This window comes from Trachemys scripta, chromosome 14 (genome assembly GCF_013100865.1).
Source record: "Trachemys scripta elegans isolate TJP31775 chromosome 14, CAS_Tse_1.0, whole genome shotgun sequence".
NCBI classification, from domain to species: Eukaryota; Metazoa; Chordata; order Testudines; family Emydidae; genus Trachemys; species Trachemys scripta.
This window is the reverse complement of record NC_048311.1, coordinates 15024816-15096226: the sequence shown is the minus strand read 5'-3', so window position 1 is coordinate 15096226 and position 71411 is coordinate 15024816. Positions and strand designations below refer to the sequence as shown.

Here is a 71411-nt window from a genome sequence, read left to right as displayed (position 1 = left end):
CAGGTAAAGCATGGCTTAATTTTGTCATGTAGACAGGACCTTAACCATGTCCCTGAACCACAATAGAGCCTTTGACCTCCAAGGCTTTAGGATGGGTCAGGGACATAGTCAAGATCCCATGTACGCTACAAAGATGGTGCCACATTTGGCCCGTGTCTGGGGACAGCCATGTTGTAGACGGGTCACAAACATGCTTTTATTTGTAGTTTAAGCAGGGCTCGAGTGTATTAATTCTTGGCTCCTTGTGACAACTACATACCGGTTGTCTCCTACCCAGCTGCATTTCTACCCAAACCATGTATTCCTGCTAGAGCATTGTCAGCTGATACCAGTTACTGGCCAACTCACGCCATGACGACTCAGTTGTACAGAAAGAGACAACTGAAGAACCCTGAGGCTCTGTTCCTGCCCACTTGCTGTTTCTGTAGAAGATTTGATGCCCCTAATGAAGCACCAAAGCCAAGCTGGGTCCACACTTGTACTGGTGCCATTTCAGGATATCATCCAGGGGGAGCCATCACAGCCCAAGTCTGACAATAACTGTGCAGCTCATGCCTCCAGTGTTTGAGCCATTCAGAAAGGGTGAGTGGACAAGATAGCCATTGAGAGAAATCTGGAATTGCTTGGGGGGGAATAATAACCTGCTGCTTGCTCCTTCAGGATCCAAGGTAGTGAGTGGGGAGAGTAGGTGGCTTTCTTCCTCCTAGGCCATTGTTTATGAAAAATGAATTACCAGCTCCGATTCCTGCCACTGACTCCACTCCTTCGGGGTTTCTGTGCTTTGCGGTTGCATTTTGCAGACATCTGGATTCAATAACCCAGTTGATACAGCCCATAAAATTAGAAGAAACTGAACACTCCAGAAGGCAGAGGTCAGTGAGTGATTCATCCCCATGTAATGTGTTGGGGGCCGAAGTGCTCTGTGATTAGCTAACAGACTGCGTGGGGTTCCGGAGGGTGTAATGGTGCTGAGGAGGCGCTAGCCCTGCCCATGTCTCTGAGCTCAGTGAGGAGAAATGGGAAAGGAGGGGGAGGCCATCATCTCTTTAAGAGTTTCCCTGACCTCAGAGAGTACCAATGGGGACCAGCATAGTTATAATTGTAACTCTCAGCACTTCTATAGTATTCTTTATCCAAAGATCTCTATATAAGCTTGAGGAATGAAGATCCAGTGGTTAAGATGCTAGCCTGCGACTCAGGAAACCTGAGTTTGCTTCCTCTGCCACAGTCTACTTGTGTGACCTTTGGGCAAGTCATTTAGGGTGGGATCCACAAAGGGACGTAGCTGTTGCAACATTGAATGTCCTGGTGCCTAGAAAATCACAGGGGACAACAGCACAATCCATAGAGCTGAGTTAAGGCCCTAGGTGCCCTATACAATGGCTGGGGGGTGGGGAGGGAGAGAGGTGCTTAAGAATGTGATCCACCCAAGCCAGCGTGCTAGGCGGGGAGCCACCTGAGCTAGCCCATGGGAGATGCCAATGGCAGGTGTGCGCGCTAACCCCGACCCCTATCTCAGACAGGCACCTAAGTCCAGGCTGCAGAGAGGTGGCCCTCTCTCCTTAGCGATCCATGAATGGGAACCTGGAGCAAGGCAGCTTAGGCACCTAAGCCACTTCTGGAGGGAATGAGTTTGGCACCAGCTTCATTCCACAAGAAGAGCCTGGGGAGCAGGAGGAGGTGGTGGTGCTGCCACCACCCACCTTGTAACTTTGAGCCTAGTGGTTTGAGCCTTCACCTGGGATGTGGGAGACTCAGGTTCAATTTCCTCCCTGCCCCCGCCAGAGAGGGAGAAAGGATTTGAACAGGGGTCTCTCACTTCTCAGGAGAGTGCTCTCACCACAGACTATGGGATAGTCTGATGTGGGGGTCCCTCAACCTCTCCTATTGAAGCTGTCCCACTGCGGATAAATAATGGAAAAGTGATTGAAGCAGGGAGACTGAACCCTGGGTCTCCCATGTTGGTGCCCTAACCGCTGGACTGCAGAGTCCTCTCTGCCATGGCAAGTGAGTTTAGGTGTCTGTAGGGTTTGTTGGCAGTTTTGTGGATCATAGTGCCTAAGACCCTTTGTGGATCTGGGCCTTAGTTTCTCTGTGCCTCAGTTATCCATCTGCAAAATGGGGATAATAGCACTGCTCAGATAATCTCTGTGGATTGACTGAACTCAGTGCCCCTGGACTGGAGCAGATGAACCCAATCAAGAGGGCTGGCCCAACCTCCTGAACCCCTCATCCCCAACCCCATCCTGGGGCCCACACCCCCAGCCCTGAGACCGTACCCCCTCCTGCAACCCAGAGCCTCCTCCCACACCCTGAACCCCTCATCCCCAGCCCTCTTGAGCTGGACCCAATCCTGCAACCCAACCCCATGCCCCAGCCCAGAGCCCCCTGAGTGCAGGAGGGGGGTACGGGCTCTGGGCTGGGGGTTAGGGTGCAGGAGGGGATGAGGGCTCCAGCTGGGGGTGCAGGCTCTGGGGTGGGGCCGGGAATGAGGGGTTTGGGCACGGGCTTATCTCGGGCCACTCCTAGTCAGCGGTGCAGCGGGGCTAAGGCAGGCTCGCTACCTGTCCTGACTCTGAGCTGCACGTCGGAAGCAGCCAGCAGGTGGCCCTGAAGACTGGGGCCAAGAACTGAATTAGGACTGTGTTTTGTTTTGTTGGCTGACCTCTGTTATGAAAACAAACCTACTTGGCTGAGACTGGGCATGGCGGTGCATGCTCTGGAGCTGGGGAGAAGCTACAGCCCTGGTGACAGGGCCACGTAAATACTATTGTTAGTTTGCAAGTTAACTAATCCTCAGCCCATGCTGGTGTGGAGCTGGAGCTAGATGAGGTATCATCTGCTCTTAGATCCAGCTCCATCCCTTCCATTTGCCAGGGCCGCCCAGAGGATTCAGGGGGCCTGGGGCAAAGCGGGGGAGCTCGTACTCACCGGGTGGTGCTCCGAGGCTGCGGCGGCGGCAGTGGCATTTTGGCGGCGGGGGGCCCTTTAGTCGCTCTGCGTCTTTGGCAGCACTGAAGGACCCACCGCCGAAATGCCGCTGAAGACCTGGAGCGACTGAAGGGCCCCCCCGCCGCCGAAATGCCGCTGAAGACCCGGACCGCCGCCGGGTGAGGAAAGGGATTCTCGGCCAGGGCTCGCAGGGCCCCTGTGGGGCCCGGGGCAGATTGCCCCACTTGCTGCCCTTCTGGGCGGCCCTACCATTTGCCACTTCTGTCCTGGCTTGATGCCTCCTGCAATGCCATCACCGTCACTCTGGGGAGCTACCTTTTCCATCCTCCATTTAGCCAGGTAACTTCCTGAGTGGGGGGACAGGAGAGGGCAGTAATGGAATTCAAGTACAGTGCAAGCTCCCTAGCCGCTTGTGTGCTTGATCCCTACCCTGAATGGATGATCCCTGGCTGGCTAGAGGGTGGTTCAACTTTCATGCTCATTTAAGCTGAGGTTGCCAGCTGTGATGGTGGGTTCGGTGGCATGGAGGCTTGATTGTTAAGAATGGTTCTGTAGCTCCCAAACTCTTTTTGTATAGGTGACTTTGGATCACTGAGGACTGGGGCCAGATTGGAGTAGGTGACTCAGAGGTGAGAGCTTCCATCTACAGCATGCTGTTGTCAATCCTCCCACTTGACCTACTGAGTAGACTCCATTTCATGTTTCCATGTGATGTTCAGTTGCTTTTTGGGCTTCTAAGGACATCATCTTCATGCCCATGGTGCTCAAAAACACAGTGAAACTCAGGAGGAGGGTGTAAACCTGCACAAGCAGAAATTAAACAAAATTCACCCAAGCCTTTGTTCATGAAAGCTACCAAGCTTTGCATGGCTTTAACCACACTGATGAAGTCAAACCCAGCAGCAATATTGCCAATACCAAGTGTTCAAAGAGCATCAGTCACCTTTTTCTTCCCATCCAATCCTGATATTTAGCTTAAAAAATCATGAGACTTAAAACGTGGTTCTTTTTAATTACCTTCTGTTTATTAAGTGTTTAGGGTACTCTCTCAGGTCCCATTTTCAAGCTTTTTCTCTGCAAGCAAGAGGGCTGGTGGGAGTTGTAGTCCTCCACATTGCAGATCTGTCACGATTTTGTAACCGTCTGCAGTATCTTTGGGGGAACGTATTGTATAAAGTTTACATATCACTGTGGGCTTGTATGTATTATTGTGTTCTACCCATGTGGGAGGGTAACCACAGCTCTGTCAGGAGTTAAAACAGTGGGGAGTGATTAAGTCAATCCCTCACATTGTAAACACCTCCGGAGAAGTACCATCCTCTGGGGAAGTTTGCATATTCTGGTTCAAACTGGATTGCCAGTGACTACAAAGACCAAGAAAGGGCTGTTGGCATTAGAAGGCTGCATTTAAACTGACTCGGCACCTTTTTTCGGATCCAGCAAATGGACAGTAGCTGCTGTCCAAGGGCCCCAACCCTTGCGGAAGTGCTGGAAAGTCTTTCACCTAGTGGGGCCCCATCAGACTGACTGGTCACCTCTAATAAGTTTTAGCATGCGCATAGGAATGGCTATTGATTTTTTTACATGTTTTCTCTGTAAAGCTTTCACCTTAGGAATAAATGTGCTTGCTTAGAAAAAGCTGGCTGGTAGCTTGTAGCTGCTGGCCTATGCTGTTGGTAGCCTTCAGAGAGAAAGCAAAGAGCAGGCACTGGGAATATCACAGTGTAAGGCAGTATACAGCCTTAAAGCCCCCAGTCAAGAGTGAGAGAGATGTGCATCTCTACCCAATGGAGGTGACAGTTGAGGATTTGGAAGCCTTAAGTAGGTGTCCTCGAGGGCCTATGGAGGGGGAGTACTGTGCAGTTACTCTGAAACTGTGACAACAAAAGGAGTGCAAACTAAATTGATGCACATGGTCCACTGTGAAGGACTAGGGTAGCACCCCCGGTCCAACGTAGCCAAAGTTGAAATCAAACACAGCACTATCATCATGGCAAATCCCAAAGGGACACAGCCTCCTTGCAGATCGAGTGCCACCCAGATAAATCTCTAAGTCCTGAAGGTGTTATAAGTGCAAACAAATATAAAAGGAGAGCCAGCTGAGAGTTGTGATCAATGGGAATATGATTGTATGTGTATAACTCTCCGACGCCCCAGTTGAGAGCAGGCTTCACCCTGCAACGTGCTATCCATTCGCATTGGAGGAGACTGCACTTCTCCCAAAGAGTGTATAGCCTAAATGGACGGGGAGAGGGGGAAGGAAGTATTATTTCCATTTTGTAGATGGGAACTGATGCCCACAGAGAGACAGGGTATGTCTACACAGCACTCAGGAGATGTGATGGCAGCGTGGGTAGCCGTACTAACTAAGTCATTCACAATAGCTGCCTGTAGCAACCCAGGCTAGCCACTCGGTGACAGTCCTGCTCAGGGCCTCCAGTGGCTTGTCTTGGCTACACTGCTATTTTTAAGTGAGTGAACTCGAGCAGGCCTACCTGTGCTGTACTGAGTGCAGTGCAGTCAGACCCTCAGTGGCTCGCCCCAGTCACATTGAAAGTTGGTGTCTGAGCCAGGAGTTGAACCCAGCCCTCCTGAGTCCCAGTGCAGTCAATGTCTTAACCCCAGAGCGAAGGCTACTCCACCCACGTGTATGTTGGGCATGCCTGGAGGGCAGGACCAGTTACGATGCCCTGGAATGGCTTAGTTTTCTGCACCGAATGCCTGCCCTGGTCACTGATGCTAATTAAATCGGCTATGTACAGGACAGTCCAGCCCACCTACCCAGATGTACAGGCTTTACCGCAACATGGTCACCTGATCAGAAATCCATTATGAAGCCTCTGGGAGCTGAGCTGATGCAGGAGCATAGGCATCTAATGCAACAGACTAGAAATAATGACCCTTTGAACTGGGTCTTTCTGCCTGAATGAATTTGGCCTCTCAGTGGACGAGTCCTTGCCCCATCCTTTCATCTTTCATCTCATTATCAAATGGAAATAATTGACCTGGGCCAGAGATCGCTGGGGTGAGCGAAAGGGGACTGACCAAGGTGCTTTAAGTCAGCGTCTCTCAACCTTTCCAGACTACCGTACCCCTTTCAGGAGTCTGATTTGTCTTGCGTACCCCCAAGTTTCACCTCACTTAAAAACGACTTGCTTACAAAATCAGACATAAAAATACAAAAGTGTCCCAGCACAGTATTATTGACAAATTGCTTATGTTCTCATTTTTACCATATCATTCCAAAATAAATCAATAGGAATATAAATATTGTACTTGCATTTCAGTGTATAGTATGCAGTATAAACAAGTCATGGTCTGTATGAAATTTTAGTTTGTACTGACTTCGATAGTGCTTTTTATGTAGCCTGTTGTAAAACTAGGCAACTATCTAGATGAGTTGATGTACCCCCTGGAAGACCGCTGTGTACTCCCCCAGGGATACGTGTACCCCTGGTTGAGAACCACTTCTCCGAGTTACTTCCTGCTCATTGTGTTCAACATGGCTCTCCACTTTGGCCTGATCTACACTGGGGGGGGGTGTTGATGTAAGATACGCAACTTCAGCTATGGGAATACAGTAGCTGAAGTCGACATATCTTATTCCGACTTACCTCCCGTCCTCACGGCGTGGGATCGATGGCCGCAGCTCCCCCGTCGACTCCGCTACTGCCGCTCACTCCGGTGGAGTTCCGGAGTCGACGGGGAGCGCGTTCGGGGATCGATATATCGCGTCTTAACAAGATGCAATATATCAATCCCTGATAAATCGATCGCTACCCGCCGATACGGTGGGTAGTCTGGACGGACCCTTTGTGTCTGGCAAACCCCTCCCTCTTCCCAGTGCCTCCAGCACAGTGAATCTACAGCCACTGATGCTGCCAGCTGACTAGTGCAGTGAAAAGGGGTGTTTAGCTTCTGTGTGGCTGGCCTGCAATGAAGGCACTTATGTTGCAAAGACGCAGCTGCCTTGTCTTAGCTTTCAAAAAGTGCCCTGCCTGACTTCCTGTTATATTTAGAATAGCAGGTATTGGGTAGGAAAGGGAGGCAGTCAAAGCTGGGTCTGATGATGTGTACTGCTGTTGGTAAAGCCATTAGCAAGGGAATGCAGGCTTAAAAGTATGATGCTGCAGCTTAGGGCTGGTTTCTCCTTGCAGTTTGTCTCTGGGTTATTGTCATGGGAAGGCTACTGGAAAGGAGTGAGGTTTGGAAGGTATTCTGGTCCACTTTATTCCTGGAAGGAGTTCTGGATCCTTCTGCCAAGAATGTCAGTGCCCCACCCCCATGCCTGCAAGTTTCACCATGGTCACTGGCAGAACCATACAGCCCCTGATGAATGCAGCTTTCGGGGTAGGTGATGGAGAGAGAGAGCCTGGACTCTGAGCTAGCAAGGCTCCAGCCCTTTGAGGTGTCTGAAGGCAAACACCAGACAACTGGGGTGCATACGTTTAAAAGCAAAGGGTTGGCTGGGCAGCCTCGAAGCTCTGTGCCCTGACCAAATAGGAGAGCCGTGTTTGGAATCCCAGACCTTGCTTTGAGTTCTCTGAGCTGCTACGTCGGGGTTGGGAATTCTGCAGCGGTGGCAATTTCTGTTCATGCTCAGTGATGATGCCTCTTAGCTGCTGGGAAAGGGGAATCAATACAACCCTTCCAGCAGGGGGACAGTCCTGGTGACAATGATTGTTAGAACTGGGCAAAAAATATCCAGTGAATAGTAAGCTTGCCAGCAATGCATTTCTCATGACACCGAAACTGTTTGTGAATTCGGGTTGAAGACAGTAAATCATAAAGCCTCTTCCATATTTATTTCCCCACCAAACACACTACATGCAATATCAAACAACCGAATTCTTTGCTGATGCAGTAATGTTTTTCTATTGCCCCGTGTCTGAGATAAGGATCCCTACAGCCAGGCCAGGACTTCCTGGGTGAGTTGTTTTATGGATAATAGTATGTGGTTCCCTAGTGAACGCCAGCTATTTATAGCTCTTACAACAAGGATTGACTGAACGCTGCTGTTAGAAACAGGCATCTAGTCGTGCTCACCAAGCCCTAATAAATCAGAGACCTTTCCTCCCCTCAAATCTCTAGCCTAGGTGAAGTTGTTAATCTCACGGCCTGCGACACACTCTTTCACACCCACCTGGCCAAATCCCTTGCTTTGCTGCTAGGCAGTTTGCTGACAGCTTGCAGTGTTTACACTGGAACACCTGAGAACTGTAAACAGCACTGGCTCCAGTTCTCTCACAGGAGGAATCTAGCTTCTTTGGCTGGGTCTACACTGAGCTTGTGGTGAAAATCTTCCACCTGGACCATTGCACCAGTGCAGCTATGCTGGGGCTGCCTGTGTCATCTAGACAGCAGGCTGGTGGGTGTACTATGCTAGCACTCCCTGTGTTGCTAGGATTAGTGAGATGGCCCTTGTGCTACAACAATGGTGGGAGACTTTCACGAAACCCTACGTGTAGATAGGGCCCTAGAGAGTTGGAACCAATGGAAAGAGAGTCTTTTGCAGTGAGTGTTGCAAAGGGGACCCTCCCAATCGTAATGTGATGGAGGGTGTTGGGGAGAGGGTTCTATAATCTGATCGTGATTTTTAGCACTGGTGCATGCTGTTGGGCTGAGCACTCTTGAACCAGTAATCTTCTACACGCAGAACGCTGCTAGAGCAGACAGGCACTGCCTTGGCAAGGACCCCCTCAGCCCGGGCCTGGAGGTGCCCCATTGTGCTGGGGGCTGCACAAACAAGAGTGAGAAGCAGGCCTTGCCCCACAGTTGTTATGATCTAAATACACAAGATGGATAAAGAGTGAGAGGGGAAACAGAAGATCACATAGTAGGTGAGTGGGGATGGAGTGGACCCCAGCTCTGAGCCCCAGTTCAGTGCTAAATCCACTGGCCTGTGCTATAGGGTGACCAGATGTCCCAATTTTATAGGGACAGTCCCGATTTTGGGGTCTTTTTCTTATATAGGCTCCTATTATCCCCCACCCTCTGTCCCGATTTTTTCACATTTGCTGTCCAGTCACCCTACTGTGCTGCCTCTGAGCAGCGTGGTTCCCTAATTCAGCCCTTTGCCTGCTAAGAAGGGTTGCCTACTCCTGGTGATGGTTTTTGTGATGTGGGATCCTCTTCCTCCCCTGGGAACAGTGCTCAGGCCAGGTTATCCAGCCACCAGCAGATGGGAACAGCTTCAGGTTATTATTGACCAGGGCTGGATTCAAACCGGTGCCTACCATGTGTTTGTGAGGATGAAATGTTGGCTTTCCATAAAGCTGATTAAAAACAACGTGCCTGGAATGTTTCTCATACTGCATCACCACCCTCTAACACCATTCAAATCCTCAGGACATACCAGTGGGTCCTGTTCAGTGCATATATAGTCTCTCTGTAGCTTGCTTCCCTTCGTAAAATGGATTTTGATCCTCGCCAATGTTGCCAAAAGCAAACTGACAAGTGTGATCAAAGCCAAGGCTGGATATTTTCTGGAAGGTTTGGTGTGAACTGGACCGGGCATTTAGGAGGCTTGTGAGGCCGGTCACTGAGCTGGGTTTCATTTCTGGGATACCTTTTGTTTGGCTCATCAGGTCTCCAAGGTGACTTTGCTTTGCAACTCCAAACTCTTAGTAGGTTAGATTTGGTGAGTTCTTGTGCTTGCAACTAGTTTGGAGAGTCTTGTTTTGTTATTAATAGCGTTTCACATACTCAAAGTCTGCATCGGGGCCATGAATGACTTTTGAAGCATGCACCTAGGCCATGAGTGCATGCATCTGCCATGCAAACTTAAATACGGCTGCACACAGAGGAGCTCCACAGGGAGGAGAAACAGTCTGGGGAGCTCCCAAGGAGTACATGGTTCTGATATAATGGTTGGGGGTCTCTACTAAAATGCCTCCTACTCTTATTCTCCTTCTCCTGGCCTACAGCAATGAGAACTAGAAGGGCTGGATTTTTGTTTGCTCCTTTTTCACTGCCCTGCATATGGTATTTAGTTAGACCTCTTGAGGTGATCAGATATCCTGATCCTCATTTCAGTGGAGAGAAAACTGATGCACAGGGATGTTAAGTGACTTGCCCAGGGCTCCATATTGAGTTAGGCCCAGATCCTCAAAGGTGTTTTGGTGCCTAACTCCCATTTATTTCAGTGGAAGTTAGGAACCTAAATACCTTTGAGGATTTGGGCCTAGATGTCTAAATCAGCGCTGCAACCCAGGTCTCCTGCCTGCTAGCCATGTGCTTTGTGTTCTAAACCGAAGTGCTCCCCAAGCAAGTCACTCAGATCCAAATCGTAAAATGCGGCTGCTGATTTTGGGTGCATACCCTGAGATAACTTGGGCCTGACTTTTCGGAGCTGCTGCATACCTGCAGCTCCCACTGACTACTGCTGGCGTCAGGGGCGTTTAGCGCTGTTGAAGCACCAGGCCCAAAGGGTCCGATGCTGGGCATCCCAAATCAACGGCTGACAATGAAAATGTTGGCCTTATGTTCTTTTGACTCGGTTTCCCCATCTGTAGAGTCTGGCGAGTTGCAAATACTTTAGAGGATGCACAACAGCAACAGGGGTAATAGCAGCCATGCTGAGTGAGGCACAGAAAGGAGAGACACCCACTAAAGCAGGGGGAGGGAAAGCAGATCAGATGGAAAATGCTTTGTTTCCATAATTAATATTGTTAAAAGTAAAACACAACAACCGACAAACCTCTACAAAGTTCTCGGAGGGGCAAGAGTTCAAGTTTGCCGTTCTCTCAGTTTCCCATATGCTGGGTTTTATCAGCCCTGATCTCAATGGAGGGGCAGAGCTCTGTGTTGTTAATGCCCATTTGTCCTGTAGGGAACTTGGGCAGATAAGCTGTCCCACCCTTCTGCAAAGGGGCACGGTGCCGTTCTTGCGCAAGAGAAGATGGCCCCTCAAACAGACCGTTCTGTGGCAAGCTCAGTAAATCAGAGGAGCCTTTTGTATCTTGGGTCATGGAGGAAATCAGCCCTGGGGGGAAGGAGAAGTTAATTAGGCTGAATAAATCACATAGCAGGGCTTGCTGGTAACTAGCTCAAACAGAAAGCAGCAGCTGTGTGATGCTGTACTCCGCAGGACTCCAACAAGATGCCTTCCTCCGGTTCTCACTGGGCAGTGGAAAGGTTAGAGGTATTTGGAAGATAGTGCTGGGGTGCTCTGACTTAGCATTGAGGACCCTTTAAACAGAACACAGGAGCGGGATGGCCTTTGCATTCAGGGGGTTTGAATTGTTTCTTTGCCAAGTCAGGACCACGGGACTCCCAGCAGGTACCAATCTACTGCGGGGAGACTAACCAGACTGGTACGGAATGGACGAAGGGAGGACCAAAGAGAAACTGAGGCTGCAAAGATTTGCAATATCTAAAGGAACGTGAACAGTGTAGCTTTAAGGATAGCTCCCTGAAGGTTTAGCTACAGCATCATATGCCAGGCAAATGTCACTTAACCTTGTCCTGAGCTTTCAGGAAGTGCTCAGCGTCTGGCAGGATCAGGCCCTTGGTTCTCAAATATTTTGTTTGCATCTGTATTCATCCCCACGCGACCCCCATTCACTACCAGTGTGATGAGTGCCATGGGGGAGACTGGCCTCTGACACCATGAGCAGGAGCCATGTGTGGCCCTTTAATAGCTGCAAGGGGAGAGAGAAACATCAATGTGCTTTGGAGAGTCCTCCCCGTTGTGTGCAAAGGCCTGGTGCTTTCTGCACAGGCTGAGTCACTAGGACATCATGCCTGTGGGCTAGCTCCCCTACAGAGACACATGGGAGATGTGGTTTTGTGCCCTGGGTCTGATCCAAGGGCTCTGGCCCAATTCTAGCTTCTGAGCTCCGAGGGTGTGGTGCGGAGACAGAGGCTGTCAGCTTCTGAATCACACTTTGGCTTCGTGCAGCTGAACCACAATGCACCCCAGAGCTGTGCAACTGGCACTTGCAGCAGAATTAAAAATATATATATTCACTATCTTTGTCACCCCCGCCCCCGCCCGGAGCTCTGAAAGGAAAGGGGAGATCAAGAGTTTCACACAGCATCCAGTTTCAAGCAAATGTTTTCTGCAAAGCTAACTTAAAATACTGCCTGTTACTGTGTCCACTCAAATGAGTGTGTTAAAAGTCAGGGCTATTGTGAAACACCAGAAAATCACTGAAATTGGAGCTCAGGAGGCATCTATCTATCTATCAAGTAATCAGAGTCTACAGCCTAGGTGCTGGACCTCAAGAGTGCTACCACACCATTGGCTTGAAGTGGTTTCCATCATGTATAGGGTTTACAGTTTGGTTCAATGGCTCTCAGTATCCCCACTATAAACATTGTTCCAGCACCCTGGGTCTACAGAGAGAGTCCACGGAAGCCCAGTGGTTACAGCAAGAGCCTTGGGATCTTGTCAGGACTCTTGGAAAGAGTGGATTGAACTTTTTTTTTTTTTTCCAACCAAAACTTTTTTTGGTGAAAAATGCAGATTCAGCAACACCAAAATGTTTAATGAATTTGTGCCAGTTTTTCTGAGTCGTTTGTCGGAAACCCCCCTCCCTCCACCAATCTGAAAAAGTTCCAATGTTTTGTTTTGACATTTTTGAAATGAAACATTGTCATTTTTTTTGGTTCAAAATGACTTTTCCTTTTGAAAATTCCTTCAATTTTTTTTAAATTTGTTAAAAATGCTCAAAATCCAAATAAAACATTTTGTTTGACCCAAAACGAATTCCTTCTGACTTTTCAATTCACCAAAATTTTTGGAAAATGTTGTTTGATTCAACCTAAAGCAATTTTTTTTTTAATTTAATTTTTTGGAACTGCCGGCAAACTGAAACATCTGTTGTTTGTACAACTCTGTTCTTGGATTCTATTCCCAACTCTTCTACAAACTCCCTGTGACATTGTGCAAATTGCTTAAACCTGTCAGAATGTTGGTCCCTGGCCCAAAGAACTTACACTCTAAAAGTTGTTTTCAGCTTTTCAGAGGCTTGTGTGAAATGGCTTTGAGGGGACCCAAAGGGGTCCACAAACAACATCTTGAACTGCTTGGGAATTTTTTTCCCTCTGGAAAAAAAAATCAGGTTTTTTTGTTAATTGTTTGTCAACATTTTTCTTAGAAACTTTTTTTCAAACACAAAACTCCACTAAATCTCAAATGTTTGATTTGAAAACCAGAATTATTCTGGTTGAAATTTGGGTAGAGACCGACTTGCAAGTGTTTGCAAGTGCCTGGCACAAGGGGATACAATCTGGTCGTGGCCTTTAGGAGTTACTGCAATACAAATATTAATAACAATTTTTGTTAATGAAAGAGCTAGTCTGGACTTGAACTGATGGGATGGAGGAGGGAGATTCTGCAGGCCCCCTGACAAGCCTCCCAGCCAGCCAGCCAGCAGCCAGCCAGCCCTCCCATGCTGTTATAAGATTAGAACCTTTTGGCTGCTGTCTTCAATAGTTTTGTTGCTCTCAAGTTGCGAATATGTTGAGAATGTGGTGAGCAGCGAAAGTTCCAGGGAACATTCCTTCTCTGAACTGTTCCATTTGTGTCTAGGGACATGGAGGTTTCATCTTGCATATTAAATCCCAAAGCCGAGCGTATGAGAGGGCGATGCACCACAGCCGTTCTCAGAGCTCTGCATATTTCAGGCCTTGTTGGAGGTTTTTAAACGTTCAGTGTCTGAATGGACACAAACCCGTAAACCACAGGGTATTGTTTCTGTTTCTTGTTTGGATGAGTGTTCGCTCTAGTTCTAGGCCATGGCTACATCAGAGATTTCTGCACTGGTGTAACTACACTACAGTGGTGTAGCTGAACCAGTGCAAAGCAAATTAAGCTGTTGTGAAAAGTGGTGTGCACTTGTTGAGTTCAGCTTGATTTCAAACTGGGGTGCGTTGCACCAGGGCAAGTTACTTTTTACCCATGTGCAGTGTGCCAGTGTACCAAACCCCAAGGTTTTCACTTTGCACCAGGGTAGCTATGTCACTGTAGTCATGCTGGTGCAGACAAGGCCTAGGAGTCAGGCTTCTGGTGTGAATGCTCATGCTAGTGCTGTGTGCTTTTGTTACTGTACCTTTGTTTTCATGAGAGCTTTATGGTCCGGTATAATGAGGGTTCCTGACATTGCAAAGCTCGGGGGCAGAGTAACACTCAGCGTCCTTTCTTCATTCATATTTCTTTGCTTGCCTTACACTACCAAAAGCAAATCAGCTTCTGAGTGTGTTTTGAGTTCCCACTGAGGAGCCATCGTATGCTGTTAATGTGGTCAGAAACACCAATACTTTTGCAGAAATTAAAGTCCCTTGGTTAGTTGAAAGTCTCATGGCCTAGCCCCAGTGGCTAGCTGTTTTTATCCACTGATTCATGGTAATTATCCAAGTAAGAACATCAGGTGGGAATTTGTCACAGCAAATCATCAATGGCAGAGAAGCCCTCAGTTCAGGAGAGATGTTTGACGCTGCAGAAATTGTCACTGCTGCCTCAGATGTGCCAGGTCTGAATCTTTCCTTCTGGGCCAGATTATGTGCCCACCGTTTTGGGCCTTCTCCCAATGAGACAGGTGAGGATAGAAGTGGTAGAGACCACCTTTGGGAAGTCTGCATTACTACAAAGTCCTGTTCCAGTGGCAACCCATGCACCCCAGTGGTAGAAGGGAGGTTGGGGGGCAGGCGGGGTGAGCTGGGGGATCTGTGACTAGCTGGATCCATTGGCCATTCTCCTCAGCGGGGGAGAACACCCTGGCCATGGCAGACACTGCAGCAGCAGCTCTGCAACTGATCTGCGGCAAGAGGACTGCTTCCCCAGCTCCCACAGTGATCCCTACACACAGGCCACTCAAGCTGCAGACTGGTTCCAGGATTTAACCTTTTGAGTCTCATTAGACCTGGATTGGCAGGAAGATTGAGATATGGACCACAGGATAACCTGATAAAACTAGTTCAGAGTCTACCACCTATGATTCAGTGCCCTACGGACAGAGACCTGAGGCCCTGTTGTCTTTAAACCATGCCCAGGCTCTTGGATTGTCAGATGATACTTAGGCAGCCAGAGAAACAGGATTATACCATCTAACTCCTGAAAGGTCTGATCCATTGTGTGGGAGACCAGAGGAGAGCCAGATTGTACTGAGATAATCTCTGCTTGGTCAAGTACTTGGGCTGTTCTTTCATCCCCACCTACTGGCTGGTTTGGGGAAGATCATTCTGGGGAAATGTCCTACAGCTAGCTTTGCAAACAGGCATCTCGGGAACAGCTCAGTAACACAAGCTCAAGTACAGTCCTTCCTGCATTTGGGAATGCACAGTGGAGGTGGAATCCAGTTTGTGTCTTGCAGTGGTGGTGGAAAATGCTGATAGATTAGCTGGGGGAGCTTTCCAGATTCTTACAAAGCCCCCTGCACAGGGGTGCTGGAACAATTTATGTAATGGAGGTGCTGAGAGTCATCGAACCAAACTGTAAATTCTGCATATGATGGAAACCACTTCAAGCCAGCACCCCTAGTTCCAGCACCTGTGCCCTTGTAGTCTGTATGTTAAAGGATGGTGGAAAAAATCACTGTGCTCATTGAGCTGATGTGTTACTGGGGTGATAATTAGGCAATCTCACTTTGACGTCAGGTCTTTATCAACTTGTTGAATCCAGTCCAGTGCATCACAGAAGGGAGAACAGGCAGCCTAATGCTGCTGCTGTAGTTAGGACTGCTGGGTTTTCTTCCTGGCTCTCCTGCTAATTCTCTGTGTGGCCTGGGGCAGATCACAAGCTATCTGCGCTCTCCTGTGTAGAACAGGTGCTGTGGAGCTGTGCCTGCCTCAGAGGTGTTGTGAGGTTTAATTGCTGGTAAAGCAGGTTGTACTGGATTCTCCTGTGTGTGTCATCACCGGCACCTGTTCAGAGTGGGTGTAAAATGTTAGCCAATCAGAATGGTTGTATTTTACACCTAGCTTTTGCACAGATGTAAATGACACCACTTGGTGCAGGAGCCGTGGAGAATCAGGCATTGTGGGCTGGTCTAATGCACAGGTTTTGTACTACTGCAGCGAAACTGGCTTAGCAGCTGACTAAGGGCATGTCTTCACTAGCAACATTAAAGCGCTGGCAGTGCTTTAACATGGCTGCGTAGTCACGGCACCAGCGCTGGGAGAGAGCTCTCCCAGTTCTATAAAAACACCTCCACGAGGGGAATAGCTACCAGCGCTGGGAGCGCTGTCTACACTGGAACTTTACAGCACTGAAACTTGCAGTGCTCGGGGGTGTTTTTTCACACCCCTGAGCGAGAAAGTTGCAGCGCTGTAAAGTGCCAGTGTAGACAAGCCCTACCCCTTAATGTGGATGCTGTGCAGTTATTACTGGGATAAAGGTGCTTATCGCTTATTCCCAGAACTAGGAACTAAACCGAGATAATGGTACAAAAATTGTGTGTAGACCAGACTGTGGAGCTCTGTGGCTAAAGGTTCTCTCACATACATACAGGGTAAGGGTTGTTCCTGCTGGGTGCCTTGAACTGGCTCAGACTGTTCCAGGAAGTAGGTTGTACACAAGGGAAGGGCATCTATCCTAGGGCTGCCAGCCATGCCAGAGCTTAATGAACAGGAGGCTGCTGAGGAATTGACTTGTAAATTCTTAGGTGAGTCACAAACTTCAGGTATTTAGGTTCCTGACTGAAAGGGGACCTGACTGACTGAAAAATCTACATACCCTGTCCCTGTCCTCTGGCGGGTCTCAGGTCCCTAGCTGTGGCTCTGGGGACACCGACCACTCTCCATTTCTAAGACATCCACTTTTGCAATTCGTTTTTTCATTCTTTTCTTTTTTTCCCCCCTCCTCATCATTTGAAGGAAGAAAGGCAAAAGGGTAGAAAACCTTAAAGAGAGAGTACACCGGCGCTAAGCCAAAACCAACAAATGCCCTGCACCAGAGAGGAGAATTTTTGGAATTAAAATAAGCCCCTAAAAACCAAACCCAAAAGGAAGCTTGAATCTGTTTTGTAGGCAGCATTAGAGCCTCGTTGCCTGATTACCCTGCAGTGTTTGGTGTAGTAAATAAATTGTCCTGTGATTCAAATGGGTAATTGCCTCTGTCCTAGCTGGGTGATGCCTCCCCACCCATCTCCTGTTGAAGAGGCAGGTATTTTGTCTTCAGTGCTCAGACAGATGCTGCAGTTTCCAAGTTGTTCCTCTTAATATCGGAGAAGCAGCTAGTTCCAGGGACCCAATTTTCACCCTGTGTGCTGTGCTCTTTGAAAATCTGGTCATCACTGTCACCATCAGAGCTGCGGGACTGAAATCACCTGAAAATCTGGCCCATAATTAGATCCTAAATGGAGGCTGAACTCTTTGAAAATTTGGCCTTGATAGTTCAGTCATTTGGCCAGATTCTCTACAGCCCCATTGTGCTGCTCAGTTGATGTAAAGAGGCTTTAATCTGGTTGAAAATGCCCAGAATAGAATTCCCATGGCCCAGAGGAACTCACTTGTGGGGAACACTGTGCCACTGCTGGGTCTCTGTGTCTGCCCCCATCTCGACATCCTGGCATAGGGGGCATGTTGAGGACGGGAGGAGGCAATGTCTAGAGCCAAAGTGTGTCTGCTCTGCTAAAACAGTCCTCCACTGGTCCAGGGTCAAGGACATCAGCAGCACAGTTTAGAGCAGCCAGGCAGCAGCTTTTCAGTCACTGGGACCAGGACTGGCTCTCAGAATTGGCTCTCTGATGCCTTGCTGCTCTTCTGCACCGAGCAGGAGAGAATATTACGCATTGTGCAGCTATATTAGCTTCCCTGTGAAAGGAAGCACTGGAGAAAACACAACATAAGGGAAGAACCGTGGGGGAATGAGAGTCAAGGTTCCTTGGCTTTCTTCCACACTCTGCTATTGATTAGCTGCGTGAAACTGGGCAAGTCTGTTAGGCCTAAATTTTTCAAGTGTCCACTGACTCAGCATATCCAATTTGAGACATTGTGGGCCTGATTCTCAGAACATCTGCAGCCTCCATTGAGTTCACCTGGAGTTGGGGGAGCTCAGCCCATGCTCAAGTCTGGCCCAACTCTAGCTGTCAAAAATGTTCCACCAAAAATCTTTTTCGCTGGAAAATTTGGTTTTTGACTAAACAAACTTTTTCACGAACAGCGTTTGCTTTCTGTGGCAAGCTTGGACTTTTCGATGACAAGCCGAACATCTAAAAAATGAAAAGTGTCAATTTGGAAATGCCATCCCAGTGCCCCTGGGGAGCTGACGGAGGCTTGAGGGATGCAAACATTCTGCTCTGTGGGCAAGGTTCCTCAACTGGACTGCATCTCCCATGGCACACTGTGGACAAGGGCTTGCATGATGCACCACAGCAGTTCAGCAAGAGGAGAAGCGTTACTCTGGTTTACTCCAGCTGAGGCTCTGGCCCAGAGACAAGCACTGAAAAACAAGGTCAGGTTCTCCTCTCACTTCTACCAATGTCATTCAATCAGATTCTGCCTGACTTACACCAGGGTCAGTGAGAGGAAAGTATGTCTCACGAAAGAAGAGATTTCAACCCCTCACAAACTGAACTATGTGATCATTTTCATTGTGATTTTTTTTAATACTAAGAAATTGTATATTTATGTACCCAAAAATATGCTACTGTTTCTGGCACAAAACTCTTGTGCATTAAAAATAATCCCAGCTGCTTCAGTCATTTCTACTTCAGACCAAAAACTAATATTGCCCTTGGCTGTTGCCAAGGAAAATCACTAATCTGATTGGAACTGGGGCTAACATGCTCTTTGGTGAGTTAGTCACTTGCTCGCTGCATTAGCATCAAATGGTTGAGCAGCTGGAGCCAGAGATGTCCCTTGGGTCCTTACTATCTAACCTTAATCTTACGGTTCCTTTAGACCAGCCTGGCATTCACATCCTCTCACAGACACAGCTCTGACAAGACAAGCGATCTCTGTGGTTTTATAGAATGGAACCCTGTATAGTTCTCACCCCCCTCCCCCGTGACTCTCCTGATGTGCAAGGCCTAGTGCCATGGTGTCCAAGAGTTAGTGTACGTGTGTGTCCACACACTGCATGTCCACCCACACTCTCACTAGCTTAGTTATTGGAATCATCACAACAAGCTGAGTGCAACCATGATTAATTGCACGGTATTATTTCATCACCCTTGTACTATTTCCCCTCCCACTGTTTTCATCCCATCTGTCTGTCTGCCATTGTGCAAGATGTCTTGTCTAAAGCCTGGCCTGTAAATTCTTTGGGGGAGGGGCCGTGTCTTTCTGATGTGTCCGTGTGGTGTCTAACGTGTTTTGTGCTTGAGTAACTAGCAACAACAAAAACAATAACCCTATAAAACCCCTATACTAATTCTTAAGTTACCTTGTACCTGATTTTTCAGCCACCTGTCAGCTCCTCCAGTCCTGGGCTGTCCAGGGGCTACACTGGTCCCAAGGTTAACAAGAATATTAATAATAATAAGAAGAATAACATGGCCCCAGGGATCTGATCCAGCAGCTGAAGGTGCTGGGGGTCCCTGGCCAAGCCCCCTTGTCTAGTTATGCCCCCTCCACTAACCAAGAGAGGATGGTATAGGAGGCACTGGAGGATTCCTCTTCACAGGGGGAATTCCCCAGAGGAGTTAAGCTGAGTTCACAGCAGCTTTATGCTTTTTTGGATTGCTTAGTAACCCAAGTCTCGGGCTTGAAATGTTTGGACGCTCGGGAACCATAGGTTCAAATTACAGTGGCGTTGACAGATAAACTGAGTTCCATGTCAAGTAACTCTATGCAGGGCATGTAGATGAATGCTTAGAAACCAAGATTTCCTCCTCTCCACGTGTGTGGACATTAAATATCCTACAGCATATTTTTGCCCCACTGCACTTGGTGAAAATTTCCCCTTTCCTCTTTCCCTTGGCCTTGCAGTGTGCTGTGTGCCGGGTGTCTGCCTGGGGGAGGGGAGTGAAGATGTCCTGGTACCTGCTTCTGCTTCTGTTCAATAACAGCAAAACTCCCATTGACTTCAGTTGGAGCAGGGTTGGCTCCTTGTAGCACTGCACATATGCATGATGCACAAGTAACTGACCTGAATCACTAGTAGGGATAGACATATATCCCCCCAGACACCAATTTCTCTTCCCGCTGCAGCTTCTTTCATTTCTAGAGCCAAATTCAAGCCTAAACGTGAAGGATACTGCTTTGTATCAGTATGGATCTTGGTCTCCATTATTGGGTGTATTTGTACTTCTGGGTAAGACCACAGAATTGGTGATGTGTGAGAGGCTATTCCCAAGTGAAAGTGAACCTGTGCCTATGAGGTTTCCAGAAGTTTGCATCCCCAAGAGGTCAGATAATCAGGTTTAACATTAAGGCCTGGTCTACACTGGGGGTGTGTGTGTTTCGATCTAAGTTACGCAACTTCAGCTACGTGAATAACGTAGCGGAAGACGACGTACTTAGATCTACTCACTGTGGTGAGTCGACAGCTGATGCTGCCCCGTCAACTCCGCCGGCGCCTTTTGCTCTGGTGGAGTACCTTATTTCATTAGACTGAAATTTGACCTCAGTAAACCCATTGATTGCACAGCTTTAAAACAATGCCCCCTCTAACCTCTAATCCCACTTCAGTTTCTAAGCTTTTGATCTTTAAGAAAAAAAGGAAAACCCTTCTAAAACCATAGCCAGACCAGGGGTGATATAGTCCCTGGGCATTTGGCAGTGAGAGTATTGACTGGGAAATCTTTGCAGATTCACTAATTATCCCTAAAGGATTACATGCAGTTGCAGATGGGTTACTAATTGGTTGCTTCAGTACCAGGTATTTACTATCACTGGGAAAGTTAATCAGAAAGTAAGTTGTGTTGGTACCCATATGGTGTTCTTCAAACCTCAGGTAGGCAGCTGAGCTTAGATTTTGTTCCAACAGTTTGTTGTTGTTTGCTAAAGAATACTATACTCTAAAGAGCAAACTCCAGCAAAATAGATGTACAGGAAGAAACACAGGAAGCACTGGGACTCTGACTGAGCAAAGCATTTAAGCCAATACTCAAACCCATCTCTGTTCAGAAGAGCATTTTAAAAACATGTTTAAAGTTAAGCGCTTTGCTAAATATGGATGGATTGCTGAATTGGCACCTGGATTCTGATCCCCAACATACCTTATACACCTCTACCCCGATATAACGCTGTCCTCGGGAGCCAAAAAATCTTACTGCGTTATAGGTGAAACTGCGTTATATCGAACTTGCCTTGATCCGCCGGAGTGCGCAGTCCCGCCCCCCCGGAGCGCTGCTTTACCGTGTTATATCCAAATTCGTGTTATATCGGGTCGCGTTATATCGGGTTAGAGGTGTAGTTTGCATCACTATTAATCTCAACGACACTTGCTGTGGTGCGTGTGGTGGAACAGTGGAGTTATGGGACAGATCATCGGTTGAGGTAAATTAGTGTAGCACCATTCACTTCAGTGCCTCAATTTACACCACGTGAGAATCTGTCATGGGAGAATGAAACTATTGCTGCCAGTGACTCCTATGCAAGGTTGATCAGCTAATCTGGCCAAATGGCTTTAGTCTAAATGTCTAAAAATGTCTCTTGACCCTTCTTGTAGCATCGCTGTGAGATGTTCCATCCTAGAAACCCACTTCAATTAATATTGTACCATAATAACCCCCACTATCATACCATCACATCTCTAGACTGTCGACCCTTGGGTCAACTTTGTAGAATTCTGCAGCATTTATTTTTATAAGAGCAGGTTCCGCATGCAGGCAAAAAAGTCTTCAACTTCAACGAGTTCAAAGCAGTGTTTCTTCATTTGCAAGGCAATTACTGGAAGGCATTACCCACTGAGAAGTTTACTATGGTGCCAAACACCAGTGAGCTCAGCTTAACTGAGCATTGCAGAGAGCATGAAGACAAATATAATGATTATTCTAGATGACCTGGAAACTTCAATATGGAGATCTTACCTTCACGCCAGCTTCAGGAAAAGAGAGAAAGGGGAATGAAGGCAAACAGGGAGCAGTGCAGCACTTTGCTGTGAAGTGTGTCTGAGCAGAAAGCTAGCGGACAGTCCAGATCTTAGATAAGTAACAACACTCATGAAGAAGGAAGCATCCATAATCTACTCTACTAGAATGGAAACATGATCATCCTTCTAAAACATGATCTAAACTCTGTATGTAATTGTAACAGGTCAGGTTTGCATGAAGGTGCAAATGCCCAACTAGCTTCTTATCCAGCACCCATCATGTCTGGGTGCCTCACAAAATGATGTGTACTGTCCACATAATGATAGAGTTCACTCTTTCTCTCCCCTCTACTCTCCCGGGACTAGAATTTTTGTTGGCATTATTGTGGAAAGGGCAAGTCAAGAAAGTGGGTTTGCGTTTTGCTCTGCAGGTGCTGAGGTCCGTGGTCAGCCTAGGAACACAGGCAATGCCAGACTGGATCTGACAAATCCATCTAGTCCAGTATCTTCTCTCCAACAGTGATCAGTATCTGCTGCTTCAGAGGAAGTTGCCAGAAATCCTTCAGTAAAGTTTCTTCCCACCCCCATTCCTTAGAGCAGGGGTCAGCAACCTGTCAGAAACGGTGTGCCGAGTCTTCATTTATTCACTCTAATTTAAGGTTTCACGTGCCGGTAATACATTTTAACGTTTTTAGGTGGTCTCTTTCTATGAGTCTATATTATATAACTAAACTATTGTTATATGTAAAGTAAATAAGATTTTTAAAATGTTTAAGAAGCTTCATTTAAAATTAAATTAAAATGCTGATCTTACGCCACCAGCCTACTCAGCTCGCTGCCAGCCTGGGGTTCTGTTCACCTAGGCCAGCAGCGGCCTGAGTAGGGCCTGCAGCCGGGACCCCAGACCTGGGTGTGGGTGTTTCAGGGGTCAGGGCAGAGGGCTGGGGGTGCAGGGCAGAAGGCTGGGCTGTGTGTGTGGGGGGGATTCAGGGATCAGGGCAGAGGGCTGGGGGTGTGTGAGGGTGCAGGGCAGAAGGCTGGGTGTGTGTTGGGGTGTGGGGGGTTCAGGGCAGAGGGCTGGGGGTATGGGGGTGCAGGGCAGAAGGCTGTGTGTGTGGTTCAGGGCAGAGGAATGGGGCTGTGTGGGGGTGCAGGACAGAAGGCTGGGTGTGTGTGTGGGGTTCAGGGCAGAGGGCTGGGGGTATGGGGGTGCAGAGCAGAAGCTGAGTGTGTGTGGGGTGGTCAGGGCAGAGGGCTGAGTGTGTGTGGGGGTGTGGGGGGTTCAGGGCAGAGGGCTGGGGGTGTGTGGGGGTGCAGGACAGAAGGCTGGGTGTGTGTGTGGGGTTCAGGGCAGAGGGCTGGGGGTATGGGGGTGCAGAGCAGAAGCTGAGTGTGTGTGGGGTGGTCAGGGCAGAGGGCTGGGGGTATGGGAGTTCAGGGCAGAGGGCTGACTGGGGGCGTTCAGGGCAGAGGGATGGGGCTGTGGAGGTGCAGGGCAGAGGGATGGGTGTGTGTTGGGGTGGGGGGGTTCAGGGCAGAGGTGTGGGGGTGCAGGGCAGAAGGCTGGGGTGCTTGGCTCGTGGGGGTGCTCCCAGCCCCCTGCCCTGAGCGGCTCAGGCCAGGGGGCTGGAAGGGATATGCCCTGTTCCACCCCCTTCCCCCAGGCTCCATCTCTACCTTTCTCTGCGTCCCCTACGGAGCTGTGTGCACGCTGCCACTCTTCCCCCGCCCCCTCGCTAGGGCCATCAGCTGATTGGCCAGGGACGGAGAGGAGGTGGGGCAGGAAAGCACCGCTGAGGGAAGAAGCGGGGAGGGGGGGAAAGCTTGGCTGCCGCAGAACCAAGCTTCTGCCTCCTGCCCCTACAGGGGAGAGCAGTGGGCGGGGGGGCTGAGTGGGGCTGGGGGCCAGGACCGTGGCAGGGAGCTGCGTGCCACTCAGAATCGGCTCACGTGCCATGTTTGGCACGCGTGCCGTAGGTTGCCGACCCCTGCCTTAGAGGAATCTGATTTCTTCTGGTAGCAAGTTCTGTTTTCGTGAGCCAGCTGCTGAGAAAATTCTGTCCAGCTTTTCTGGCTGACCGTTCCAGTGGAATATAGCTGTTGTGGAAGATCAACTTGAAAGACCTTCATAGGACTGGCTTGAACTGACCTCCTCACCTTGCATGAGCACAAAGACTGAAATCTTCAGCATCCTGACACCATGCCAGGTCTCAGGCTACAGGTTCTTGACTCTCCCTGTGTTTTTTGTCCTTCTCCCATACTATCAGACAGCACATGACATTACCACTACCTTGGCACTTTGGTTCTTGGTGACCTTCCAGAGTTTAGCTCACCTCACTCTACTGAAAGATCTTTTTACCGACAGATCTTAATGTTCAGTTCCTCCAGAGGTGGTTTGTTGTATTTCTGGGGTCATTCCCCATTACTCAGCTGCTGAATAATTCCAGGGCTCTTATCCTTCAGTGGGCTATTTCTTTGAGTTCCAAGATTATGTAGCGTGTGGCAAGCTACTAAACTGGCATGGATTTCCCACTGTCCATCTGCCAAGCACCTCCTTGTGTAGCATCTACTTGGAAACTTCTTCCTAAGGATGGCAAATGTTATTTCAATAACAGAGTGTGGAGATTTATGGGCTTCGTCAGATTATATTTCAAGCAGGTGTTGAGAGGTTAATAAAAGGTGTCATTTAATATGGCCTTAAAGGATATTTACTATCATCTATGTGCCAACAGACATAAATATAATCAGATCCATCTGCAGATCTGCCGTGCTGGAATTATGCATGCAACAGAATCTACTGACTGACTCACAGGCTAAGCAACCTTGTATAGGAGTCAATGGTTTTAATAGCCTTAAATTCTGCCATAGGTAGGATCAATTTAGTGTGTGAATCTGGGTCCTGTGCGTGTTCATATGGCTAACTATACCCATGCCACTACCCTGCCTGTCTGTAATACAGTTGACACTCACACGTGAGATAGGTAGGTACCTCTGGGTGACAACCACCAAAGTGAAGCTGAGCGGATACGAGATACTCTGAAGGAATCTATTGGTTACTGTTAATTTGGTTACTATTATTCATCTTTTGTACATCAAGAGGGATTTTCACATGCTCTCAGGATTGGCCTACTCTTCCCCCACTCCACTATGACCATTCACTCCACTGGGGGCAGAGTTAGGCCAATGTTGAGCGCTTTTGAAAGTCCCACTCATGCCCTTTATTTTTCAGAGGAGACACTCTGCTGGGTGGCACTGTCATAGTGGATCATTGTCCAGCATCAACTTGGCCAATCAGGGACCCTGTCAGGTAGAAAGCTGCAGGAGGAGAGCTCTGAAAGCAGGACAAGAGTGTGTCTGAATGCTGGTAGTGGTGATGTTACCCGTCTGACCCGAGTGATCACCCCAAGTGAAATCCAGGGTGTTATGGGTTGTTCCAGTTAGGAGGAAAACTTGATGATAGTCGGGCATGTTCTGCAGTGCAATTTTGTGTGTTTAAAAAGAATGTACATGCCGTCCTGTTTCCCTGCATACAGGAGGAACCAAAGAACAGGAGAAAGTTTCTTGGCTTACAGCCCCATGACTCTTCAGCCAGCACCAGACCCAGAAGCCTCATCTCTGGCTTCTCCCAGGGTCACATACCATGCTTGTCTAGGTTGTCTGTCTCAGAGTATGTCTACATGGCAATGAAAAGCCCCACGGCACTGAGTCTCAGAACCAGGGTCAGCTGATTCAGGCTCGGGCTGAGGGGCTAAAAATAGCAATGTAAATGCTTGGGCTGGAGCCTGGGCTCTAGGATCCTCCCTGCTTGCAGGGTCCCAGAGATCAGGCTCCAGCCCCGAGCCTGACTGTTTACACTACACCACAGCCTGAGCCCCGCAAGTCCGAGTCAGCTGAGCAGGGCCAGCCAGGGTCATGCCCTGAGTCTTGTATCACAGTGTAAACGTGCCATCTGTGTTCCGGCTTCTGCTTTTCTTACACAGCCCCTCCTGCCAGTAATTCACTACCCAGCAAAATCTTCCCCAGGCAGCTGGCATTTCTGGGCACCCTTGGGTTTGTCTTTGTTTTGGGCAGGGACATGTGCCAGTGTTTTGGGTGTGGAGACTGTTATTTCAGTCACTTCTTTACATTTATCCTGACTGAAAGGTGGAATTTACATCCAACTTCAAAGAACAAGGTTTAACCCAAGCCACAACTTAATTTATTATTTGCACTGGGACCATGCCCACAATGCATGGGAGAATTCTGGATGTCAACTGCCCAGTGAGGAGATCATGGTTCATAATATACTGTTTCTGACTCTACCTAGACCCCTTCCTAGCCCACACGGGATTGTCTGCCAATTTTACAAAGTGGCCTATCTGTTCAGTTATCCATGATCCCTGATGCTAGAAGAAGTTTAATCGGTGTTTCCTGATTTCTGTTCACATTAATTATCATCCGGGATGTATTTTCTATGATTGTCTTAGGACTATAGTCATGGGAAAGGAAACAATAGCTCAGTATTTCTCTGTGGCTTGCAGACAAAGGGAATGGCATATGATGTAGGTGTGTGGCATCACTTTGCCTCAGGGCTACGTGACCTTAAGGGCTGTGCAAAGGGCTGGTGCATGGATACCCAGCAGATCGGTCATGCAGTTCTAACATGCTTCTGTTTTTAGCAAATAACATCAGTCGGGGCACTGCTCACTCACATGCTTATATTCTGCTTCTCAGGATGACTCCCCCCCTTTAACATGGCCAGTGGAATCAGGAAAACCAGCTGTCCACACCTCGCGATTACTTTCCATGCTTCTTTCATCCACAAGCCTTGCTGGGGCTAATGTATTCCTTAGAGCTACACTAAAAATTAAAACTTGTACTTTGGACTAATTGCTTCCAAAAATGAATTTCGTTCCAGACAGGATACTTGGGTTCAAATGTCAGTTGCAGCCTTTTGATTACCGAGGACAAAGTGATGGGCTGGGAGTGTTGCGGAAATGGAGCGCCCAGCCCTCGGCGCCTTGCTGCACACCTGGACAATGAAGGATGAGTGCAGGGGTCACAGAGGTTTGTCTTTTCATCCAGTCCTCCAATAGCAAGAGGCAGGATAGCCAGCGTGGAAGTGTAACCATGTGGGGGCCCTCGGTCTCAGTAGGAAACATGAGCCAGCGGTCAGGGTGCTAGCCTCAGACCCAGGAAATGTAGGGTCAGTTCCTTGCTGTGCCACAGACTTCCCGTGGGACCTTGGGCAAAGTCACTTAGCCATTCTGTGCCTCAGTTTCCCTGTCTGCATAATGGGAATAATAGCCCTGCCCTGCCTCACAGGAGTGGTGTGAGGATAAATACACTAAAGGCTGTGAGATGCTATGGTAATGGGGGCATATAAGGGCCTTAGGCCTGGTCTACACTAGAGTTAGGTCGATTGTAAGCTGCCTTACGTCGACCTAACTATGGGAGTGTCCACGCTTACATTTCTCTCCCACCAATGTAGCTGCCCCACTATGCCAATTTAGCTCCTCCACGAGAGGCACATCCCATAATGGAATTAAAGTTGTTGCATTGAGGGCAGCAGTCTTAATGATTTTCATTGTCCCTTAACCTCATTTCGGAAGTGGTATGGACCTCCTGTGTTTCCTGTTAATGTGCTGTTTTGCTGGCAGCCGGACGAGCTGGAGTTGCAGCAGAGCCAGGCGGGTTCCTGCACGTGCTCCTTTTAGATAGAATTTAAATCAATCATACGGGGCAGATTAGTTCATCCCCGGCTCAGTCCCTGCAGACATGATGAAATCCAGCAGCAGATATCCCAGAGGGTGATACTCTGGTTAAAGGTATTTTTGACCAAAAATAAAGGAGTAAAACCAGACCCTTCCTCTGAGGGTGAGGAGACTTCCCAGGATGTAACACTGCCATGGTTCTGCTGCACCAGGGGGCATTTGTTTGGGCGGGGGGGGGGAATAGAGGGGTGCATATATGTGGTGTGACACTCTCTCGGGGGGCAGAGCTCAGCTTGGTGTGGAGGGAGGAGGCATGGGCTGTGTATGGGGGAGGGGAACGACGGGGGAATGGGGTTGAGGCATGGGCAGATTGGGAGAGGGGGAAGGCTCAGAGAATCAGCTGCTCCATGTATCTTCCTGTTCTAGCCTGCAGGAGGGCTGGCTGTATAAAGCTCATGCAGGTTATCCCAGTGATTGGGCTGAAGTAGCCTCCCTAGCTTTCTGTGCTCAGTGCGGATTCCTTATCTCCTGGGCATCTGCCCAGTCCTGCTGCTCAGGCTTGTGTCCTGCTCTGGATCTGAGAAGAGGATCAGGAAGTTTAATGATCAGCCCAAGAAGTGATGGCAGTGGTTATCCCAAATGTGGATGACTGCTTCCCAGTTTTCTCCTCTGCAAATTAAATGTGACATTCAGCAACATGCTACTGATACCAAATTTAAACTGTACGGGTGATGCAGCATGAGTGCTACTCAGCACTGGGTGCCTAGCACGAGCAGGGATTCTGCATGTGCAAACACCGTGGGCAAAATGGGAAAACATGACGCTGTGGAGAGCAGCAAAGCAAGATGAGGAGGAATGCTCCAGGGGGCCTTGTTCCCCTAGCTGCCTCCAGTTTGGAACCTGAGGCTGCTACCTGCCCAAACATCAGCAGAGAGTCACTTCCGTGGCTCTCATCAGCCTAATATTTACATGATATTCTTGTTTTGATCAGTGGACCTTTCTCAGAGGAGTGTTTTTATTACCTCTGCGTGACATGCTGCTGCATCGCTTGATTTCACTCTCACAACCTCTACGTGCCCTGCAGCGAGAAGGACACAAAATCCTGCACTTTTCTTCCATGCAACATCAGGGAAATGTTGACATGGAAATTAACTCTAGCATGGAGATTAGTGTGGAAATATGTTTCTGTGATTGTTACAGCACTAACCTGCCAGCATGGGGAGAATAAACTGAGGCTCCCTAAAGACTTGTACAAGTGGAGGCTATGCCCCAATTATCCTTACTCGAGATGGACAAGAGACTTGGAATTAATCCAAACCGTAAGAAGCAGCATGGTCCAGGGAAGAGGCTAAGTCCTTAGACTGTAGACTCTTCGGAGAGGGCATTGCTAATATATAAGGCTGCCTTCCACATAACTCTTCCAGGAATACGTTTTTCAATCCTCAGTATTGTGGAGTGATAGGAGATATTTGCTGGTTTTGCAGAAGGAATCAATGATCTACAAGGTTCCCCACATGTTCCAGTACAATTGTGTTGCCATGGATTTAAATAGACCTTTGAAAGCATGGCTGGAGAAGGGTTTACTGGCTCTTCAGGTTCTGCTGTGCCAGCAGTATTCTGCCTTTTGAACACTTTCCTTCCCTCAGGGCAGGCACCAGCCATTCCACGCCTGCCCTCTCCCTTCATTTCACCTGCTGGGAAGGATGTTTCAGGGGCATAGAGCTGGTTGGAAAAGGGTTTTCTCTCCCCTGCTCCCCCCTGTGAAAAATTGACAAAAACATAAAAATTGTGATTCTTTTAAAGATTTGGGATTTAAATGAAAAACCAGCTGAACATTTTGACTTTTGATTGCTAGCCCTCCCCTTCCCCTTTTTATTTTAGCCTTTTTTCCAGTGTAAAGCAGGAAAAAACAAACAAACAAACCTGGAAACTTTTCTTGAATATTTCCATTTGGTCAAAAAGCTTTTTCTGGCCAAAATAAAGAGAACGTCCTGCTCTGTCCTGGCCCAGATACCTGGCCAGCTTCACCTTGTGCCTCCCTCCCTATCCCCCCTCCATGTTATTGTCCCCGCCCCCCGGGGCACGTCCCATAGCTTGAACACCAGTGCCCTAGAATAAGTATGTGGGTAACACCATCTTGACTCTTAGCCCACTTGAGATTCACAGACCAACCGTTTCTGCAGTTCAGTTACCTACAATATGCCATGCAAGAGCCAACGCGCTATGAGATATACTGGCATTTATTCCTGCTATTGAAATACAATTCGTCCACCAAGCAGAAATACTGTACTACCATGTTCTAATTAAAACCAAGGCATTGTCCTTGGAGCTGGTCAGTGGCTGGAAAAGCAACTCAAGAATAGTGGCCTGAGTCTTTCAAAGGAGCTCCGCTACCCCTCCCCAAATATATAAAACGTTCTCCCAGAACTCTCCCTCTCACCAGGCCGGTTGCAGGTGAGCAGCGCTGAGGGGCTGGCGAATACAAACCCCTTGGGAGCCACTGTGGGTTACAAATGTGTAGCACAGGGCATGTTTACAGTATTTGCCATTCTGGGCTCTTCAGTAGCTGTAATAAAGCGACTCTGTTAATCTTTAACCCCTGGCACAGTGGGGTGGTGAGAATAGATCATGCTAAAGGGTATTTTTACAAAGCCTTTCAGCTGAACACCAGGTCCATTTACTAGGGTTTCAATAAAACTTTTTAAAATAAATTGCCTTTAAAAACCACTCTCCGTCTCTGCAATAATAATCCCCAGCTGCCCTTCTCGGACAGCAGCTGGGAGTGACAGGTTACCCTGTAAACCAGCTGAGGTTTGGCTCAGATAAGAGCCCAGAGGCTCAGATTAGGCATGGGTCCGTGTGAACACCAGATTCAGTATCTCTCCCCACCCCTGCCCCATCTGACATGGGGGGCTTTTAATCCAGCAAAGCCAGATCCCCTTCCTGGAAAACCAGGGCTTGAATGTGTATGTCCTGGGGCCGGCTAGCCCCTCCTGCTGCTCACCCTGCTGCAGCTAGGCTCTATTTTTAGTGCGCTGACTTGATCATTGCTAGTGTGGGAATGTTTGCTCCAGCTGGAATTGACGCCTCCAGTGCAAAGTGCAGACAGCCTTAGTCTGGCAGGCTAATACCATGAAAATAGCCTTTCCTGGCCCCTTTAGCAGCTCTAGCTTAAGTACTTACGGGGCTCCCATTCCTGTAGTAGCTGAGCACCTGACACTTTAATGTGAAGTAGGGCAGTGCTGTTCTCCCCATTGTACAGCTGGGGAACTGAGGCACACAGAGCAAGTGTCTTGCTTGGGGTCACACAGGAAGTCTGTGACCGAACAAGGAAATCAGCCAGGGCCTTTCCAGGTCTCAAGGTAATGCCTGCCCCTAGCTACTGTGAAATGAGTGAATGGATTTTGTTTAAAGTCTTCAGCACTATGTTTTGGTTTCAGTTCTTGTTTGGGGTGGAGTGTGAGTTTAATCCCACTGAAATGACCAGTTTGGTAGCTGGGCTGCTTAGCGGCAGACAGTGATGAGAACCAGGAGATAGGTGTGTTTACTCTACTGTTAATGCCCCATCTTTTTTTGTTTAAATTTAATTTCATTTTATTGCATTCAAGATAAACAAAATGAGGACACGTTCCCATGGGAATCAGAAACTAGCCATTGCGAATGTCACTTTATGACCGACAGAACAGCACAGCCAGCTAGTGAATTCCTTCTTGGCACCCTGCTGCTAAAAGGAGGCCACAGGTTGGTAAAGATCATGGTGTTGTCCTGCTGCACCCTGCAGAGGGAGGCTGTCTGCACCAGTGGAGCTGGCCTCGAGTTGGGGTGTGTTGAGGAGGAAGCAGAGGGGGTCCCCACTTTTTTTTGAGCTCACTCCTAAGTGGATGACATGACGAGGTGGGCATGACCAGAAAGCTGGACTTGAGCATAGGAGCACCAAGAGGGCACAAAGTATGGGGAGAAAACACCAGGGTGATATGCCAGAGTGCCAAGGCTGAGCATTGAAGCACTTAAGGGGCAACCCAGGGCACCAAAGAAAAAATGCGCCCCTGAACTGAGGCAAGGGCCTCACACTTTGAGCACCCACAGAGCCACTTAATGGAGTGAGGACACAGAAATGAGAAGTGGGGAAGAGCTGCTAGGGCTAAAGTCATGGGAGATCTGAACTTTTGCCCCCCGCAGCCAAGAAGGAGCCGACTAGAACATTGAGAGGGTGGAATTTGTACCTGGTAGACAGGTAGGGTGTGGCATGAACCAGCCTCAGCAGTAAGGAGCCTAACTTGCACCCTATTCCACACTACATCTGCCCTCAGGAATTAAAATCTTAGCACTCAGGGAGTTTCCCTGTTGTGGGCTAGAAAGCTAAGAACCAAGAGTGAGAATCCTGCCAGACGACATCGTTAGAGAAAATCTTTTCTGTGGTTTAGTCTGTGGGGAGCCAAAAATTAGTACTTAGATTGAGGCTCTTCAAAGGCACTTCTCGAGCCATTCTGCTCAGCAGCTGTGCTGGGTCACGTGCCCTGCAGAGCGCCCATCTCTAATTAGCACAAGCTGGGTCCTTGTGGCTAAGACTGAAGATGCCTTGTGTAAGTGACAGCAGGATGGGATCTCGTGCTGAGTGTATTAGGGAGGGACTGGCGCTGGTCTTTAGAGGTCAGGCTGAGCAGTAGAGTTAAGTGAGTTCAAGGAGACTGGTTGGGATTCAGCGGTGGTGGTGGTGGGGGGTAACTACTGTGTACTGTGGCTGTTTTCCTTTTCAAAAGGTGAGTGTGTGGGACAGGTACTAGGAGACAGTTCATCACCTCTAGGTCTCAGCTCCAGGGGTTGGCTCCGACTGGCAGCAAGTGGGGGTTGTTACAGTGTTCAATGACACAGTCAGAGGGGCTGGTGGTCTCAGTCCCCCTTTAATTAATAGGGCAATGTGAAGGTAGTGGGGACACTGGCCCTTACTGTCCCTGTTCTGAGGGATAAACAGGGGCTCCAGATCCATCATGCTGGCACCTTTCACCAGCACAAAATTCACAGTGAAGCTATAATGCTGGGAGCTGAGCTATTTGGGACACCCTCAATGAGTCCCTAGGAATGGCTTGGTATGGTCAGTGCCACTCCCCTCATAGCTTCCCTCACACCCAGTTGCAGTTCAACCACTTGTCACGTAGTTCTTGCAAAATCCAAATGAGTGTAAACACCAGCTCCCCTCCCCATGTGTTCCTTCTACAGGTGTTTGGGGAGGACACTGCCCCACACATTCCAGCAAGTCAATGCCTCAGGGACATACACAGGGCAGCCCCAACCTGTTCGGTGTGAAATAATCTCCTTTCATCTGGGGATAACTTGCTCTCCCACCTCTTGGCCTGAGGCCTGGGTGGGGCTGCAGGAGGTTAATAGACTGTTACTGCTGACAGTAATGAAGAGATGTCTGAAATCATCATTCTCCTGGGTGGTGACAGACCTGGTTTGGGGGCAAGAGGTGGGGGGGGGGAGGGGGAAAGGATAGAAAAGGTTTCCAAATCAAAGCACAGACACAATCTGTTGGGAGAAGAAACATGGGGCTGTTCTCACTGTCCTACTCCAGTTTATCTCCATATTCTCTGTACTAGTGAATTACATCTTATCTGCTTCGCTGCCATTGGTGTGGCCGAGGCTGTCTGATACAGCTCCTTCTGCTGCCATTGGTGGGGTAGTCTGGAACGGCACCTCCACAGTGCAACTGGTGGGTGCAGCTCAGTGTCCCTTCTAGGTGATATTATTAGTATGAACAGTACTGGAGTCATATATGGAGCTTTCCAGTGCTCCAGAGACCTATGTCACAGATCCCCTGGCATCCCAGCTAGGTGCTGCAGTGTTCAGCCTTGGCATTCAGGACTCTCTGGCACACAGTCCTTGCATTTCCTCCAGCCCTTTCTCAGTGCTCCTCTGCTTGCATCCAGCTTTCTGGGGTTTTGGCACCCAGGCTTGGCTCTTGGCTGCGGCTCAGCGTCCAGTTCCTCAGCACACCTAGCCTCATCACCTGCTTGACCCAGCCGTTCTTTCCTCCACCCACAGGAGAGAGCTGGCAGCGGGGTATTCTTCGTGTGTGCTCATTTTGCCCTGCCCCGCCCTACAAGGTCTGCCATAGCTTGGCTGTTTGAATGTGCTGGACCACTTTTCCTGGGGCATGCTGGCTGGTGGCTGAGAGGAAAGTTGAGGTGACTGCTCGAGTGTGGGGTGCTCTGGGAGCTAGGCTACCAGATGGGAAAGATGGTGAAATTGGGTAGGGCTTTGAGGAGCGATACCAACGACAGGCACGCTGTCCAAAGCAGAGGAGGGGGCATAGAATAGGCCTGGGTTCAGCAGTGGGGGAGGGGCATAATGGGATCCATGTGGAGAAGGACTTGGGCAGAGCTCAGGAAGTACTAGCTAAGTTCCAATCTTCCAGTGATGCCCTCATAGGATTTCAGTAGCACACAGCAGCCCAAACAGAAGGTTAGAGACCATCTAAGGGAGTGTCCTCTTGCAGATCATTCTCCTCCTCCCCCCGGCACGTGGGGCTCCATTACCCATCCCCCTCTCAAGGTTCCCAGCATCCTCAATACATATTCTACACTCCTTCCTTAAACCTCACATTGGTCTAGCTGCAGATGGTCTGCTCTCAAGTCTGCTGGAGGGACCCATCACCTACAAGATAAGGCCTCTGCTGCCACAGCACCCTGAAGGAACAAGGAACTGGGGGTCCTGAATCCCAGAGGGCCCCCCCCCCCAACCTGAGTAGGGTTGCCAACTTTGGTTGGATGAATGCCTGGAGATTTCATCACATGACATAATCTTTAATTCTTGGAGACTCCAGGACAACCTGGAGGGTTGGCAACCCTACCCTAGAGACCATCAGGTCAGATCCCCTCCTGACAGGCCATTTAAAATGGGGATGTTCTCATGGCTCCAGTGCTCACTCAGCACTTGGACTGGGAGTGTGCCAGTGTAGCAATGCAGGCCTCTGGCTTATACATCTTGCCTTACAGAGAGGGCCTGGTTCAAGGAACAATGCTGGGGGCCTTTGTAGGTGAAGCTGAGCATGACAGGGCTGCTTGCTTTCCTAAGCACTGATGTGCCGGCTGGTCTGAGTCATTATATCCTAGCCCTAAATCCCAGGAGATATTTCTGTTTCACCCCCTGAATCCCCTGGTGTTTGCTTGCTGTTACCTTGCAGTCAGCTGCAACAATACCAAAATCAATTGAAACATGGAATTTGCCTTTAGATAGCTCCTTTCTCCCAGGGAGAGGGATGGTGCCCTCTAACCTAGCCTGGCAGTGATTTACCATTGGACGCAGGGATGTAAGCTGGTCTCTGTCTCCAGAATAACAGAAAAGGGTTGTTTGCCATGGAGGCCACACCTGAACATCTCAGAGGCTTTCCTTCCTCTCGTTCCCTCCCGGGGCCCCTCAGCAGCTGCAGCAGCCAGCACATGGGGCCTGTAAATTGCTGGCGAGGTGAATACCTTCTTTGACACCAAGAACTAGACCGAAACTATGTCAACGGAGGGAGAGCCGGGGCAGCTTTTCCTGCTTATCCTGTTTTGAGGCTTTGAACTGCATCCTGGAGGGTCAGTGTGTGGAGGAGACACCTTGGATTGGATAGAAAGGGAGCCTGAAATCCAAGAGCCTGGGAAAGAAGAAACCCCTTGCCTGGGAGAAGTATCGGTTATGATGCACTTCAGAAACCATCACTCTTAAAGGGATTAGTCAGGAGGGAATAGGAGTTTTTGGCCACTAGTTCCAGACTGGGGGTGATTTGGAGTGCAAGGGGAGAGGCTGGGGGGCAGGGATGGAGGAGATGTTCTGGTGGCCCATCTCTGAAATGGTGGCTGGTATCTCGTACCGTGCACAAGTATTTGTTAGGCCTCTTACTGAAAGGAACATCTGTCACAGGCCTTGGCTACACTCGCGGCAGCGCTGTGAAGCGCGAGTGTAGTCGCGCCTGTAGAGCTCTCTCGAAGCGCTGCAAGTACTCCACCTCTCCGAGCGTGCAGCGCTGCAGGCGCCGATTACACTGGCGCTTTACAGCGCTGCACTCGCTGCGCTCAGGGGGGGGTGTTTTTTCACACCCCTGAGCACAGCAAATGCAGCGCTGTGAATTGCCAGTGTAGCCAAGGCCAAAGTGACAGACCTTTACTCTCTCCAGCGCCAGAGATCTCAAAGCATTCACCAGCCTGTGCAAACTGACACACAGGGCCCAGAGCAGCCACCTTTGGATTTTGAAACATAGCTGCTGTTTAACAGTGATACTACACCCAATGGGCCAGATCCTCCACTGGTGCAAATTGGTGTAACTTTATTGATTTCAATGGAGCCATGTCAGTTACACCAGCAGAGGATCTGGCCCTACAGAGATCCGATTGAAACTGCAAGGTAGCAGTTTCAGGGAGACAGAATTGGAATTTTCCCAGGACATCATGATGCCCACTCCTGCTCTGGTAGAAAGGGGCCTTCAGTGAGCAGGGGGGCCTTGGCTGTACATCTGAAAGGTGGAGGTGCGGGCAGGATAACACCTTGACACAGGAGCACACCTCTTTGAAGTCTTAGGCCTGCTCCGTGCTCAGTGTCTGTATCACTAAAACTATGTGGGTTAGGAATGTAATTTTTTGTACCAATATTAGTTATACTGGAACAGCCCCTAACGTGGGCACAATTATACTGGTATAAAGGTGCTTTATGCTAGGAGCGTTTATGCCTTTTCCTGCACAGGAATAAGCTATCCTGCTATCAGCACCTTTCTGTGGTATCGCTGTGCCCCCAGGAGGGAGGCTGTACTGCTTCAGCTCTGTTGGTATAGTTAAAACAGCACAACTTTTGTGTACACACAAGGCATCTGCCATGCTGTAAGGAAGGCCTCCCTGCTACAAAGAGAAACTTTGCTTTGTGTTTCCTCCATGCAGTTTCCTGCTGCCCTCTACTGTCTAATGTGCTTGTGTGCAACTGCAAATTGATCAGCATCTGGTTCCCTAGCTGAGAATTTTACTAGAACAATGGAACCTGCCAGGTCAAACTTGCCCAAAAGTGTTTCCTTTCTGTCCCTTTCTTGTCCTTGTAGTGGCACTTAGTGATCGCTGGCACCCAACACATCACTCCGAGCTGTTAAAGAAGACACCAAGGATGTGTCTACACTGCAGCTGGGGGCGAGCCTCCCAGCCTGGGTAGACAGACCACTTGAGCACTAGCAGGGCTCAAGCTAGCACACTAAGAGCAACTGGGCAGATGCTCTGGCTCTGGCAGAGGTTTGGGTTAGTCACCTGAACTCAGACCCAGGGGGTTGGGTGGGCTTGAGAGCCCGAGCTGCCACATCCACACTATTTTTATTAGTGCACTAGCTGGAGCCTTGCTAATGTGAGGCTGTCTACCTGGCCTGCAGGCTTGCTCCCAGCTGCTGTGTAGACATACCCCAGGGCTTATCTACATGGGGATCCTCAGGAAAGTTAATGCAAATTAACTCTTAAAGTAGATTTGTTAAACAGCGTTAAACCCCTATGCGGATGCTCTCAGTTAGAATTAAAGTGGCCTTAATTTGGTTTCGCTTAATTCACTCTGGTTGGCCCTAGTAGGCTCTTGTCCTTTCATATGATGCAGTCACTAGAAGGAACAATGACCCACAGCCTCCTAATGCGGGTCTCACAGGCAGTGGGTTAGCTGTATTTTCACATCTGGAAAAGCATTTGCTATGAACTTTGCAGTGATCTCCCCACTCTGCTGGCTGCATCTGAGCCCTTTTCCCTTCCAGCAGCACGGCAGATGACACTAGATGCTCCAATTTGTTAGCTCCCTGTCTAGGTGACACTTGTAACATCAGGTGGGCACGAGGATGGTGGCACTGCCAAGGCAGTGGGAGAAGCGGGCCAGATTTGGGGTCTCGTGAGACCTTCAATGGAGACAGGACAAGCTCCACCCAAGGAGAAGTGCCTCTTTGAGCAATGAAACCAGCGTAGCTAGTACAGGGCATTGTAATGGGAGGGGCTACATCATCAGTTTCCAGTCAAAATGAAGGTTAAAAGCTCACTCCACCCATTGCCTTGTTTCAAATACAGTGTAGCTTCCTCAGACGCCTGCGGGAGCTGAGAAAGGAACAGACCGGTTTATATTGGCAGTGGGATGTGATTTTTGGGAAGGGTGGGGTGGCTACTTTGAAGACAAACAAGTCCTAAGAGAACTGTGTGTGTGTGTGTGTGTGTGTGTGTTAATGTGAGAGGTTAATGCCAGGGTTGTGGAAACATTGCAGGGCTTGGTTTGCAGTGGGTATTGTGAATTAATTGCATCTTGCAGTGCAGTTGGCTTCGCATGGATCAGAAGTGACCTAATTTTTGCAAACCAGTTTGACAAACATCTCTCCCCCCTCCACTGTAGTGAGCCCTGGCCTCCTTCCTGAAGGGATGTGAGATATGGGAGAGCACATGAGGCCTAGGAGAGAGGCCAGCTGGAGGGAGTGTTGTTTGAAGATCTGGCTGTGTGACCCAGTCTGGGCACATACTAAATCTCAAACCATGGCTTAATCTGATGCAAATATTGTGCCCAGCACTGGCTGCAACCCCCTAGCTCCGCCAGTCATGAGTTAAAACGTGAGCCTTTCAAAGGAATGCCCTGCAAAGGAGTTGACCTGGGAAAAGGTCGTGATCTTGGCTCCATGAGGATCTCAAACTCAAGTTACAGAACATTCCGACACAGACTGGGCCAGGGCCTCCCCTGGTGCTAGTGGGCATAGTGCCATTGATTTCAGTGGAGCTGTGATGATTTACACCAGCTGAGGATCTGGCTGATGAGAAGCAGTGGGGCCTACTGGCTAAAGCAGAGATGGATTCCCTTCCTGACAGTTACTGATTGCTACGTGGCCTTGGACAAGTCACTTTCCCTGTTTCCCCATCCGTAAAACCACTCCCCCCCCCCCCCGTGTAAAGCACACTGAGATTACTGGATAAACGGAGCTCTAGGAGTGGGTCTATCATCATCCAGCATGGGGCTGAGTGCTTGAGTTTAGTTCAGTTTTCCATACACTCTCCAAAGATCTCCACCTCCTCTGGGGCTGTGCTGTCACAGAGGTGACACCTGGAGGCTATCAGGCATGAACCTACAACACATGCATGCATGAGACTATGCTAGTGTACAGTGGGAGGAGGAGAAACTACAATGGCATCCTCCCTGTGACTGTAACTTACCACAGGTAGGAGACAGGAAACTTCCACCTCCAAACTTTGCATGGCAGGCAATACTACATAATGCCAAATGTGTTGCTATGCTGACACCTAGTGGTACGAATGAAGAAGAGGAATAAATGTATCTTCACGAGGCTGCAAGCATGAAGGATTTTCATAATTATGTTGACCAACTACTCCTGAACCCGTTCTTTTGCTCTGGCATGTGAACCAAAACATATGAAAAGTACATAGGGGAAAAAGTAAAACAATATGGTGTTTTAAAAAGAGAGTTGCATGTGAGTGCTGGGCTATGTTCACGGGTTGAAGGGAAGAAGCATGGTCTAATAGTTAGAGCTGGCGACTGGGATTCCCAGCTTCTATTCCTGGCTCTGCCATTGACTTGTTGTATACTCTCAAGCAAGTCACTTGCCTGCTGTACCTCAGCTTACCCATCAGTAAAATGAGTGTTGCCATACTCATCTGCCTCAGAGGGGAGTTGCAAGGGTTAATTAATCCAGGTTTGTAAAGTACACCGAACTTTCCCTCTGCAGTAAGTGTGAAGGGCTATTATATATTAGCCAGAGCTCTGTGGGCTATTTGAGAGCCTGAGTTTCCAGTGGAAATAATAGGAACTTGTGGACAGTTGCAAGGTTCAGGGCTGAGCGAGGAGCATGCCGCAATGCTCATTCCAGGTTTCACACCACACCTGCTGTTAGGTAAGAACTGTAAATGAAATCCCAAGTGGCAGCTAAATCAGAATTAAAATCCTCTTGAAAGATATCTATAAAGAGGGGTAGGGCACTTAGGAGGGCCTGTGTGCTGGACATGTCCTCCCCCTTCCCAAATGTGTGCGTGGACTGGGCAACATGGTGTGGAGGAGCTGACCAGGGATATGGCTTTCTCATTTGCAAACAAGGGGTAACATATTCTGAAATGAAGCACAAGCAGGAGGTTTGTGTATAGATTTTCCCCTTGAGTTCTTCAGATCCCATCCCTCTCCCATCGCCTTCCCCTCCTGGACACTGCACCTGCCTAAGGAGAGTTGTGAAACTGAATGGGCAGGTGCCCTGGAATCTTCTGTTGATTGTCTGGAGAAACTCAGGCTGCATATTCTAGAAGCACTCTTTAGCTCTTTGCCCTACTCCCAATAAAGTTAATAGCAAAACTCCCATGGGGCCCCTAGAGTTAAGGTCACTGACCTATTTCAGATTGTTGGATAGACGAGAATGAGGGGGACTAGATGTTAAGAGAGTACATATGTAATGAGAATTTTAGAGTCATTTCACAGAGAGGAAAGAGTAGATAGAATGAACTCCCAGATGAGCGGTGGAGTGAAATACAGGATGAGCCAAACCTGGATGACCATCTGCTATGTACTAAATGAATGGGGTATTAGTCCATTTTGTGCTTGGGGAATATCAGACCATGTGTAAGGGAAGTTTTCGTTGATCGTACCCTTTGCACCATTTGGTTTGCTTTGCATGGGAAAGTTTTCCTTTTCCCTAGCACAAGGTATTTGTGGAAAAGTTTACGGATGTAGAGGATGGAGTTGGCAGAGTTTCCATCCAAACATTTCAAGTATGAAGGTTGTGCAGCCTGTTTGTGGACCTTCAACACTATCCATCTTAGGGACAAATGCCATCTGCAAATGGATAATGTTCATGTATCTTTTTATGGTGTTCTTATGACACCTTTGGCTGGGTCATCAGGAGACTGAACTCAATCTCTGGAGCTAAAACATGAACTTCCCCTACCTGAGTCAAAGAACAGAGCTGGTCAGAAATTTTCCAGTGGGACAGTTTTCTTTAGCAAAATGCTGATTGGATGAAATTGAAACATTTCACAGGAACATACTGATTTCATCAACATTTTCAATGAACAATTATTGAAACATTTTGTTTTGATATAGTCGAAGCACTTTGGTTTGACATTGTTTAGATTTTATCACTTTGACTTTTATATGACATGCTTATAATATAATAAATATAATATACAAAGTGCTTTGGCCTCACTGAAACGAAACATTTTGCTAAAGTCATTCAGCTATTTCTGAAATTCGCTTGGTTTGGAAATCGCATTAATCAGGAAATGTTGATTTTTATTTTGTTCCAGTTTGGGGCAAATAGAAATTTCAAAATGTCAAGATTTCCTGTGGATGTGAAATTCTGTGTGTCGCCCAGCTCTACTAAAGAACCAGATCCCTTAGCTTAAAGGCAGGAGCAGACACGTCAACTATCCACGTGGCCTAGGCACTGGAGCTGGACAAGGACACACTTGCCGAGTGTGTTATACTGATATTATTGATTCCTTCTTGCATTCTATCTGTAGATATTGGCTAATAGCAATTGCCAGGCCTGGTGAGCCAGAACAAATAATAATTGTGAGAGCCGTCAGCAGCCCTTTATGGGGCAGCAGGGATAGTGCAAAGGAGAAAGGGCCTGCTGGTTTCTTTAGGAGGGATTCAGAACTTCTCTCTCATGCTGCTTGATCCAGGAACAAATAATCACAAAAATATTTCTTCTTGTCTTTATCAAATGGCTCCTGGGCATCTGTAGCACATGGGCCAGAGACTGGTGAAGCCAATGGAGCTACAGCAATTTATCCCGGTAGAAAGGATCTGTCTCTATGTATCTACAACAAGTGAGGAGAGTAATGAACGGAGATTACACCTGAGCTTTCACAAACATGCCCACTCTGTTTGTACTTAGCTTCTGCTCTATCCTGTGTAAAGGTCATGGAGTATATGGGCAAACCCTCCAGCTGGAGCCTCTGGAGAACCCCACTGCTGAGAAATGAGACAGAACTGCCTATGTTATTCAGGGCTTCTTTTTTCCCTAATTAAACAACCATGTATCTGGCAGGCTCTAAAGCTAACACAGCTGGCAAGAAATTGGAATTCCTTCCAGCACAAGCCTTAGCCAAATATCTCTGTCATCTGCCTTAATGGATGAGAGTGGGTGGGGACTGCGCAATCCCCTGGGAATGGTTCAGATTTGAAGATAGAAATCCTGGCTGCCCCCTCTTCACCTCCCAATGCTGAACTGAATGCACGAGCTGTAATAGGCTATGAGTAGAATAGGCTAGTCACTGGAGGTTTGGGGTGATGCTCTGGAGGTGAAAAATGAGTAATTCACCTATTTGCAACTGACCTCAGCTTTTTCCAGCATTATATTTTCCCCTTGGTTGTTCGTACTTGCTCTTCTGATTGCAGTTCTCATAGATTGTAATAATCATAATCATGGTTTTGAAACACTCATACCCAGAGGATTCTGAGTGCCATACAATAACTAATCTGAAACGTAGGCAGTTAGGAAAAAATGATGCCTTTTTGTCTCCTGTGTACTTCATCCTTCAAATTACTGAGTGCTCTCTGTGTGCAGAGTTCAGCAGCCATCTTGTTCTCAGCGCTCATGGCACTTTGTTTCAGAGAAGAGAACCCCCCACCCCCCATGTGCTTTCATGGAGACTTTGCTTTTGTGCTTTTCACATTGTTTTCCTTAATCTAGAAGAGAGCTCATAGCAGATGTGGGTATGCGCCTTCCTCTTTCTGTGGGGAGTAAGGACATAGACAATGCATCACCTTGCTGTCTCTGATTCTAGCCTCAGGATATGTCTACACTATGAAATTAGGTCGATTTTATAGAAGTCGATCTTTAGTAAGCGATTTTAGACAGTTGATCATGCGTGTCCCCACTAAGCGCATTCGGTCAGTGGAGTGCGTCCTCAATACCGTGGCTAGCATTGACTCATGGAGTGGTGCACTGTGGGTACTATCCCACAGTCCCCACTGCCCATTGGAATTCTGGGTTAAGCTCCCAATGCCTGATGGGGCAAAAATATTGTCGTGGGTGATTTTGGGTACATGTCATCAGTCTCCCCTCCTTCCCTCCCTCCTTGAAAGCAATGGCAAACGATCATTTTGCACCTTTTTTCCTGGGTTTGGCATCCGCATGGATTAGTATGGCAAGCATGGAGCCTGCTCACCTGCACACTATTTTTGTGATCAGTAAAACACCTTGCGCATTATCCTGCATTATGTGCAGAGCCTAGCTAGGAGCCGCCAGCACGAGGAAGATTGTGAGGAGGACATGGACACAGACGTTCCTGAAAGCATGGGATGTGGCAATTGGGATATCATGGTGGCATTGGGGCATGCTGTTACAGTGGAACGCCGATTCTGGGCCCGGCAAACAAGCACAGACTGGTGGGACTGCATAGTGTTGCAGGTATGGGATGATTCCCAGTGGCTGCAAAACTTTCGCATGCAGAAGGCCACTTTCCTGGTACTCTGTGGGTTGCTTTCCCCCACCCTGAAGCGCAGGAATACCAAGATGAGACCTGCCCTGACAGTTGAGAAGCGAATGGCGATAGCCCTGTGGAAGCTTGCAATGCCTGATTACTACCGGTCAGTCAGGAATTAATTCGGAGTGGGCAAATCTACCGTGGGGGCTGCTGTGATCCAAGTAGCCAGGGCAATCAATAACTTTCTGCTAACAAGGGTAGTGACTCTTGGAAATGTGCAGGTCATAGTGGATGGCTTTGCTGCAATGGGGTTCCCTAACTGTGGTGGGGCAATAGACGGAAATCATATCCCTATCTTGGCAGTGGACCACCTTGCCAAACAGTACATAAACCGCAAGGGGTACTTCTCAATGGTGTTGCAAGCACTGGTGGATCACAAGGGACGTTTCACCGACATCAATGTGGGATAGTTGGGAAAGGTGCATGACGCTCGCATCTTTTGGAACTCCGGGCTATTCAAAAAGCTGCAAGAAGGGACTTTCTTCCCAGACCAGAAAATTATTGTTGGAGATGTTGAAATGCCAATAGTTATCCTGGGGGACCCAGCCTACCCCTTACTCCCATGGTTCATAAAGCTGTATACAGGCAGCCTGGACAGCAGTAAGGAGCAGTTCAACTAGGCTGAGCAAGTGCAGAATGGTGGTAGAATGTGCCTTTGGATGTTTAAAAGGGCGCTGGCGCTCTTTGCTGAGTAGGTTAGACCTCAGCCAAAGCAGTAGTCCCATTGTTATTGCTGCTTGCTGTGTGCTCCATAATATCTGTGAGAATAAGGAGGAGATGTTTATGGCGGGGTCAGAGGTTGAGGCAAATTGCCTGGTGGCCAATTTTGAACTGCCAAACACCAGGGCAATTAGAAGAGTACATCGAGGCGCACTGTGCATCAGAGAGGCTTTGAAAAACAGTTTAATGACTGACCAGGCTACAGTGTGACAGTTGTGTGTTTGTCCTTGATGCAAAGCCGCCCCCTTTGGTGAATGTACTTCCCTGTAAACCAATCCCCCTCCTCCCCTTCGACCACAACTGGCACAGGAAATAAAGTCCCTATTGTTCTCAATCCATTCATTCTTTATTTATTAAAAAAAACTTGAGATCACTGACAATGCTAACTAGTAAAAGGTAGCTTAGGTGGGAGGAGGGACGGACAAGGCCACATTGCTTATTGTAGCCACCCTACAAATCAAAGCTGTTTGAATGACAGCCTTCTGTTGCTTGGGCCATCCCCTGGAGTTGAGTGGCTGCGTGCCTGGAGCCTCCCCCCATCCCCGTCCCCCGTGTTCTTGGGCATCTGGGTGAGGAGGATATGGAACTTGGCGATGAGGGCAGGCGGTTACACAATGGACGCAGCGGGGGTCTGTACTCTAGTTGCCTTTCCTGCAGCTCCACGGGGTGCCTTTTATATTGAGTGCCTGCTGGTATGGTGACACGTCACACACGGCTGGGCAACGAAATTCGGTTTCCAGGCAGCCATGGTAAGCCAAAGGCTACCCGGGGTTGGCTTCTTCCGTGTTCATAACATGTGGGAATGGTTTCAAACTGCAGCACCCTCCTTTCCCATAGCAAGCAATGCCGGTTGGCTTTGCCATTTAAAAGGAGGGGCTGCGGTTTTGGGGTGGATGTGTAGCACACCCCTCCTTCCCCGCGTGGCTATTCTCTGGGATGATCCCTTTTAGCCAAGCGCAAACAGCCCAGCATGACCGGGGTCTAATGTGCCGGGCATCACCAAACAGAGGGGATTACTATTCCCTTACAAAAATTCCCCTATTTCAGCCAGGTGACCATGAATGATCTCACTCTCCTGAGGCTGACACAGAAAGATAAAGACGGAATGTGACCAAAACCCAGGACCATTCGCTGCCATGCTTTGTGCTGCAATGATTCCCGACTTGCTACTGGCTTGGTGTGGTAAAGTGTCTTACTGTGGAGGACGAAATAAGGCAGCCCTCCCCAGAAACCTTCTGCAAAGGCTTTCAGAGTACCTCCAGGAGAGCTTCATGGAGATGTCCCTGGAGGATTTCCCCTCCATCCCCAGACATGTTAACAGACTTTTCCAGTAGCTATACTGGCCGCGAATGCATCCCAATTGTTCAGGGAAAATCAAACATTAAACACAATTGCTTTTAACCCTTGTAGTGTAGTTACAAATGTGCACTCACCAGAGGTGCCTTCTCCACCTTTAGGGTCCGGGAACAATACTCCCTGGGAGAGTATTGGCTCCAGGATGATGAAAAGGTCCTGGCTGCCGGGGAGAACGGATTCTCTGCTTGCCTGCTGCGCATTCTCCTCCTCCTCCTCTTTCTCATCCACAAAATCCTCCTCCATGTTGCGTGAGACTGCCACCTTGCAGGTGTCCACAGACAGTGGTGGGGTAGTGGTAGGGTCCCCCCCTAGAATGCCATGCAGCTGATCATAGAAGCGGCATATCTGGGTCTCTGACCTGGAGCGACCATTTGCCTCTTTTGTCTTTTGGTAGGCTTGCCTGAGCTCCTTAATTTTCACGTGGCACCGCTGTGTGTCCCTGGTGTAGCCTCTGTCCACCATGCCCTGTGTGATTTTGGCATATATATATATATATATATATATATATGCCAAAATCACACAGGGCATGGTGGACAGAGGCTACACCAGGGACACACAGCAGTGCCGCATGANGCTCCATGCTGGAGCTCGTTTGCGATTCTGGGACTGCATGGTCACCTGTTCTGCTGAGCTCGCCAGGCTGATCAAACAGGAAATGAAATTCAAAAGTTCCCGGGGCTTTTCCTGTGTACCTGGCTAGTGCATCGGAGTTGAAAGTGCTGTCCAGAGTGGTCACATTGGAGTACTCTGGGATAGCTCCCGGAGGCCAATACCATAAATTTGCACAGCGCTGCGTCTACAGTACCCCAAATTTGACCCAGGAAGGTCAATTTTAGTTCCTCTCCCATCGTCGAGGAGTACAGCAGTTGATTTTAAGAGCCTATTTCTTCATCCCTTCCTGTCTTAGCCTGCAGCTGTTAAACAGCTGCTGTGCTTCACCTAAGAAGTGGCTGCATGTTGGTGATGGATGAATGATCCCTATGTATAAGTTTAATATAGAATATTTACAAGCCACAATGAAAGGCATCATATTATATCTTAGCACTCGCACCTATATTCACACTACATTATCTTAATATCTTTTTAAAAAATCTCTAAAACCTTGAAAAGAACAGGTTGCACACCATAATGATTTCCCCTTCCTAAGAGAGTTTGCCCCTCATCACTAGATGGGGAGGGCTCTGAGTTACTACAGAGAATTCTTTCCCAGATGTCTGGCTGGTCAGTCTTACCCACATGCAATGGGTCTATCTGATCACCATATTTGCGGTCGGGAAGGAATTTTCCCCCAGGTCAGATTGGCAGAAATTCTGGGTTTTTTTCACCGTCCTCTGCAGCATCGGGCACAGGTCACTTGCAGGTTTAAACTAGTGTAAATGGTGGATTCTCTGTAACTTGAAGTCTTTAAACCATGATTAAACCATAACTCAGCCAGAGGTTAGGGATCTATTACAGGAGTGGGTGGGTGGGCAGCGCCAGATTAACTTTTTGTGCGCCCAGCGCCAAACTCTGGAGTACAGATGTGGGGACCCGCATGAAAGACCCCCTATGCTTATTTTTACCAGCTTAGGTTAAAAACTTCCCCAAGGCACAAATCTCACCTTGCCTTGAACAGAATGCTGCCACCACCAAGTGATTTAGACAAAGAATCAGGGAAAGGACCACTTGGAGTCCTAATCCCCCAAAATATTCCCCCAAGCCCTGCACCCCCCTTTCCTAGGGAAGGCTTGAGAATAATATCCTCACCAATTGGTACAGGTGAACATAGACCCAAACTCTTGGATCTTAAGAACAATGAAAAATCAATTGGGTTCTTAGAAGAATTTTAATTAAAGAAAATGTAAAAGAATCACCTCTGTAAAATTAGGAGGGTAAGTACTTTACAGAATAACAAAAGTCTTAAAAAACACAGAGGATTTCCCCTCTAGGCAAAACTTTAAAGTTACAAAAACCGGGATAAACCTCCCTCTTAGCACAGGGAAAATTCACAAGATAAAACAAAGGTAATCTAATGCATTTCTTTGCTATTACTTACTATTTTTGCAAGACTAGATGCTTAGTTTAGTTACAGGAGGAGGGATAGCTCAGTGGTTTGAACAGTGGCCTGCTAAACCAGGGTTGTGAGTTCAGTCCTTGAGGGGACCATTTAGTGATGTGGGGCAAAAATCTGTCTGGGGATTAGTCCTGCTTTGAGCAGCAGGTTGGACTAGATAACCTCCTGAGGTCCCTTCCAAACCTGAAATTCTATGGCTTAGGGAGATGTATTTTCCCTGCCCTGTTTCCTTGTTGACTCTAGGAAACACAGACAAAAAACCTTCCCCCACAGGTTTGAAAGTATCTTCTCCCCTTATTGGTCCTTTTGGTCAGGTGACACCCAGGTTATCTGAGCTTCTTAACCCTTTACAGGTAAAAGAGGAATTAACCCTTTACAGGGTAAAGAGGGATTTTATGCTACCCTTAGCTGTATGTTTATGACACCAGGTGTGGGTGAGCAGGCTCAGCCCGGCAGCAGGATCCGAGTGCAGAGGGACTTAGTGTGGGGGGATCCAGGTGGGGGTAACAGAGGTCTCTGTGGGGCAATCTGGGCGCGGGCGGCTCAGTGGGAGATCTGGATGCACAGAACCTCATTGGGCGGTTTCAAGTGCAGGCTCAATGGGACTCTGCAGGAGATCAAGGTGAAGGTGTTTGGGGTTCAGCAGGGGGTGTCTAGGTGCAGGGGAGGTGGGGTTCATTTGGGTGGGGGTCCAGGTGCAGGTGGTTGGGGCTCAGTGGGGAGGGTGTCTGTGGGGGCTCATCGGGGTGGTACAGATGCAGGGGAGGAGGGTTCGATGGGCCTGCTTAACAGGGAAGCCCCAGCTTCTGCCAAGGGGATGCTGCATGCTGGGCTCCAGCTTCCCCCCTGCCCCTGCTTCCTCCTCCCCCTTCTCTTCCCCATCCCATGCCTCTTCCCCACTGCCCCATCTCCTCCCCACCCCACCCCCTTCGTCCCCACTGCCTCTTTCCCCCTGCCCCCTTCTCTTCACCATCCCATGCCCTTTCCCCACCGCTCCATCTCCTCCCCAGGCTTGAGGAGCAGGGGGGAAACCAACTTCCAGCACTCACCGGCAGAACGGGCTGGGGCCGGGTCGCTCCACTTCCTGCCGCCTGGTGATTGCAGGGCGGGCCCGACCCCCACGGCAGTTCCCCGGGAGGCGTAGCTCAGGGGAGAGGACTTGGGGGGAAGGGGTGGAGTGGATGCGGGGCTGGGACGGAGCAGGGGTGGGCAGCAGTGGGGGCCATGGGGAAGAAGCAGGGCGAGGGCAGCTTTCCTGGCCGGCTCAGCCGGCCGGGGGATCGGGCTGGCCGGGGCCCCTTCTGATTGTGGGCCCGGTGCCACTGGCACCATGGTAAACCCAGTACTGTGGGTGAGGTGCTGTGGCCTGCAATGTGCAGGTCAAACTAGATGATCATGATGGTCTCTTCTGACCTTAAAGTCTATGAGTCTTTTACAATAGCAAAGGATAACCCCCCAACCCCCTAAATAGTTTTGTCTCAGATATAGAGGCATGATGCTAACCATCCTGGAGTCACCAAAGATGCCTATCACCATCTTCTTCCTCTGTGCCAAAAAAGAGATGACACCTGAGTGGAAGTTCCCTTATTTCACAACTCCATCATCGACTGGAAGAACCAGTTTCACTTTTTTCAGCCTTGCCTTTCTGAATAGAGGAAGGGGAACACAGGAAAAAAATCTCCATTTAGTGCAGCAAATTCCTCCAGTGCTCACATGATAAAACTGGGACTTAAACTGTATTGGCTGTGTTGCCCATGAGCAAAGGAGGGTCTAAAAGCCAAAATGAAGGACACAAGCTAATATTTTGTGCAGAAAGATTCTAAAGGGCATGTGGATTTAAATAATCTCTGCCCGATAACTCAGCCTCTCAGAAAGTAGTAGTTCAGTGGTTGCAAGATGAAAAGCGTGCCTACCTACAAGTATTAAATATGATTAATGGGCCGAATCCTGGCAGTCTCACTCAGATTTTAGTCAGTCCTGGCTCAGTCACAATTCCATTTGAATAAAAAACTCATCAGGGCATCAAGATTTAGACCCTTCAACAGTTGTGCCATGGAGTAACACTAGGGTTTGGCTCACTATTAATAGTACATTTTGTCAGGCTACAGGGAGGGCTGGTTGAAAATTTTCCATCAACACTTCTTTTCATTGGGAATCGGGGTATGTGACAAAATGAAAGTTTCTGCAGAAAGGGTCTCCTTTGCTTGAAAATCTTTGATTTTTTGTTGGAAACCCCAAAACCAATTTTTTGTTTATTTTCAGTTGAATTTTTCTTGGTTCCTGATTAAAATTTGAAATTTCCATTTGGGTGAAAAAAACAACAACTTTCCAGCCACCTCCAGCGGGACGTACAGAGGACAGTAAGTCCAGGTGGAAGGTTGTAGATATGAGACAGAGGGACAGAGACAAGATTGACAGCTGTAAGGAGCAGCATTTATCTACAGCTCACACAGCCTGTCATTCACAGAACAAACTCACTCGCTGTTTGCTTCTTGGCTCTGATTGCACTCCTACTTCCTGATAGGCTGGAAAGAGTTAACAGCTGCAGGCAGTTGGGTGAGTTCAGGTGTGTCACTTTCTTTCATTCCCCCTGCGCTGTGCAGTTACAGTGTGTGTTCCTTGGAAGGCAGAGGAGCTCAGAAATGGCTGACTGTGGCCCCGCTGCTCCAGAAGGGCTGCCCCAGGAATTGTTACTAGGCGGCCCTATCACTAAGGCAAAAGGGCACAAGGTCTGTGAGGGCAATGACCTCCCAGGTGAGAAAACTGAGGGTGAAGAGTTGAATGGCCGTGAAAGCCCAGAAGCCACTAGCCCAGGACCTGATGTGCAGGGCAGTTTGATTGTAAATGGCTCTGAGATGGCAATGGGCCAGCCTGGCCTTCTGGAGCAGGGGAACATTCTGGAGGATGGGCAAGAGATCCTGTGTGACTTCTGCATGGCCCAGAAGGTCCTGGCAGTGAAGTCCTGTTTGACCTGCATGGTGAATTATTGCGAGGACCACCTCCGGCCTCACCTGGAGAACAGCAAGCTGCGGAGCCACAAGCTGATGAACCCCGCAAAGGACATTGACCTACAGACCTGTGAGACTCACAAAGGCCACTTGGGGTGGTTCTGCCAGACCGACCTGGTGTGTGTCTGTGAGGAGTGCCTGGCCGAAGAGCACAAGGGGCACAACTCACTCACCTGTGAGGCAGCCAGGAAGGACAATGAGGTGTGTCACTGCCTGGTATTTATTGGTGTTCTTTGGGGTACAGAGTGATCCAGGTTGCAGAGGGGCATAGAGGCAGTGTGGGGACCAGGGCCTTCTCACTCACAGCCTTTATACACTGGTCTTATGCTGTTGGCCTCAGTGGGCTTACTCCTGATTGAAGCTGCGATAAGGGAGAGGAGTCCTGGGACCTGTCTGATTTGTAGCCCTGTAGGGCTCTTGGTTTCATTAATAAGTTACTTGTACTTTATAGCAAAGAGGGATTTGTTGTCCCTGGCTGTGGGCCAAATCCTCAAGTCTTTACTTAGGTTCTGCCCTGTCAAAACCACCACTCACTCTGGTGTAAAGCAGGAGTAACCCCATTAACATGAATGGGCCTGATTCTCTAGGGCTTGAGATCGTGTGTCACCACTTCTCGCTGTGCCAAGTGGGTAGAAATCGCTACTGTTCTGATTCTGAGCTCAGAATTGGGCTCAACAGAATCACAAAGGAATGAAACCTGGTGAGGGGATGAGTCGGGCCCACTGACTTGGTAAGGACTGAGCAAAGGCTCCAGGATTTGACCCTAGAGCGCACCACTGTGTAGTGTGTAGCAGTGAAAGACTCTGGTTTGGGGAGTACATAGGTGTGGATGGGCTTACAGTATTTGCACTGCACATGGAGTTTTTCTTTCTATACTGAGTGAGATACAAATCTGTGCCCTTTGCAGCTTGTGTTTACCTTCCCTTCCCACTCCCAGCTGGGGGGAAATGGGCTCCATTCCAGGAGCAGTAGCTGTTGCCAGTACCTGTACTGGAAGGTTTGTTAAAAATGCTGTTGATTTATCTGTGAATGGGCTAAAGGTTTCCTGGTTTAAAATGAGCCAGTGGTGTGTCTCAGTGGTGTAAGCTTTATAAAGGGAATTCTAGTTGTGCCTATAACCTGTCCCCCCTGCCCCCAACAACCCGGCTTTGGTATGGTATGTGAGAATCAAATGGGCGATTTCATGTTAGTACTCTGGTCTTTTTGTTATGGATAAAATTTTCTAAAGGACCTACGGGATTCAGGAGCCCAAGTCCCATTTGCAAAAGTGACTTTTGAAAGGTTTCTAGAGGCCTAAAGATGCAGTTAGGTGTTTGGGGGGATTTCAGTGGGAGTTCAGTGCCTGGGTGCTTTTGAAAATTCCACTAAGCACCTACCTGTCTCTTTAGGTGCCTGAATCCCTTTCAAAACCTGGCCACGAGTCACTTTTGAAACTGTGACCTAGGGCCCCAAGTTACTTAGGTGTTTTTGATTAATTTACCCTATGACACATTTAGGTGGATAAGGCGGGGAAGGCGTTGGGGGAAGGGGCATGATCCTGCAGTCCCTACTTGTAGGTGTCATCCTTACTAATACAAGACGGCTTGCATGAGGAAGGATTGGACTTGTGGGTAAGGGAACCCATTTTCCCGTTTGATTCTCCCCGAGGAGCCTCTCTCCTCTCCCGCTTTGTATCCACCTTTGGTGACTAGGCCGTTGCTGTGAGTAAAGTATATGTCCTGGCAGCTGCAGTGAATCATAGCTTGGATACTGGGTGGAGACGTGGTTCCCGGTTGTCCTTACCACATCTATGAAGTAACCTTTCTTCTTGTTCTGACATGCTATCCTGGGATCTGACAGCCAGAGTCTATTTTTGAAGTTAGAGGTTTCCGGTTAGCATCCCGAAGTCCCAACCCCCTTCTCCTGCTCCCCTTTTCCACCATTGACTTCAAAGGGTTCAGAGCCAGTCTGAATTTAACCCCTTTTCTGTTATCCTGCAGTCAGCAGGTTCTTTCCCCACTCTTCCTTTATCTAAAACCTCCCAAATCTCAATACCATTCACACACTCAATAGCATTCCTCCTGGGGACTGGTTGCAACAAAGACAAAATATGTGGCCTGGAATGTGCTGTGGAATATATTTCTCTTTTGATGCATAGGGCCTGGCAGACACTCAAAGGACTAAAGGCTAGGATGCTTTGGTGAATAATCCCTATTGCTTATTTTATTGGGGTACCAAATTCTGAGTCATCCAGGGTACTCTTTGAGGAACAGTCAGCTTTGTTGCAGGCATATAGGATCAGATTTCTAATAGAGCTCAAATCCCATCTAGGCACCTAAGTGAAGAGGTCACACTTTCAAAAGTGCCTAACACCTCCCATTGGAACCAATGGGAACTGCTGGGTGCTGAGTAATCTCACACAACTGCACATGGTCTTATTTATAGATGTCTAATACTCCTTTGAATTTAACTAAGCTTTTGTCTTTGGTATCTTGTGGCAGAGAGTTCCACAGGTAATTATACATTTCATTAAAATAATCAGATTCTCTTGTTTTTGTTACTCCTGGCTGAACCACAGAAGATTTGGAGTTTAGAATTGGTCTGGATAAACCAAATTTTGGCTCCTTCTCTGAATCTATGGGGTCTTCAAAATTGCTCTGGAAAAGTCATGAGAACAGCCTTTCTTGTGAGATTTTTAGCATTCTGACTCATGTGTGGAACCAAGGGTCTTGGTTCTTCTCTCACCTACTTGGATGTAAATCTGGAGTAACTCCATTGAAGTCAATGGAGTTAAACAAGTGTGAAGACCAATATAAATGAGAGCAGACTCAGACCCTAGAAGTGAGAGGGAAACTTCTTTCAGAACCTTGACAATTTTTGCTTCAAATTTGGGTCTAGAAATGTTCCAAGATTTGAGTGGGGTGGAGGGATTGGTTTTACGTTTGTTAACCATTCCATCTGTTCCTAGTCTTTGTATGAAAGATCAAGGCAAAATCCAAACCCCAGGCTCTTGTATTTTCCCCACTCATTGATTTGGACTCTGACATTTCCCTTCCACTGCTCTGGATGACTAACCTTCTTAGGGCTTAGTTACTGCAGCCATGTGTGACCAAGGATGTTTTATTTGCTGTTTCTGTTACTGTCATAGGCTTTCCCAGGCACTGAAGGTAGCAGGAGCTGCAGAGACAGCATTTTCTAATTTATTGTGTTGCTGGAAAAAATGACACACTCCCCAGATCAGACAGAAGCTAATAAAACTGTCCAGAGTATTGTGAGTCCGTGGACTGCTCTTGTCTGTGGGAAGTGGCATGGGTTCCAGCTGGCTGCTTTGGGTAACCAAAAATCAGTTATCGAGTTTCACAACCCCCTCTCTGCTATTCTGTCTGATCACTGAGAGAGTGGATTGTTAACACCTGCTTCATCCATTCACAGAGTGAACTTCTGCAGACCCAAGCAGAGTACGACTGGAAACTGAAGTCTGCTGAAAACGCAATTGTCAAGTTGCAGAATAATACACAGTCTATAGTGGTAAGGACAGAACTTGGGTTATTTCTCCTCCTCAGATTAAATTGAACCCATAATAATGGCATGAAAATGGATGTATGATATTTAATGGGAGCCTGGATAATGGTCTTATGCTCCTGTATGTATGACGTGTATGCAGCCTCCATGTCTCTGTCATCCGCAGACATCTCCATGCCTGTTCCATGCCGCTGGCCAGCTCTCCCCTCTCTGGTCACAAGCTGCTACTCATGTTCCATTAAAAACCCTGAGAAGCAGGACAATAACATGCCAATGGGGCAGGTTGGATGGAAGGGTGGGTAGGACACTCACCCAAGACATGGGTTCAATTCCCCGCTCTGCCACAGTCTTCCTGTGTGACCTTGGGCAAATCACTTAGTCTCCCTCTGGCTCTACTTCCCACCTGTACAATAGGGAGAATTGCACTGCCCTGCCTCTCAGGTGTTGTGAGGAGCAATATGTTAAAAATTGTGAGGTGCTCAGACATGATAGTAATGGGGCCAGATATCTACCTCAGATAGAGAGATTTACACCACTGAGAATTGAGCCCACTAACTATTACATAAAAAACAGCTTGACACCAAAGATTGAACTGGGAGCTCAGAGAGCTGCAATAGCTCAACTAAAGCTCCCTACATGGGGCTGTAACTAACACATTTCCTCTGTGTATTGCACACAGAAGGGGACCTGTAACAAACATTCACCTGGCAGTTACGCTGAGATACTGAATTCCAAATTCTTTGGACAAACTCAGATCACATCTCAACGTCACAGCTCAAACTCACCTCCAGCCTTGAAGGGCAGTTCTACCCTGAAAAATGACTATAAAAAGACAGTGGGGTCCTAGCCTGGGTAGAATCACGACGTCCAACAGCCCTGTGACAATTAAATGCACCACTGTCACAAGCTGAAAAACTCCACCGAATTTCAGGCTTGTTTTGAACTGAGGGGGAGATTTTTGGGCTGCTTTGCCTTTGATCTGAATGGGTTTGCTCATCTCGTGAGGGAACACTTGCAAGTGCCAAAAGATTTAGTATTCCAGGGCAGGATCAGCTTTGTGCCGGCTTCTGTTGTGGAGAATCCACCCAGAACCGTTGTTTGATGATACAATCCAGCTGCCTGTGTGAGGCATCTTTGGTGAGTCACATCTCCACAGGGCTTCCAAAGACCAGTGTCATGTTTAAACGGTTAGAAAAGGTGACTAATCATATGAATTGTTACCCTGTTGAAATTGTCCTGTGCTGGTGCCGTAATACTCACGTAAACCCACAGACTTCACTCCATGGGACAGCCTCCACAGCTGCTTCCCCGGATAGCACTGCTCTGATGTTTCTTTTCTGCATGACAATTCATGGTAATTCCAGGACCAATCCTCAGGACATGGCTGATGAGATATGAAGCCCTTCGTTTCTAGGTGGCTGCTTCAAATCTAGAGGAAAGTTGTTACCTCCTGTTAGCCTCTGTGAGATAATTTGCTGGTCTCAGTCCAGTTTCTATTTCTGGATGAATTTTCAGATCAACCTGCCACTGCCACTGGCTCTGACTCACCTCTTTGTAGGCAGTCTGAGCAGAAATGGGAGTTAGGTGCTTAAATACTTGGAGGATCTGGTCCTCAACTCTGATAATCTGGGAGAATGAGGGTTTTTTGTTTGATTTACAAGGAAGTGTGGAGTGGATCCAAGTCAGCCTGGTTGTAGCCATCTTGCTAGAAAGATCCCGTAACCTCTTTTGAGTAGAAATCAGGGCAGAATTTTACCCTGTGATTCATTGAAGTTCTGCCTTATTTCCATTTCCAGCAGCAGGGCTCCAGCCCCAGAGCAGGTGGGGCTGCATCCTCTGTGCTTGTGCCATACAATACCTGTCCTACTTCAAGAATGAGAAGGGATCTTGTTTGTTTTCTCACTGTGTTACCTTTTCAGTTATCCATTGGAAGTGCTTCCATGTCTGTTTCTGTGTGTATTGTGCTTTGTCACATGGGAAGCTCATTGTGGGAACAGAGGTATTCCGCCTGTGGATTTTCTCCCCTCTCTGTTGGTACTTCGAGAGCGCCCCCCGCCCCCAACTCCCCATCCTCCACAGCAAGTCTCAATGCTTTGCAACTTGGCCACCAGCCTTATAAATAGGCTTGGCAGAATTTTATTTTTATTTTATAGTTTCAGCCGACTGTGTTCATATTTATTTTTAAGCATTTTTATTTTTTTATTCATTTAAACGTTTACAGTTGTGGGAAGTTATGGGGGTGTCAGTCAATGGGGAGGGTCAAACAATAATTATTTCATGGCAGTGGATGTTGAGATTCAAAAAATGAAAGCTTGATAACCTTTACAACACAAATTGTCAGCATCACATGTCAAAATAGCCAAAGTCACTATCCTCAAATCAAACTCTGCCAAGTGCTCAGGCAGCATGTTTCTTCCTGTGCCTGTCTGTGAATTTTGATTATTGTTGATGGAAATATTTTTTTCGCCGGTTTGGGTGTGTACGGCGAAATTGATCTTTACTGACACCTACCAATAAAAATCTAATCCTTCCATGCTGACTTATAAAGAAATGACGGGGATTAACTGGGGTGTCAGCCCTGTGCCTTACTCATTCAGAAGGCTTGCTGTTGGGTTGTTGGTGTCAAACCCCCCCATAGCCAGGAGCTGAGCTAGCTGGTGGTCTTATGTATGGGCAATGCATAACTGGTTCAGGCCTATGGTCCACTGTGATCTAACCCCATAACACAATGAAGGGGAAGACACAGTGCTACATGGGCATGCTTCCTTCGTCCTTCCAATTCTCTGTTCTGAAAAGAAATGTCATCCCCTTCCTGGGTCAGCTCGCCACCTGCTGCAACTTTGATTGGGATTACAGGTTGCCCTTTTAACAGCATCCAGTGGTTCCACAGGTCGAGTTCACTTAACCCTTCTGTCACAGACAGGGATTTCCCTGGCTATGACCCTCAGTCAGTCAAAACCCAATGCCCTTAACTGCTCTCAGGGTGTGTGTATGTGCATGTGTGGAGGTGTGTTGGGGCATAAGGGAAGAGACCAGGATCTGCTGGAAATGGGGCCGTGGGTTCCAGTCCCTTGGGTTCCAGTCCCTTGGTTTGGATTCACTGATTAGCTGTTGCTGCCACTGCCTTTGTGCTACAGAGGCATCTCCACAGTGATTAGAAAATGTTGTTTGCCACATCCTGATGCATTTGCCAGGAAGGTGCAATGGTGACACAGCGAGGCTGGTTGGAAAAGGCAACAGTGGTGGCTTTTGTCCCTGTAGAGTTCTATCTCCGAAGTGAAGAGCCTGGTGTCCAGGCAGTTTGGGGAGCTTTTGGAAGCCGTCAAGATGGCCCATTCGGATGTACTGGCATTTCTAGAGGAGAAGGAGCGTGTGGCGGTGAATCAAGCCAACGGGATAAAGATCCATCTGGAGCACAAGCGTGCTGCCATGGAAGAGAATAAACTCAGGCTGGAGAAGATGGCCCTCTACACCAGTGACATCCTGTTCCTTAAGGTACCATGATGGACAAGGTCTTTCCATTATAAAGACCCGGGGGATGGTGTGTTTGTAGATTAGTGTCTGGTTTGAGGTGTTCAGGTCAAGTGTGCAGTACGATCAGACTGCATTGCGCCATTTTATAATTGAAAAATGGTGCCAGGCCTTCTTAGAACATCTCCTGTAATCTGAAATGGAGATTCTGACACCAAATTCAGAACTGATTGGCCCTCCTTAGGCTGTGGAGTGTAAGATTGGGATTGTCAAAAGCGCCTCCCAGCCCTAAAGTGCTCTGAAATCTTCTAGGAGGAGAGAGAAGGAGAGATTTTTTTCACCTTTGCTTTTAAAGAAGGAAAATGTTTCAGACGTCTAAAGGCCACCTTGTTTGAATCTAAACTGTGCAAAGCTCCTGGGTGAACATGATAGAACTTTTCCCTACACCTTTATCTCTAGAAGTTGCTAAGACTTCTCTTCATTCTCCCTGGAACTGGCTGAGATACATTATTAGCCTACAGCCAACAACATTGTCATTTCACTATAAATGCTGGGTGTGTTGTTTCCTTCATTATTTTATGACCATGGTTGTCTTTTTCTAATGCCCTCAGAGTACAGGGAAGCTTGTAGTGAAGTCCAGAGATTGCTGTTCCTTGGCTTTAGCTTTACAGTCATGAAGTTTATCTGGTGAACTTCATATTCAGCTGATCTTAAATATCTCCCATAATATAGGTTCCTGTATCAGCTGAGTTTAAGTTCTTCAGGGCTGCAATGGAATGGAAAGGGTCAGAGTCTGCTCCCACTAAAGTCAGTTGGGATTTTGCTAGTAACTTTATGGTGAGATGGATCTGGTACAAAATCAGCCAAATATATGAGGAAAATGAGCAAAAATAGAATTGTTTTTTTGGCAGGAATATTGTGAGCTCAAGAAGAACACGGGGGATGACGCGCTTCCCAGTGTTTATATTGGACTCAAAGATAAACTGTCAGGGATCAGAAGGGTCATCTCAGAGTCAACAGAACACTTGCTACAGCTTGTACAAACCACCTATAAGGAAAAGCTCCAGGAGTTTGCAAAGGAAGGTGAGTCTCACCCTCTGCCTTGCAGCTGTTTAAATGCACATTTGCAGAGTGTGGGTATGTGGGTGTGTATGAACACTTTAGTTCTGTCACCAGATGGCAAAAGTGAGGCCCTGATAAAATGCATGTTTCCTGGGCCCCCAGGAATTGACAATCCCAAGGTCACAGTGGCAGAGTCAGGAATAGAACCCACCAGACGATCCTTCCTGTCTGCAATGAGATCATCATGCTGGATTTGCAACATCACACACTGATTCCTATGGTAACAGATTGTGATGTAGAGCTTGTGATTTTACTGGATGTCCAAGCATGAGGGAAATGTGGGTTGATTAAGGGGTATGCGTGTTGGGGGTGATGTTTCTATTTAAGCACAATACTGTGATTAGAAAAGAGAGCAAGCAGAATGTATAAACCTTCCAGGTATTTCCCCCTCCCCTCACTATATTTAACTTTGTCCCAGTCTTTCTTTCAAATGATCAACCCACCGCAATCAGCAGTTAATGATTTACTATGTGAAAAGGCCTGGATATTACCTAGGTTGCATCCTAACACCTTTTAAGTCCACAATAGAAATCTGATAAGCAATATGAGTCTGACAGGATCTAGCTGAATTCCTCACCCTCCCATGCATTAACGTTATCAGCTGGCGCTCGTCAATTACACTTGTTTATATGTAGTCACTCCTGTTTTCCCCAGCAAAGCAAAGGCTATTAGGTGCTAGTGCTTTATGGAGGCCACAGCATCAATCCTGCCTTGCTGGCAGTTTTGACTAGGGTGACCAGATGTTCTGATTTTATAGGGACAGTCCCGATTTTGGGGTCTTTTTCTTATATAGGCTCCTATTACTTCCCACCCCCGTCCCGATTTTTCACACTTGCTGTCTGGTCACCCTAGTCTTGACACAAAGTCAGGTATGAGCTGGAGGTGACAGCAAGGAAACCAGGCTCTTTCCCAGTGTGAATCAACTCCGCCACCTGGGGACTGAAGTTATTTCCTTGAGAAACATACGGACAGGGAGGGAGCTGTGGAATCCATGGTGATTTAGCAGGTTTTAACTCCATATGAGTTGTGGCATTTATAGCAAATGTGGTTGGGTTTTTTTCTGGAATAAACGAGTACTGCAATTTAATAATAATAATACGCTGTCCATCCAGGGATCTCCAAAAGCTCTATAAACATTGTCCACAATTATCCTCCATGAGTTGGCTGTTTGGTGACACTCCGGCAGTGCAAAGCAGCCAGAAAGGCAGCTTAACCAGTCACATGGGGATTCCCTTCATACCAGTGGCATAGGGCTGGTGACGCCCATCCTAGCCCCAGCATAGAAATTTACCTTTGTCATCTCAAGCTATTGCTTCTCCCATTCCCCCGTGATTTCAGTCCTGCCCTTTAGTGGGTACAATGTGATAGCTGTTGCTGATTTCTTATAGTCTCACCTCTCCTGTTTTCTATCTTGCTGTTTATTGACTCTCCCTGAATGAAGGACTTTACTTTTATTGGGACTGACCTGCAGCCCTCACTGCTCTCAACTCCACCTGTTGCTTTGCAGTTTGATTCTGTTCTCCTCTGGGTTTGCTCTCCCTCCCATTTCTCCACGCTTGAATATGATTGGCTTTATGCCAGAGAAACACCAAGCAAGGAAGGACATGAAGCAGCTGCCTAGGGTACAGAGTGGGTCTTGTGTTTTGAGTTTAGCTGATCAGAGAAACATCACGAAGCCCTAAAAATGTCCTGGACTGTGCTACACCAGCCAAGAGTGCCCTTCCTAGGGTGGTGTGCAGCAGGAACTGTGAGGCTGTAGCACTCTGCTGTACATGCGCCTGCACAAATACAATCAAGCACCAGGCATTGTCCATTGCACTGAGTAAGTCTCAGCCGCACCTCACCCCTACTCCCTAACACTTGAGTGCAAGAGGCAAGGCAGGCACCAAGACTAGGCATGTCTGAAGAGATGTGGGGTTAAGTGCAGCCCTTTTCATGCGTTTGAGGCAGTAAGCTACCCAATCAGCTCTTCTACTGCCTTTAGGCTGGAGTAACTTGCCAGGAGTATTCCCTAGCCATAGTTGAGACAGATGTAGCTCTGCAAGCCACCTAGAAGGTCTCGGCAGGTGACATTTTGTGCTTGACTCGTCTACATCATGTTTCCCCTTATTGTTTACACAAAGTCCCAGGAGGCCAGGATTCAGCGGGCCTCATCCTGATCTCACTCACGCCAGCTTCACACTGATGATATTATTGATTGTCATTTGTGTTACAGCAGTGCAGTGGTTTTCAACCTGTGGCCTGTGGACCTCGGGGATCAGGCTGTCTAAGATTTCCAAAGGGGTCCGCACCTCCATTTGAAAATGTTTAGGGGTCTGCAAATGAAAACCACTGCAGTAGTGCCTAGAAGCTCCATTCCAGGTCCTGTTCTGGTAGGGGCTGTTCCACTGCTCTGACCCCAAAGTGCAGAGAGTCGAAGGATGGAGTAAGCAGTGAGAGATCAGAATCGGGCCCAATGTTTGTGTGTGCTCACGAAACTATTTGTTCAAATTAAATGTCCGTGGAACCAGACTGCTGGTTCTTAATCCTGATAACAATGTAATAGAACAGGTCTTCACACAACGCGCAGTCCACCTGTGGAACTCATTGCCAGGGGATGTTGTGAAGGCCAAAAGTATGACTGGACTCAAAAAAGAATGAAATAGCCATTGATGGGCCGATCCTCCATGAAGTTATTAGCCAAGATAGTCAGGGACACAACACCATGCTCTGGGTGTCCCTAAACCTCTGACTGCCAGAAGCTGGGACTGGATGAGGGGCATGGATCACTTGCTAATTCCCCTGTTCTGTTCACTCCCTCTGAAACATCTGACACCAGCCACTGCTGGAAGACAGGAAACTGGGCTAGAAGGACCATTGGTTTGCCCCAGTGTGGCCATTCTTATATTCTATCCCTCTGTCAGACAGCAATGGCATGGAGCATATGCTCCATTCCCCTATGCTATTGGTATCCCACCTCGAACAAACTCACAGGGTTAGTTCTGGGAATGCTAATTGTCTTTTTGTTGTTGAAGAGGACTGTGGGATCAAAACGATGGTGTCTGCAATTGTACCATCCAGGCACCGCATATCGGCTCCAGATCCAGAGACTAGGAGTGACTTTCTCAAGTGTAAGTATTGGAATTAATGACTCTAAAGCAGATGAGGCTCTGGGGGAGAGGGGAATGGGAGTTTGGAAGAAGTTTCTAGAGAGTGATCTGGTTATGTAGTTAATCTTGGATTATCTGTACCTTAGTTGTCTTAATTGTTATCGGCTGAAACATGAGCATGGCCATAGCTTCTTTCAATCCCGGTGAAAATCGCCTGGGCTATACAAAGGTATTCAGTTGCCCAGTGATGCTCAGGTAATGGAGTGTGTATAGTAGTGGAGTAGGATCCCTAGCTCATATCTTGGGCTAACCAACATGGAGAGTGCCCACTGGAGAAGCCATGTTAGCCATTTCAGTAACAATTTTCTTTTCTATTTAGACTCATGCCCGTTAACGTTTGACTCAGTCACAGCCCACAGATATCTCAGGCTCTTGGAGGACAACCACAAAGTGACTAACACCACACCCTGGGAACACTCCTACCCAGATCACCCTGAAAGATTTGAGCACTGGCGCCAGGTGCTGTCAAACAACAGCTTGTACATGGGTCGCTACTACTTTGAGGCTGAAATAAGCGGAGCCGGCATTTACATTGGTATGACGTACAAAAGCATTGACCGGAAGGGGTCAGAAAGCAACAGCTGCATCTCGGGGAATAACTTCTCCTGGAGCATCCAGTGGCATGGCAAGGGGTTCTCTGCATGGCACAGTGATGTGGAGACGCCACTGAAAACAGACACGTTCAATAGGATAGGGGTCTATCTGGACTACCCCAAGGGCACTTTGTCCTTCTATGGTGTCACCTTGGACACCATGACTCTGATACACAAGTTTGAGTGTGAATTTGCTGAGCCGCTCTACCCTGCTTTCTGGCTTTCGAAGAAAGAAAACTCCATCAGAATAATCAAAGCAGGGGATGCTGATGAGAAGACTCCTGCCTCTTCTGCTTCCTCAGAGGAAGCTGCTCCTTCCAACACATGTTTAGTGTCTGAGGTGGAAGCATTGGCCAGTACTTAGGTTGTAGATCAATATTAGTATTGGGGCAGCAGAGACAGCAAGGGGATACATGCTACTGGGGTTTTAATAAGAGGGTCCATAAACTAAGCTGGTTCTCAGCTTCCTATGCCTTAGAGATGGAAAAGTCCTTTTAGGTCATGTAATCCAACTCCGAGGGTCAGTGCAGATTGTTTCCTGCTATATATTCTTGAATGCTTTGTTCAGTAGGATTTTACCTTATTTCAACATGATGGGTATTCCTCCAGTTCCCTTAGGAAATTTTTCCAGCTTCAAGGGACCTGATTCTGCACTCGCTTACAGTGGCATAAACCAGGTGTAACTCTATGGAAGTTGGCCTTGGGGCCAAATCTGCAGGTCGTGTAGCTCTGCATAACTCTGTTGAACTCAATGAAGCTATGATGATTGATCCCAGCTGGAGATCTAGAGTGGAGTTACACCGGTGTACAACCTGTGTGAGAGGAGGAGCAGGCACTAATAGGTGAAGATCTCACTGTAAGGAAAATATTCCTAATGTTCAGCCTACATTTCTTTTGCTCAGTTTCATTCTGTTACACCTGGTCTGATTGGAGGCAGAGTAGGTCAGTGGACAGGCAGGCTGGTCCAGCAGCTAGGGTGTTATCATGGGTGTGGGGGGACCAGTGTTCACTTGCCTACACCACCACAGTCTCCTTGTGTGATGCTGGGCAAGTCGCTCAGTCTCTCTGTGTCTCAGTTCCCCGCCTGTACAATGGGGATAATAGCCTTGCCCTGCCTCTCAGGGGTGTTGTTAGGATAAACACACAAAAGATGATGAGATGCTCAGAGACTACAGTGATGAGTGCTTAAGCACCTTAGGTAGAACACTGGACTGGCAGGGAGGAGTTCTGTTCCTGAGTGGATGGGTGACCTTGGGCATCTTCATCTTTGTGCCTACATTAATTGATCTGTAAAATGGGGATAAAGATGCTTGCCCACCATTGTTAAGGGGGGGGCAGTGCTGCAGTGCACATTGCTATATAACTCAAGTCTTCCCTACCTAATCTAGCCTTCTACTGAAACCACCTTTCTCTTTTTACACTTCAGCCCATCACCGCCCGCCCCGAACACATGTGCGCTGCCTTCCTATTTCATACTGCATCTAATCCAAACTCTGTCTTTGCCTTCATGCCTTTAAATAATCCTATTCCTGTCTAAATCTCTGAATTTCTAACCCCCACCCTTCTACTCCCTATCCTGTCTTTTCCTTGCTCCTTTTCTCTCTGTCTCGCTGGCAGCTTTGTACCTTCGGTCATGCTCTCTCCTACATTTGGAACAAATCTCCACTTCCTGTCCTTCAAATACTTCCTCCTAACAATACTTGAAACCCTCTTCTTCCTGAAACCTTGTTGTCCTCATTAAAAATCTCTCCACCTGAACTGTTGTCCTGTCTTTATTCTATTGGTGAGTGTAAGCACCCTGTGTTTGCAGGGTGCCATGCAAGTGTATGGTGCTTTATACACAGTAATCCCAGAACTCCCTTAGAATGCCACTACTTCAATAAGGCTGCACCAGTACACAGGCCAGCACCATGATGTGTTTTGCTCCATGAACCTGATACTGTATGAAGCCCTGTGTGATGGGGTGTGTACCCCACACAGGTAATGAAAGGATTAACAGGAGCCTGAGCCCAATTATTCCACTGGGTGGCAACTGAGTGGGTGGTAGGCCTCGTTGGTGAGCAAGCCCAGCTGGCAGGGAGCTGGGTCTTCATAAAGGAAGGAGCTCAGGGTAGTGGGAAAGAGACCAGGGAGGTGACTCAGCAGAGGGGTAGCTGGATATTTCCTCTCTTGGGCTAAAGGCAGAAAGAGGCCTGGGGCTAGAATTAGAGAGTTCTGAGTCAGGAGGAAGCCTGGGTATCTGGGGGCAGGTTGTTCTGAGCCAGAAGGAAGCTGGAGGCAGTGAAGCCTAAGGCATATCTGGGACTGGAGTGTGAAGGGCTGCAGGGGATGAGGGAAGAATTCTCCAGCCACTCTCTGGGCCCTAGAGAGGAGAGAGTGCTGTGGGAAACAGGGAGGCCTGCAGGGCAAGGAGGAAGATCAAGGAGGGAAGATACCTAGAAGATAGAGGATTGGGGCAAGCTCCTGCGGTTGATCCTGACACAAGGGCAAGAACCAGGACTCTAGGGGAAAGCCCTGGGAGGTTGTTGCTTGTTCCAAAGAGCCCAGGAACAGGCTGGCGAAAAAGACCCAAAGAAAAGCTAATGGTAGGAAGGAGTCCTGAGAGACGGCAGCAAGTGTTTGATGGAGCAGACCTTGGCCGCTTGTCCTAGGGTCCCTGGACTGGAACCCACCGTGGGACTGGATTCCCCTACCAGCTAGTGGGAGGGTGGGGTGATTCCCCTCTGATGTAGGGGGAATAAGGATAGGTCAGAGCCTGGAGAGAAGTATGTCCAAACCACTGGGCAAGAGTCAGGAGCCAGAGACCTGACAAGGAATTATTTGTTGGACTCTATTAGCCCAGAAGAGGTGAGACTAACCGTGACCATGCTGCAGTGCTGAGTTACGAGAAGAGGAGGACCATTTGTGGGGACACTACAGAGCTGCTCTCCCATGCCCAGCTGTGAAGGGCAGCCCCAGCGGTGAGTCCACTGTTGCACACATGCTGATATAGACAAAGCCATTTTACAAGACACACCCTCCCTCCACTAATGCTAGTGAACCTAAGGCACAGTGCTCCCACATATGCCGTGATACCATCTGAGTTGGCCTTCCAGCAGCAAGCTGTAAGACTGCCTTTGATCTCCCTTCCTGTCCTGCCCCTATTCCAGACAAAGGGGTGGGGGAGAGGTCAGGTCTATACAGGGATATTGGGGTGTAATTGTAAATTAGGGGAAATGTGGGGTTTCCTTATTCTGCCAATTACAAACCTTCAAAAATCAGGAGTCTGGCTTAAAAAAAAAATCATGTTTTTAAAGTTGGGTTCTTTTCATTTACCTCCTGGTTTCTGAATGCTTCAGGTACAGTTGCTTCACATCTTCAAGCTTTGCTCTGCTAACCACAGGGCTAGACGCTTCTTTATTTGTATATGAAAGCTGAGGCTTTCATGCAAATCATGCTTCCAGTAGCTGGGGCTTTAAGAGAAACATTAAAAATCACAAGAGTCACAATGAAATCACGAGAGTTGGCAATACTGGCTTCCGCAGGTGGAGCCTAGGACGTGCCCCGGCCAGGACCATGGCAAAGAGGAAGCCATCTTGATTTCTCTAGGGGGGGCCTCGCACTCAGCACAAAGTAACTTGCCCCACGTAGCATAGGGGCACGAATGGTAAATACCACACTACCTGTCTCTGGTGGGGTGAGCACCCATGGCCTTACAGTCCCCTGCCAGTGAAGCATTCACCGCACAGTGCGAGGAACAAAGGGCCTGCATATAAAAACCAAGGTACGAGCTCTGGAAATACAGAGACTGAGAGAGGTTGGTTCCTGGGATAAACACCACTGAACAGAGAGAGTTTTGAAGATGACTCACATCCTGGGTTGAGATTTATTTCTTAATCCCCTCCTGTTGAGGGCCTGGATATTCCAGGTGACTGTAGTGGAATCTTTAACCTTCCTCTCCTAGGCTGCAAGCCTGAATCTAGTGACTGCTTGGTGGTCTATGGGGGGAGATGAGTGTCTGGGTCTCTGTACTATCCCTATGGGCAAGTGTCCATTTCACAAAGCCAGCACTACATCCTGGTTGACAGGCCAGGACTGAATGAAACTGGAGTGCTGAACTACCTGTTCTCACAGCTCAAGCAGTGGTCCTTGCAGCTGTAGCTGGAGGCAGAAAGAGAGCCAGTGCAGATGAGACTTGTACTAAACTTCCTCTGCTGCACCTGTTCTTTAGATAGGGGTCTTGGGACCCCCAGACCTAGGGGATCAATCCAGTGCTTGGAGTCTGGGAGCAGAAAGGCTGCCCTCACCTCTCAAACTCCTGTACCAAGTGCAGCTCAGCAGAAGCAAGGCTTGGGGTTGATGGAGTGATGATGGTGCAAAGGAGGGGAGAATCCAGAAGCAGCACAAAGAAGTGAATTTGATGTGCAGCGGGAATTGGAGAGGTTAAAAAGCAGGGGGAGAAGGTTTTGGGTGAGCAGAGTGGGTGGGTGGGGAAACTGGGAGCAGAGGAAATAAAAGAGAAAAGGAGATTGGAACAGAGTGAAAATGTGGGGAAGGAAATACAAGAGAATTTCAAAGGGAAAAGGATCCAAGTGATAAAATCATAACCTGCTGGATACGTAGATCTTGGAAAGCAGTATAAATAAACAATAAACGCAAGGATGATAGAAAAGGCTGGTGAGGGAAAAGGAAAGCCTACCCCTTGCCCCAGGGAAATGACAAACAAGGGCAGGGAGTGCAAAGGAGAGCCTGACTAATAAGGGAAGAGCGGAGAGTGGAAAAGAGGAATTAGAATGAAATTGGTGCCACAAGAGGGCACTCTTCTCCCACAGCAAAGCTGCCATTGCTGCTGTGGGAACAAGTAAGTTACTGTGTGGATTAAAAATAAATAAATAAATCCACCAGAAAGCCTGTGACTGTGGAAGAAATTTGTATGGAAGTGCTTCCTAGTACTGGGTCAGTGAGTTTGCCTGTGGAGGCCGAGGTTCCTATCTGGGTCACATTCCCACATGAAAAGCAGGCCTCCTGCGAGTTATGGGGTATCACAGCACATCAAGGAAAAAAGGTAGTAAACTTTGATACCACTGGGGATTCCTGCTCATTAGAGGAGCAGGGCCTGGAGAGGAAGTGAAGTACTGTAGATGCATCCGCAGAGTGGCGTGGAAGCTCAGGGCTAGCATATCAGGAGGTGGGGCATGTCACAAGTAAGGTGCTTCAGCAGAGCTGGGCGGGCCCCCAGAATGGGACTATCAGGGGTGCTGCAGGTCAGGATTGAGAAGCACTGGCAGAGTGGTGGAGGGAAGCCCAGAAAAAGAATTGTTTTATTTGTATGCTGTTCCCATTGAATGAAATACGTTCATGTCCCACCAGGAGGTTGCTGCACCATCAGACCAGTGATGGTAATACTGTACATTTGCAATACTGAAGGGCCTGATGCTGCAGTCCTTGGAGTCCCTGCAAGACCCCCTGGGGCCAAATGTATCTGTGGAGTCACGCCAAGGCTGAACGTGGGCCATATTGACTCTGTTGTGAGGGCTACCTCAGCAGGAAGCTTAGGTGCTGTCTCCAGTAATGGAATAAGACAACCAGGTCAAAGTGCCACATGAAAACCACACTGTTTATCATTTGCTTTGTGCCTCCCTCCCTCTTCAAAGCGTCCAGTTCTTGCTGGCGTTTTCTCCATTTCTGTCAGATTTTTCATTAACAAAAGAGCTTCATTTTAGCAGAAATAGATTGTGTGTGTGTGTGTGTGTGGGGGGGGGGATCACGGCATTTATAATCAGAGGGGTAGCCGTGTTAGTCTGGATCTGTAAAAAGCAACAGAGTCTCCTGTGGCACCTTTAAGACTAATAGATGTATTGGAGCATAAGCTTTCGTGGGTGAATGCCCACTTCGTCAGATGCATCTGAAGTGGGCATTCGCCCACAAAAGCTTATGCTCCAATACATCTGTTAGTCTTAAAGGTGCCACAGGGCTCTCTGTGGCATTTATAATGAGGCCCCTCACCTCATCACGCAGCTCCACAGCAAAGCAACAGCTGGGTTGTCCTGCTGTGACTTTACTTCACTCCTTGCCCAGGGAGTGCAGAGGCATTTGAGAACTAGGGGAGAGGAAGGAAGGATGAACAAAGAGCATGAAAGGAGGAGGCAGGGGCAAGGAAAGCAGGAAGAAATGAAGGCTGGATTCTTCTCTTTTGTGTTGGTTGCACAGGGGCTATAATTGCTGTCAGAGAGAACTGAGGGCATATTCATTAAATAAAACCATCTCCAAGGCATACTCAGCACCAGCCCAGTGATCAGGCAACGTTGCTGCCATGCAGAGGGTCAGAGGCTGGATACCCACTCTCTGGGGTGGCAGGTCTGTGGAGTTAACATGTTTCCTTCCTCAGGAATCGAGCATTTTATGTCACACCCCAGCAGTCCTCTTTGGCTGCACTAGCAGAGTTAGTGGGCACAGAAGGGATCAGCCCTACAGGATCGGGGAGAGGGAATTGCATAGAAACCTTCCTCCTACAACAACAGAAAAAGGTCTTGAAATGCTCCTGGGAAGGGAAAACCCTTCACAGAAAGATGGAGAGAAAACAGCCTACTAATGTGACTTGATAAAGGCAGCAAGGCTGGGAACTAGAAGGGAGCACTTCAAAGTCAGTGATGGAGATAAGCAGGTCTCAGATTTCTGGGGATAACCCAGTTGCCTCTCTCGATGTGGGGGGAACATGGGCTATGCATTGCCCAATTTGTCAGGTGGATATCATGAAGGCCACTCCTGGAGATCTGATACCAGACTAGATAGACCAATATAAATCTTCATGCTTCAGGTCATAAGCAAACCATTAAATCCCTGGGGTCAGGAAGAAAATTCCCCTGGGCTCGGGTTATTTCATCAGTGCCTTAGGCAGGGTTCTTACACCTTCCTCTGAAGACGCAGGTAGTGGGTACTGTTGGAGACAGAATACTGAACTAGATGGGCCATTGATCCAGTTGGGCAAGTCCTATGCAGCTGTCTGACCTGGTGAGGGGAAATTCTACGGTATCTTCTCACATATTCCACAGCAGGGCTTCCCATGGGGAACAGAGTCCCTCACTGCATATCTGACAAGGGCTGAACACAAAGGCCTGCTGAGCATGAAGGCCATCAGTGGGGGAGAGCAGGCACACCGAGCCACTGAGAATGTCCCCTGGCTGCCTTCTAATGCCCCCAGAGGCTGTCTGAGCAGCTGCCAGTTCTCCGAGCCCCAAGCCCTCGGTGCCATGATACAATCCCTTTAAAGTGTGTGACGACAGGAAGAAACCTGCTGGGAAAGGAGCTTCCTAACTGCCCCCTGTCCTCACACTCAGCCTCTTTAGGACCAAGGGGGGGGAGGGGTGTTACCATAAACCTCCCAGGGGAAAAAGACATCAGCTCCTAATTATACAGCAAGCCTGGCACCTCCCCTCCCTCTGTGGCTAATTGAACCTATTCTCCTGACAGGCTGCTCGACTGAGGCACACTGGCCCGCCCACCTAGCAGGAGGCCCTATGCTAATTAGCAGCCGGGCTGACAGCTTTCTCCACTTCAGTGATATCTTTCAACCTGCCACCTGTCACCTAGCCTCCCCCCTCCACTTCCCTTTGCCTTAAGGAATCATTACTGAGCACAGCTTAGAGATAAGAAGCCATATGGGGCAGGTGTGTGTGGGGAGGACCCCTGCAAAGACAGCCTTTTCCAGGAGCAGCTGTGTGCTAATTTGGCCTTGTCTTTTGTAAAAAGAGCTTGGCAAAGGCCCCTCGTTCCTGTGGCCAAAACCATTCACTAACAGTTGGGAAGGGCAGTGAGAATTCCCCCCCCTCCTCCCCGCCGCCTGCTTTTCAGAATGGATGGGCCTGATCCATAGCTGGAGTAAATCTTTGGAGCCCCATTGACATCAGTGCTGACAGATTTACCCCACCTGAGCATGTGGCCTGACAAGCAGAGCAGGAATACTTAGCTGTTATCTAATGCTTTTCATCCCTTTATCTCAAAGGAGGTCAGTATCATCTCCATTTTACAGATGGGGAAACCGAGGCACAGAAAGGGGAAGTGACTTGCCCAATGGCACCCAGCAGGCAAGGGGCAGAGCCAAAAATAGAACTCAGGGCTCCTGAGTCCCAGTCCAGTGCCTTATCCTCTAGGTCACACTGCCTAAAAGAAGGAAAAGGGTTCTGTTCCTCTTTGGATTGAAGACATCCAGTGTGGGCGCTGACCTGCTAAGTCACCTCACTGAGTAAGATGCGTGTCAAAACCTAAGGTGGAAAGGCAAGGACAAGAATGGAAAGCTAGCTGGCTGGGGGAGGGGTAGCTGAACACAAACTCGGGGGTCTTTTCTCCATGGCAATTCCTTGATTTCAGATCCTTTTAACAGCAGGGCCGGTCAAAAACCAGAATTTAATTTAAAAGGCATAATGAGATCCAGAGGTTGGAAGCTCGATACATTCAGAGTAGAAATAAGGTGCCTGTTTTTAACACTGAGGTTAACTAACAACTGGAACAACTTATAAGCGACATGGTAGATGCTCCATCTCTTGAAATCTGTTTTTGTAAAAAAAAAAAAAAAAAGAGGCTCTAGCTCCGGTGAGGTGGCTTGGCCTGTGGATGCAGGAAGCTGGACCCTAGATAATCGTTGTCGAGCTGTCCTGCAGTGGCTCAAAGGCACGAGTAGCAGCCTCAGGGCAGACTGTTAAGAAGCAGGGCACAGACCTGAATTGTCCGTGTGTTCTATACTTCGATGTCATCCACCAAGTAACAAGTGTGAACTCCTCAAGCGTTATAACAGCCTTAACATGGAGTCACAGACAGTCCCCTTGATTACTCCCGTCTATCTTGTCACCCAGGCAAGCCTGCCTGTAAGATGGTCTCTTACACCAAAAAATCACAATAATATTTGACAGGTTTCAGAGTAGCAGCCATGTTAGTCTGTATCCGCAAAAAGAACAGGAGTACTTGTGGCACCTTAGAGACTAACAAATTTATTAGAGCATAAGCTTTCGTGGGCTACTGCATCCGGAGAAGTGGGCAGTAGCCCACGAAAGCTTATGCTCTAATAAATTTGTTAGTCTCTAAGGTGCCACAAGTACTCCTGTTCTTTCATTACATTTAAGGCACTTCTTGAGCTAGAGAGACAGATGAGAATAGCACTGTTTTACAGGCCCTCATTGAAATCCCCTTCTGCTACACCTCACATGCAATGATACAGCTGAAAGGAAACCCAACTGCTATTGTAATGTAGTAGAATGGGGAAAGTATTTATAGCTATTCAGCCACGAATGTGGGAGGTGGAAATACATTGACAAATCCTAAGGTAGTCAGCTGTGTTAACTCTTTAACCCTCCATAAAAGCTTCTCCATATAGGCAGTCTGAAGACTGGAACCTGGCATCAGATTGGTATGTTCCAAGTGAATAAGTATCATGGATAACCTCA

The 71411-nt window shown here is 48.2% G+C and overlaps 1 protein-coding gene across 1 annotated transcript; it reads left to right on the top strand.

The window, feature by feature from the left end:
* The first annotated feature begins 49442 nt into the window (after positions 1-49442).
* TRIM16 (tripartite motif containing 16) lies at positions 49443-63723 on the top strand. Its single transcript, XM_034790440.1, has 6 exons — positions 49443-50360; positions 53571-53666; positions 56922-57155; positions 58043-58214; positions 61268-61363; positions 61722-63723. The coding sequence occupies exons 1-6, from the start codon at positions 49794-49796 to the stop codon at positions 62357-62359; spliced, it is 1803 nt and encodes a 600-aa protein (XP_034646331.1). The 5' UTR covers positions 49443-49793; the 3' UTR covers positions 62360-63723.
* Positions 63724-71411: the final 7688 nt, after the last annotated feature.

Excerpts from the sequence above, each read along its gene's own strand:
- TRIM16 (XM_034790440.1), top strand. The coding sequence starts at position 49,794 with ATGGCTGACTGTGGCCCCGCTGCTCCAGAAGGGCTGCCCCAGGAATTG. Across the intron at positions 53,667-56,921 it reads ATAATACACAGTCTATAGTG|AGTTCTATCTCCGAAGTGAA; the intron begins GTAAGGACAGAA and ends TTGTCCCTGTAG. Across the intron at positions 61,364-61,721 it reads TAGGAGTGACTTTCTCAAGT|ACTCATGCCCGTTAACGTTT; the intron begins GTAAGTATTGGA and ends TTTTCTATTTAG.